Below are 72089 nucleotides of genomic sequence, written 5' to 3' on the forward strand. Positions count from 1 at the left end.
ACCTAAAGTGAGGAACAGTAAAACTGTGAACAAAATTGGCCAGGAAGAGAGACTTTTAAACTTTCTCTTCGCCAACACTATGGTGTCACTGGGAATGAAGATGCTTATTTTATATGCAGCCAATTTTATCTCTTTTCTCTTCCTTTTTTGTTCCCATATTCCTTCCTTCTTTGTCCCTCCTTCCATCCTTAAAACTGTTGATGTCTCTAAACTGAGCAATCAAAGTGAAAAGGATAATGACATTTTGTGAAATCTTCATTCCCAGCTATAGTGAGACTCACCGCCTCCTCTTCAAGTTTTCCTCCGAACTCGTCCTTTATTGTTTGAAAACTCGGCCTTCCTTTAGGAGTCTCGAGCCAACATCTTGACATGACTTCTGTGCTGTAGTAGTGCGAAAAAGGTGAGCACAGTATGTATTCGTTGGATTGAAAGAATTAATCACTGTATCATGCCACTAAAACTTGGCAGTAGATAGTATCTTTGTGATTATCATCATTACAACCATTACTGTCATCATTTTTAAAGTGAACCTGTGGTAACAATATTTTTTTAAATCATTATTACATATGAATTATCATCAGTATTTTATTTGTAAGAACAAATGGCATCAGTGAAACAAAGCATATGTCTCTTGTGCATACTATTGCACCAATTCCCAACTGATATAATATTAGTTACATAATAAGCACAAATATTAGAATATAGAATATAAGATATCAGAATTTTATATTGTAATTCCAATATGCAACACTTTCACAGCAACACTAAATCACGCAACGCCCCTTCCATGCTGAAGAAAACCAGATCGCTAACGTAAATCATTAAGAGTCCTGCAAAACGTTATGAAAGGTTATTCCTGATAAGAACAGAATAGCTCAAACCTGGACCGACATTGCTATAATAATGCTTGCACTCTGGATTTCAAATATTAGCGCATAATATTAGGAATGGGAACTTGAGGAATCGGTTAATCATTATGTTTGTTCTGTTTTTTTTTTTTTTGTTCTTTTGTGTGTGTGTGTGTGTGTGTGTGTGTGTGTGTATTTAGAGAAATATTTACTTGATTCACTTACATCTCCTGGTCACCATCCTTTGGCTTAGGTAGCCTATATCCCGACATCACATTTTTGGCTATATCGGCTGCAGCAAGCTCGTTGTAAGGTTGCTTACCTGCAGTGTAATGACAAAAGAAAGATGGTTCTCTCGAGAAAAAAAAAATATGAATGACAAAAGAAAAATTATTTTCCTCCTTCTTCTAAATCAGTGAAAGTTATCATCTCAAAAGTATGGCGAGTCTTAAACCCACGGCTGGAACTGGGGAAAACCTAGCTTGCATTTAGCTTGTGGATGATGTCAAAGTTTCGCCTCTGTATTAAATGTGTGTGATAAATTTCGCGCGCCAAATCATACATTTGACATTACGACATAAATTTGAAATTCAAACCATAATGTTTGAAAGCAACTTCCGTGTTCTTTTTAATGAAACTAGAGGTCATTGGCATGATATAGGGGCAGAGTGAAATCTGAGCATAAAATACTACATGCATCATTGGTGGATCCAGAGGGGGCGCAACGGACGCGCGCCCCCTCTTTATTTTCTGTCAAAACAAAAGAAATAAAAAGACAGAAAATGAGATGAAACCCGGAAGTAGCAACAAAAATATTTCTTGCCCTCCCCCCCCCCCCCTTTGTATAACCCTTCAGTGAAAGCAGACAGACCTCTCCTTTCCCTTTCTCCTTTTACCCATCCTATATCTCTATGCAAGTCATCCCTCCCTCCGATTCTCCTTCCGATGTGTATTATGTACAGGGGCTGCACGCAAATCAAGCCACGCTTGTGCTGTAGCCCCACTGTATTATTCATTGTTGTATGTTTGTTGTACGTTTTAAAGGCAATGAAGAAAAAATACGCTGTGAACAACATTACTTATGTTTATGTATGTACATGAATGCGCATGTACAATGATCATACAGAAACCAATAAATCATATCAAATTAAAAAAAAAACGAAATTCTTGGATACGCCACTGTACATGGATTGTGTCACTGCTCTAATGTTATGCAAGTTTCACCGACGGTTGTTAAAGATGGCTCTTTGTTTTTCACTGAAGTTTTTACGTTTCCTTTCGTTTTACGACTCGTGGGCATACGATGACAGGGAAATAACGAAAGGTCATTCAGAAAATGTGAGGAAATTGGGAATCAAAAATAGTTTATTCTACAAAATAAAGAAGTATAGTGACAATATGCAGCCTTATACCACAGTCATGTGAACAAAGCGCTAGAGGAGTAAAGGAACATTTAATGTAACCAAGAGGTACTGCATGGTTTGCAATCGGTGTCTTTTGGAAAAACATCGCATGCTTGTACAGTGGTGAAACCTTAATTCATACTATACTACGTAAATTCTGAAATCCCCATAGACTTAATACACAGGCCTTTGAGTTCCCATGAGCAGTGGGTTAACAGTCTGTTTTCATTCTATGTTTCCTACACCTGATTCTTTTAATGATGATTTCCATGTTCTGGCTGTAATACTAATATCATGCGAGACAAACAACAACAACAACTCACCATACGTCAATATCTGCCAGAGGAGAACCCCGTACGACCAAATGTCGCCCTCTATCGACAGCGTCTCGTGTCGCAAAATTTCGGGTGCCATCCAACGAAGTGACAGACCGTTAGTCATCAATTTCTTCTGCAAGGAAGACAAAAAAAAAAAAAAACAAACAACAACAATATTTAAGAGATATTTAATCATTGGAATATATGGCATTGAAGAGGACTATCTTATCTTAAAAGTGTCTCTGATACCAAAAGAGTCATGATTATACTCGATTTGGAATGACAATAAGCACTACGTCCAAAATGGCGAAACTTATCGAATTCGAGTACGGCGAGAAGGTATATAGTATAGAGAAAACAAATATTTTATCTTTAGATAGGTCGTTTTCTAAGGGTTTATAGCTTGCACGTATGAATACAAGAAAAAAAATTACAAGCAACTGAATGATGAAGGAAGATGAGAATCTGAAGGAGAAAGACAGAGAAAGACATTTGACTTTCTTTGTAATACACATTAGATCCACTTTTGATACAATAGCTGCGTTCCTCTTGACACCACACGCAGTTTGGCAAAGTTTCAAGACTGGAGCCACTTTCAAACACTGCATATCCACATAGGGCATCGTATATGACATCCGACAGGTAAACCAGGTCAGACCTGGCAAACTCTACTTCCCCCTCAAAAAGAAAAAAAAATCAAGCACCGGGTAGATTTTGAAAGTGAGGACTTTCCCCTTGAAAGGTTGAAAGTTTATCCACTATCCAGCAACGTTCCCACTCCCAAGAATTTTTGCTTTCATGCGTGATTTTTAGCCCAAAACCGGATTTTTTGTATTTGTTATTGTTCCTATTGTTGCTGTTGTTGTTGTTAATTTTGTTATTGTTGTTGTTTGTTTGTTTGTTTGTTTGTTTGTTTGTTTGTTTTTTGGTCACTTTTCCTTTCTTTGGGTGATGGAAGAGGGTTTTGGGGATGACTTACCAAAGTTGGTTGCGTTGCCAGGCCAACGTCTGCTACTTTGCATCTTTTCTCTTTGGTCATGAGAACGTTGTGAGCACACAGGTTGCCATGAATGATCTGGTATAGGAAGAGCAGAAAAGGTTCAGTTTGCATTAGGAACGACCAATCAGATGCAAGTCATGATGGTCTGATTGGCATAGAGGGCGCAATTGATTATCTGAAGCTTCAGTTTAGTTTTAGTTTCAGTTTAGTTTATTTTGCACCAAGCCTTAAAAATATACAGAGCAAACAATAAAAAACATGAATGTACAAAATGAGATACAAAAGAGAAAAAAATTCAAAAGACATACGACATACAAATAGAAATAATGTGGCGGTATGACTACATACAGAGACAATGCCATTGGTGGGGGAAGCAGCAAGAAAGGAAAAGCCCTTGTGAGTAGCTGACCCATTGTACTGTAACATACGTACCTTTTACAGATTTAAGAAGAAAAAAAAATGTCAGTTAAGTTGACAAAACAGAACAAGTCAAAACAATGCAATCATTACAAAAGAAAACTACGGAGATATGGACGATAACAACACAGAAAACAGCAACAACAAAAATACGCCTTGAATTAACTATGTTTGTAATCTTCCAGTAAAAAGTGTTTATATTTAATTTTGAAATTATTTATAGATTTTGATGCTTTAAAGGGATAGTACAGTATTGGTGGAGATGAGAATTGGGCTTTTAAATTTTTGCGAGATACCAAGAAAACACTTATTATATAGTACAGAGCATGCCATTTTAAGAGGAATTCAAAGTTTATTTGATGAAAATCGGGTTTGGAATGACTGAAACATCCAAAAACAAAGTAAAACAAAGCGATCGTGATAAAGTGTGGGTCCCACACTTTAGTAGAATCGCTCTTTTTTTGATATCTCAGACATTTCAAAACCAATTTTCATCAAATAAACGTTGAATTCCTCGTAGAATTACATGCTCTTTCATATTTTATAAGAGGTTTCTGATTATCTCACCAAGAAATGTTAGAAACCTGAAATTAGGTCTCAACCAAAACTATACGATCCCTTTAATTTCTCTAGGGATAGAATACCATATGAGGGCCCTGATATATAATTGAATTTTTGAAAAATGTGGTGCGCATGTGATATAGATGATAGTTTGCAGAATTTCTTGTTCCGTAATTATGAATAGTGCTGTTCGGCGAAAAATAATCTAAAAGGGATTCTGGAAGTAACTTTTTGTAACATAGATACATAAAAATACCCAACTGTAAAAGATAAATATCATGAAATTGCAGCATCTTATACAAATGAAAGATTGGTTTTGAATGGGCAAGATATGAAGCGTGGTGTACAATAGCTGCGTTAGGTTTGTAAGGGACTCTATAAAAATCTGAAGCAAAAACGTCTATTTCATGAAATCCCTCCTGATCAACAGGGCCTGGGCGCTTGGGGGAAAAAATGACAAGTCGACAATATCAAAGGACAGGTTCACCCATATGGTGGACTGAGTGAACGCAGAACTTAAGTATAAGAACACTTCGGTGAACACCCGGTGAAAGTTTGAGGAAAATCGGACAATCCATGCAAAAGTAACTGTTATAAATTTACTGTTTTTCTGCAACCATCGCTCGATGAAAACTCTATACACTTTGTGATGGGTGTCACATCATACGAAGAATGATTTAAGGAAAATGTAATGAAAAATTCAATCTATTTTCACTTTCCTAACACTTCTTGACTTGCTACTTTCATGCAGAAAGCAAAGGGAGTGTGATATTATCCTTGACATAATATGTCAGAAATATATAGAGAGAATGTGTACTTTTCTTTTAAAAATCAAAATTTTGTGGAATTCTCTCAATATTTTCTTTATCTAAAAAAAAAGGAGTGTCCGTCATAAATCATGTGACATCACAAAATGCAGTTAAATGTAGTCTCCTCATTCAGCGATGGCGGTAATGAAACTTCAAACATTTATATTGCTAACTAGGAAGCGAATGAAATGTTATCTAACCTCGTTTCTTGACAGGAATTCCATGCCGCTCGCGACGTCGAAAGCGAAAAGCACCTGCTCCATGAGCGTGATCTGCTGCTCCGGGGTGTTCATCGTCTGCAGGTTCGCATACGTCTTCGACATTCCGCCATTGGTTCGCAGGTAGGTGAGCAGTGTGCCGTTTGAGACGTAGTCTACGACGACGTAAGATGGTTCTACAGCGAGAAAAAAATATATATGTTAATGAAGACCGTTTCAGTACGAGCACTTCAATCCGAGTTTGACTTGGAATCATAGCTTACTTTGGCAAAAGTGAAAACTGAATAACCGTTATAGAAATAATTCCAAATGAAAAGAACTTCAATCATACATTGGGAAGAGTTTGAATACAAAAACGGACGCCAAGGAGCAGTTTCAAGATCATCATTAAATATAGAAAAAGAAGTCTTTTCTAAGATTGACTTGTTTTCGAAGATATCAGAATTGCTAAAAAAATAGTTAAATATTCTCTTTGTTTTTAAGCAGATTCACATATTCCAAATTGAAAAACGGATGTATGTGATTTTGCATTTCCATATTTGAGTGAAAATCCTCAGTTATTTTCAGTTTTTCTCGGAATGACATTCCATAACTTTAATTAAGGCTGGGCAGAACAGACGATGCTTCGATCAGTGACCTCCCTATGTCAGACTTGACAAAAGATTCTGAATTTCAAATTTTGCATTCATTTGTAAAATTGAAGAGCGTAACACACATCGTCTGGGCGTGTGCATGATCGAAACTAAATGTTTAATAAAAGAGGTCTAGTCATGCAAAATGCTTGTTATTCTACATGCGGTACACATTGTGATATTGCGATATAAAGATGTCACCCTATATCACATTTTATTTCTCTCTTTCTCTTTCTTTTTCCATCCCTTTATCTTTCATCTCTTGTTAGTCTTTAAGTCCTTCTTTTTCCTTTGGATACCTATCGTTCTATCTGTCTGTCTGTCTGTCTGTCTGTCTGTCTGTCTCTCTCTCTCTCTGTTTCTATTCTCCAAGAATGAGATAATTTTAGAAGTTTCACAGTTACTTTCGGTATAATTACTTGAATAAATAAATGATACGGGCCAGACAGGTACATACAGTAGCTGTCTTTGCATTGCGATTGATATTGATGAAAAACAGCGAAGGAGAAAGGTGAAAAAAATCGGCGGGAAAATCCGCCTCAGATCAGACGGCTGCAAAACAAAGCAATCTATTACAGAGCAAACTTACCTGTTTCTAAGCAACAGCCATAACACTGGACCACATTGTCGTGAGTTTTCAGCTTCCAGATAGGTGTGAAATTATCAATGACGTCTTGATTTGACAACGATGCTGATGGAAAACCAATCAGATAAACGTGAAAAGAACAGAGTACAAAAAAAAGAGTCTTGTCATAGGTCTATATGAGATTATGTGAAACACCACATTGTTTCCCCAGTGAGACTTTTTTTTCTATACATAGTATGACGAACTATACCTCCGACTACATCTTTCACCTCCTCAAATTTATTACCTTTTATCATAATGTTTCATTGTGCATATTATCAACATAACCATATGACAATCGACCTTTTTTAATAACTGAGAAAATTGTTACAGTCTTCATTTTTACGATCTTGTGACTATATATGAAATGGCCCATTACACATTTTATCAAGTATACGGTTCGTTAAATCATATCAATTTTCTTAAATTTCTTACCAGGAAGTTCTCTGGCTGCCACGGGAATTACGTGACCGTCATTAACCGTCAGTCCCCGTGCCTCTCCTTTCCAAACATTCCCGAACTTCCCGTCACCAATCGAGCGAAGGCTCACCGTAATCCCGATATTTTCCCGCGGGATTTCGACACGGCTCTTTTTCAGCGCAATAGCTTCCATGTAGAAAAGGGAAATCAATGAAAGTGAACTGCCGAGTAAAACAGGACTAAAGGAAGGACAATCAGGCATCTAAGAGAATTACTAGAAAACTCGAAACGACATAGGAAATCATGAAACATAAAAATCAGGGTTAACTCATTGATTTTGCCCTATTTCGCTCAAATTTTTCAAGTTTTAAGCAAATCATTAGACAGCATACCTCAAAGACATCTGCAATATATGCAAATTATGCGTTCAGGATAAGAAGAATGAGGGGAAAAGAGTCTCAGAAAATACAATCCGTTCTTGGTTTCTTTAATTTGTTTTGTTTTTGTTTTGTTTTGTTTTGTTTTGTTTTTGTGGGTTTTTTTTTTTCTGGTCAAATGCTCCTGGTTGTCTGCTCAGGATTCATACAACCAGACCCACGTAGGAATACCCACGTATTTCTGCGTCAAGAAATATTTTAGGGCGCTGCCTGTGCTTGTTATTCATCATAAGTACATAAGTATATAAGATCGTAAGACAGTACTGTAATAGACTAAGATAATGATAAAGAACTTTAACCAGCTTAGGATTCGAACCCGCAACCTTCAACTTACTCTTTTTCCTCAGCAGTGGGCCTTGCTGTGACCCGTTAGCATTGGGTTCCGAGTCTCTGCCTTGTGGTCTGTATACAAAGGAAAACAGTCATCTCTTGACAAATCACACTAATTTGTTGACGAGGAAATTACTGATGTTGATAACACTTTTTACGATGATGATGATGATGATGATGTTGTGACTGATGATGTCACTGATGGTGATATTGCTGTATTATATGATGATGATGTCATTTGCATGATGATGTACATGGTGATGATGACGATGCCGCTGATGATGATGCCAATGATGATGTCATTGATGACGTCACTATTGATTATGACGTTACCAATGGTGATGATGGTGGTAGCAATTTTCATGATAAAGATGATTACGGTGGTGGAGGTGAGGTAATTGATAATGATAACAACGATGGAGTTGATAGATAATAATGCATTATAGCAATGGTGACGATGGTAGCGAGGTTAACGTTGATGAGCTTATAGATGGTTGTGGTGTCTATGCCTATATCATGTATATGTAGTTGTAATATTACTGTTACCACAATATTGGCCTTCATAGCCAATGTGGAAATGAAATGAATTGAATTCATTTGTTCCTCATAAGAAACAACAGAGAATAACAGTGATTGACAATCACAGAGTAAAAACGGATCTATGGAATGCATAAAGCTGAAGGGAAGCAGCCAACGAGAAATTAAAAGTTTCCTTAAAATCTGGCCGACCCGGATGATCAATAAAAAATGCATTTATGGTAGTCATTTTCATATTTGTAAACAATAAGGGATGACCAAATATACAGATGTAAAAACAAAACAAATGAAATATAGCAATGATACACATAACACTGCATTACATTACGAAGACAGTACAAACACAAAATGATGAAATAATGCTGTTGCGACACGGATTGTCGCCTCCTGCTCGGGGCGACAATCCGTGACGGGCGTTGGCGGCACAGATTGTCGCCCCCTACACGGATTGTCGCCTGGCGACAATCCGTGTAGGGTGCTGGCGGCACGGATTGTCGCCCGCCCTCGAAGCACATTTTGCTGGGTAATATCGTTCTGGACATAATCATTGAAATACTAACACATAACTTACATGGCTACATCCATGCAAACATGCCATGTAAAAAGTCATGGTGAGGTTTCAAGGAAGTATGTATGTGCGCGTGCACATGATAATTCAGTGTCCGTTTGTGCGTGTGCGTGTGTGTGTGTGTGTGTGTGCGTGTGTGTGTGTGTGTGTGTGTGATGGAAGAATGTGTTTATTATGTCAGTTTTTTGCGTATGTGTTTTTAGCTGCGCGTGGGGAGGGATACCTAGTAAGCTGTTGCTGGCATAAACATTGATATTGATTTTATCAGCAGCTTTGAATTTGATGAGTTTGTTTGGCAGATTTGTATACTATGAATTCGGAGTGGAGCTTGCGTGCGGGCGGATGCTGCTTTTCTGCATACGGTCCATTATGTCTTATTTATCAACATTGATGGGAAATCGTTTCATCAGGAAGGATGTGGTATCGGTTCGGGTGTGCGTCGAAGGGGGTTACGTTTCGTTATTGCAAAAGTTTGTTATTCTGAAGGCTCATTCGTCCGAAGGCTCATTCGTCCGAAGGGTCATTATTCCGAAGGTTCGTTATTCCGAATTTCATTTTTGGATCAACGAACCACTAGGTATAGGGAATTGTGTGTTTCGGATAAATGAAGCCTCGGAAAAAACGAAACTTCGGAATAACGAACCTTCATGTGTGTGTGTGTGTGTGTGTGTGTATGTATGTATTTGGGTCGGTGAATGTGGGTGTGGGATGATTTAGGTTTTGTTTAATCAGGGTTGGTGGGTTAGGGATTGGATTTGAAGAAGGATAGTTATAAATGGTATGACAGATGTTGGTAGGATTTAATATTTAGGATAGATGTAGGCCCTAGATTTGTTTAGGTTTGGGAGGGGAGGGGGTGGTGGGGTTTTTTTATGACTGATTTCATTCTAGATTTGTGTAATATATTTGTGTGTTTTTTATGTATATGCCCTTGTAAGTAAGAAGGTGTTACATGATTCAAACCAATATATTCAAGGAATATAGGTTTGGTAGGGCCCTATACATGTCAAAACTTTCTCGTGAAGAAATTATTAGTAGGGTTGGTCTATAATCGAGTTATCTATGTTGAAGTGAGATTATTTGTGGTATAAATTGACAAATGGATTTGCTTTTGTTTCGAATTGCCATTTGTAACTTTTTTTTTGTTCATGTTGCACCCAGAATGGGTCGATTTATGAATGATTTGAATGAAATCAATAAATATCAAGGAAAAAAGTGTTGAGTTGGTTTGTTTGCATTATGAGGTTTGTTTGAGTGTTTGTTAGTGTTTGTTTGTATTACGTATGTATTAGCGGTGTGCAATGGCAGTTCGTTTGTGCTAAAATCAAGTAACGATTGACAAATTTTTTACGGCGTGTGGAAGTTATTCGCTCATGCATAAAGCATGCCAAACCTATTCTGGGACAAAGAATAGTGGTATGGACGTTCTAGTTTTTAAGACTGATGGAAGAAAATGACTGCAGGGAAAAATGAACAAAGACAAATAACATTTGGGGAGGGTACCTCCCTCGTATGTATTTTCTCTCGGTCTCTCTCTCTTGCCTAGCCCGCCTCACCGCTGATATTTGGTTGACACACCTATACTATTTTTAGATCAACGCTGGTGTGAATTCCTTAAACACGTGCTCATACACTCTGAAGGCGTTTGTATTGCAACAGTAGCGCCACTATATTCCACATACACACGTAAGCATACAGGCACACGTATACACACAGACAAACAAACCACTACCACTATGTAACCACCACACATGCACAGTTTCTACATATTGTATTATTATACTCCAAACACACACACACACACACACACACACACACACACACACAACAAATCATACACATCACATATCATGCAGCTCACAATACACACACACACACACACACACACACACGCATACTGTAACTTACCAGTCATACCCATCCCGCCAAAGCTTAACACCGGAGGAACCACCCCGAGCCCGGGGCGACAATCCGTGACGGGGCGACAATCCGTGTCGCAACAAATTTTTTGCCAACACGGATTGTCGCCTTCGAGGTCAAAAACTGGGAACTGCACAAGCGTCACGGATTGTCGCCAGGCGACAATCCGTGACGGGGGCGACAATCCGTGCCGCCAGCGCCCGTCACGGATTGTCGCCCCGAGCAGGAGGCGACAATCCGTGTAGGGGCGACAATCCGTGTCGCAACAAATGCCAGTCAAGCATGTCAAGAACTTAGGAATGATGATTTTGTATAAAATTCTCCTTAAGTTTACGTTAGAATACATTAAAAGAGGTAACTTTACGAATATCATCTGGTATTGAATTCCATATAAGAGGACCTTGATAAAACACAGATTTCTGAAATAACGATGTTCTTACTGTTGGCATGTGAAAATTCTCAGCGTTTCTGGTACTGTATGAATGAATATGGCAATATAAAGTGAAATAATGCAGCAGAGAATTTGGTAAAAGCTTTCATTGCCATAAAAACGTAAGATTACCTAAAATATACTTATATCTATCATACAACGTTAAAATCTTTGGGGTATGAAAAAGTGGTGAAGTGTGAGCTAAATAAGTTGAATGGTTGATAACACTTATTGCACGATTTAACTGGTTTAAAGTATACAGCCAGGTCACTTATGCTAAAAACAACAAGGCTTAGTCCCGTCCATATATACAGAAGTCAACATGCTTAACAACGATGATTAACACGAGGAGAAATAACGCATTGAATCCTTAGTCCCAGACATGTAACAAAATGTTGAGGTGTCATTAGTGATGGCAATCTCGTATTACTGTAAATATGGAGGATCTTCTTCAGCTATGTCTTCGATGTGAAAATCCACATACTGTGAAATCTTTCAGAGAATAGTCTCTGTAACTGATCCTTAATATTTCTGATAATTTATGCAACAAAAAATAAGAGAACTTATTCATAAACCCAATGTTGATAATATCGTTATAATTCAATGTAGATGCAATCAAGTATCCCTTTTTCTTGTCTTTGATAAGGGGATAATTTGATTATGATATTAACGAAATAATCAGACTGACAATATTGATATCAAAGTAGGATAGGAATGTTAATGATGATGACAGTCATTAAAGTTTTTTTTTTTAAATTGAAGTCAAAGAAGCAGAACAATGAATGGGGCATAACTAACATCTTAGAAATAATTATAAACAAAAAGACGGTGCAAATTAGTAGGCCTACTGTCATAATCACACTCGCCCTCAATGTAATCAGTAAACAACTTGTCACATTTATTCCATATCCAACAGGACAATAAAAAATAATCAGGGCCAACACTGTAAGTGACCCAAATTTACAAGTTCCATTCCATGCTTGTCGTTTTTGTTACATTTCTTTAAGTTGATAACTTGCAAGCTCCGCCATATTCAGGACTCAATGCTGATAAAAAAATTCAGTTTGAGTAAAAATAAGACGCGATTTTTTTAATGTTATTATTATAACTACTACTACTAATATTGCTACTACTATCATCGTTTTATTTTCATAATTATTATTGTCATTATCATTATCATCATCATTGCTATTTTTACTCTTGACAAACTTACATGTGTCCCATACCAACCGGTAAGTTCAGCCAATCATCAAAAAACATCACATTCTCTTTTAGCTCTCTTACAGCTTTCAAATTTCTCACTCCCTATATCTTTCTCTGGTTGTCTCCCTCTCCCCTCCCTCTCCCTCCCCCTTCATCCTTGAATTTCTCTCTTATCTCTGTTCGTCTGTCTGTCTATCTCTTTCCGGTATCAATGTTTTTACCCCTTTTCCAAAGATTTAAAGATCGTCAGATTGCTCTCTCCATGGACCCTACCAGTAGGGTCCATGCTCTCTCCATGTATGGTGCATTACAAAACTCAAAACATGGTTCTCCCTTATGTCAACTGAATTGTCTAGTCGGTGTTCTGTAATCAAATTGACTTTTGAGCGATCAAGTTCATTACACGTACTACAATAAAGATTGTATTTGCATAACTCTACAGCTAGGACATCGCTGACTACAAGACACGTGACTTTGTTTGACGAGTGTGTGGCGCTTGATATTACTACTTCAATTTTGGTAAATGTCTGTTGCCTGGAGCAACGAGTACCTAGCTTTGAAGGCTGAATTAATCACTCTTCTATTCGACAAACACTCGAACATGCAATGTTTAGTGATACGTCTCTACCAGACATACATAAGCGAAATGTAAACATTATCATTAATGCTGCGATCAGTCTGTTGACCTTATGTTAATTTTGCTTATCCCCAGTGCTTCTCCGTTCAGTCTGCTGCAATATTCGGATTTTAGGAATCGTTTTACGATGATTAATAGCCCTTTACCTTAAAAATGACGCAAATAAATGATCTACAATTCATTGAAGACGGAAACAAGAAAATAAAACAGAAAAAACAACAAAACCAGATACTATCCTAATTTACAAGAGGTGATCAAACATCAAAGTTGATTTGAACATGTTGAAGTTAAAAATTTTCCTAGACTTTCTTACCTTGAAAATGCGTCATGTATATCCATATTCACTGTAAAACAAGACAGAAATGGAAGACACATTTTGAAAGAAGAATACCTCATGAGCAAATTAAACAAAGTATTTCTAACTTTTGCTGAGAGTTTCGGTGCGGAGATACATTGTCATAATATATGATCACCAGTGAAAAGGGGTAATATCATTTTTCTTTAAACATTTAATATCAAAATTGACAATAGTCTTAACATGTTCGTGATGAAGATTTCTTGCGGGTCTTAAGAACTTTTCAGTGATCGTTTTCAATCATTTGCCTAAGCCTTTATAACGTACTAGTCAGTCAGCATCTGTAATACCTGTTGTTGCCTTACTGTTTCCATTACTGTTTCAAGAATTCCTAGCTGCCCATTGATACAAAGAGCTTTGTTTTCATTAGTTTTCAGCCTTTTTTTCCTTCGTCCTTCACTCTTCTCACTGCCTTCTCTCCTCCTCCTCATCTTCGTGTTTTGTTTTGTTTTTTCCTGTTATTCTTTCCTCCCTGCTTTTTCTTCATTTCTCATTCCATTCTTTTTTTTTTCACAATCGGTTTTCTTCGTCTTTTTCTTCTTAGCTTTTTTCTTTCATTCTCCTTATCTGTTATCTATCTTCTTTCTTATTTCAGGTAAATTTGGCGCCATCGAACTTTTGAAAACTTTCTTTAGAACATGCACCGTCCCAAATTTTATACGTTAATTTATGGATCTCATTCATCTCATCTCATATCCATATCCTCTCCGGCATTGTAGGCAGGGTGTTGTTGCCTTTGCTGCTGCTGTTGTTGTTGTTGTTGTTGTTGTTGTTGTTGTTGTTGTTGTTGTTGTTGTTGTTGTTGTTGCTTTTTGTTTGTTTTTTTGTTTGTTTTTTGTTTGGTTTTTCGTTTGTTGTTTGTTGGTTTGTTTGTTTGTTGTTTGGTTGGTTCCTTATTCAGAGGGTTATGCCGTTACTTTAACCGAGAAACGTATTTCTTTTCTTTTGTCAAGCAGTCAAAAGGTACGTATAATAACATTATTCCCAAGGATGTAGGCGCCGGGCAGGATTTGAACCCAGGATATTAAAATTGAATCCAGTGCCTTATAACAACTACCACTGATGCTTCCATCCGTTGCGCTATGTGGTATATACACACCTTTCTCGGCAAGCTTGGCTCGGAGTCGCCTCTTCTGAAGAAAGAAGAGCACGTTGAGACCGACCGAAATGACGAGGGCGAAGAAGAAGAGTAAGATCACAGCGAGGCCCCATGGCGGAAGCGAAGGGGGGCAATGAAGACACGGATCTGGGACTGAATGATACCACAAGAAGATTATCGTCGGCAAGCAATCGTAACCTTGGAAGTTTCAATTCAAACGCAAGGAACATTATTATTTGGACATCATTATCTCTTCACTAGCAGACCTCGAGTCATTGAAGGTATAAAGAATGATAACTAGTACTGTGTTTGTTTGATTGTTTGTTTGTTTGTTTGTTTGTGTATTCGTAATTTCACATCAAAAATACACGGAACAATACATAAATGATACACGAATCAAAGAGAAATTACAAAATGGATGGAGTGCCCTTTTGAGATTCATCATTATAATAATTCTATTCTTCCATGGGATGCATGAGCTTTATGCAAGTGGAATTAGTGAGTAAGAACAGATTGAAATGAGAAAAATATGACAAGTAAGAGGATTGACATAGATGCATGTGCGAAAAGAGAGAGGAGCTGAATATAGACCAAGATATCGAGAAATGAGATATGAAGAGATGCAGATAAACTTAAGAGCGGAAGAAATGGATATAATATACAGAGCATGCAACAGAAGGTAGAGAGAAAGGGGGGAGGCAGGGAGAATAGAACGAGAGAGAGGATCCGAATAAATATATCAGAGAAGAGGGACCCCCCCCCCCCCCATCTCCCACCTCCTAGAGAGAGATGACAGGAGGATTATGTAGAAGAAGATGGAGGGAAGACAAGAGAAGGACATTGATACAAGAAAGAGATAGACAGACAGATGAACAGAGAAAAAGAGACGAGGAGTGGAGGGAAGGGAGGTTGAGGTGGAGAGGAGGGACGAGGGAGGAGGGATGGAGGGGGAGGGAGACCAACAGAAAAAGCTATATGGGACGAGAAAATTGAAAGCTGTAAGAGAGCTAAAACAGGTTGTGATGTTTTTTGACGGTTGATTAACTTACCGGTTGGTATAATGGGACTTATTTTCGGCGTAGCGTAGGGCGGGTCTCCAGTGGTATCATTCATTGTGGTCTGATCACGTGATACCTATCTGCACGATGACAAAGAACAAAATGAATAACAAGTACCAAAGCCACACAAATTTGAATAAAGAAAGAAGAAAGGTAAATATTTTAAGACAAAATCATCCCTATTGCCAGTGTCACTGAAATTTGACTTCCCTTTCCTCATTTCTAACATTATGGGGCTGATCAGCGTCACTGTAGTATTCCAGTACGTATGGGAAAAAAAAAATGAAGACCAACTTGATGGCATAATGCCACGAAGTATAAACTCATGGACAAAGAAGTAATGGGGTGGTGGGAAATCACGTCGTGACGAGAGCCATGTAAAGAGACAAAGGTGTGTTTATAGAAACATTGCAGGATACAAATATATCTTTGTATGAAATTCCAATTAAGGTATATATTTGAAATACGACACCTAGAAAAGAAACCTATGTAATGACAGTTCATTTCGGGTCCAACACTTTTTCATTGGTGTTATAAAGTCATTGTGATAGGAGGAGTGATAGCCCGCAGGGTCATTATTGCAGTCACCATCCAAACCCTTCCTTCTGAAAGCATTTCAAATTTACTTTAATCGCGGGACTCGAAAGAAATTGGCTGTTTGAGTGGTGAGAATTGAGGATGAATAGAAAAAAAAATCTCGATATAATTTTCATGGGAGAATTGGACCATCTGCAGAGTGTACCTGATGTAGTATGTCATTTCATCTTATGGTGAATGACGGAAAGGGATGGGAACTTACACAAAATGACACCCCGAACATCATAAAGATGTAAAGACGTATTTCTTAGGCGCAAAATTATGACCTAAAGCGTTTTATGTTTTTAACTGGCCATCAAAACATTAGCATTATCAGCTTCATCATCTTTGAATAAACACTACATCTATCATGACTTGTATCTCCATTTTTGCTTCAACTATACCACTGTCGCAACTCGTCTTTGCTGAACAAATTACATATTTTATCATAATCATTCACTATCAATGTTTTATTGTTGCTGTTTACAATGTTCAGAGTATTTAATGCTCAATTTTATTACAGAAATAAGTCGCCGACTGAGATAGTTCTGTCTACAGCAGAATAGAAACCCTCAGTTGCTTTTAAAATAAGAGGTCGGTGTATATATGGCGCCAGATTTACCACTCGGTAATCTTCTGATCTTAGGAGTGGTTTCAAGGATCATGACGAACAACACTAAAATAATATATTGATAATAAAGAGCGTAGGATGATAGGGTGGGTTTGGTTCTGCTACAAGGACATAATATTCAAGTAATATAATTTCAAAAGTGTTTTTCTTTTAAGTGGTGGTAAATCAAGAAAAAAATGTCAATTTTAACTTTTGTTACCTTTTGGTTTTGATTTCTCAGACATTATGCAGAAGACGGTTTGCAGAATATAGTTATATGTAGCAGACTGTTATCATAATCACTCTGCACTTTGGACCATTATGTGTCTATTTTTTACTCAACAACAGCAACAACAAAAAAATAAAGTAAGAAGGTTCTTATCAAAGACGGAGAATGATTTTTGAAGGCGCGAAGACTTAGCAGCCTTTGGGAACAAAAATCGTAATTCGATATGAAATAACCTGCGTTGTTTACTTTATTTCATGACGAGAAATCGATCTATAGCTTGCCTACATCGACACACTATAACTAAGGACCTGCAACGAGAAAAACTCGTAAGTGGAATAGGGCGATCGAACCAACAGCAATTACCATGGCAACTTTGGTTTGGTATTACCTGTATGAACGCGGAATACTTGACAGAAATCTCTGTTTATGTCTACTGCGATTGGCGAAGACTGGGCAGTCTTTTACAGCCAGCACCACTCTTTTATTGAATTTAAAGGATATATCGTCAGTTCTTAGGTAGAACATAGATTAACGTAGAATATTAGTGTGACATACGCGCATTGGCAGTAGAATATTGGTATAACGCAAACAGAAGAGTAAATGCGATACCCTTCTTTTTATACCTACATTTAACTTAAATATTTCCTCGGCAACTTTAATGTAATTGGATGTCATGCACTGCTGAGTGTCACCTTAAAGGGGAAGTGCCTACATTATAAAGAAGTAAAGGGGGAACTTGGGGAATCTTAAGAATTATCTGCTAAGCAGGATGCATTCGAGTCAGGTTGCGGTTGTTCTTATCTGATTTGTAAATAAAACCATTATTCTCGTTAAAAAGGTTAATACATGTACTAAGATATCTCGCAGATAGTCTGTTAAAAATTTAGACAGATAAACACACAGGCACACAGAGGTATGATAGTAAAGTATATGTACCCATTAATAGTACATAATTATGAGGATGATGATAATGTAACAGCATTTACATAATAGCGCCATTTACACGTAGAAACATTCAAAGACGCCCGGCTCACACAATGTATCACATATCATTCACAAACTTGCTAAAAAATAGATCGCAAATAGGAGTTGTAAATCATATTATATATGTATGTATATATATATATATATGTATATATATATATATATATATATATAATACAATTTATATATTTATATATTCATATATTTATATATTATATACACACAAATACATAATGATTTATATGCATGTATGTCTATTGTATTACAATGACATTATCAAACACGAAATTGTGAACACTAATGGGGGATCGAACCAAACAGTTATTTAAACCACCTACAGATATAGATATACAGATATAAAGATATAGAGTGACCCCTCTCAGAAAGGAGAGGTGTGGTGATGGTGTCGAGAGATTCAACCGAGCAACATATTAATGACGGTCCTTCTTCCGCTAACCCTTCTTCGAGAAATTAGATCGTTGTTATACTTTTAGTGGTTTAAGCAAATCATTGTTCGATGATCGAAGAGTTTCACTGTTAATCGCAGTCTATGGGGTGACAGCGAAACGATACATGCAATGATAATGACATACTTTTACGATGCAAATCAAGAAACCAATGTACCAATATTATAACACAAAATATTATCTGTGTGTGATTGTAATCAGATCGGAAGATGTATATTGATATAAATTCATATAGATAATTGATATAGGCCTATAATTGATATTCATTAATTTAGTAAACAGTTAGGTGCACATTAAAGTCAAGCCAGAGTAAAGGTTAAACGGCAAACTTCATAACACGGCATAACCGAAAAAACAAAACAAAACAAAACAAAACAAAACGTAAGCGTATTAAAAATAGAATGTCTGTCACAAAAATTGTTACGTAAGCTCTGTCCTATAAATTGGCGCTTGACTCACGGCAAGGAATCCAGTATCCAGGCTCTTCCTTCATTCATCTTCTTTCCAATCGTTTGAAGACCATTCCATGTTGAAGATAACAGAAATTACCTCTCAAAAACCGTAAGTAGAACTGACGTAAATAGCACCGATGTTGGCTACGAGACCCGTATGCCCTGTCTCCAAATTCGATAGAGTATAATTATGTTCAGCACCGTCCCGCGTATTCATCAACATGCGTGCGTACGGACACTATCAACCTGTATCGTTATATTTTAAACTGTTTTCTAAAGCCGCATTCAAGACAAGGACACCAAGTGTTGTCCACAATTGTTATTACCAGGACCTGTTCCTGCTCACTGGGGACAGACAAAGACTAGAATGGGACTCCAGTCTCAAAGACTAGAATGGTACTCCAGTCTTCAAAACATTCCATATATATACCACGGGTCGGTAGTAGGTCCGGATAGGCAGGGCTCTCTTCACCGTACGCATCGTCCGCAAAGTAGGTAGACTATTATAGCTAGGAATGAAACACGCCCGCGACCCCCAGCATTCTCAGATGCGTTTATAGAGCGTCTGTCCACCCCTTGGGTCTCCGTGCTTCAAAACGAGTGTTGCCAGTAAGTCAACATCGGCGACATTCCATTGTAAATAGGCAACTGTTTACACATAGGGCTCACAAGCAATTATAACAAGAGCTGACGATCAAAACTCTGGAAACGGAAGAAACTCCGATCGAAGATAAATTGGTCTTTCCCCTCTTTTACTGTTATTATCAAGTTTAAGAAGAATTAAATCTAATTGTCTGGCCAATAAATGCTGCGAATGAGTATGTTTACAGTTTTGTTTTGGGTTTGTTTTTCTCCTTTTTCGTGGAAGCTTCGGCCGAACGAATGCATGCAATACGAAAGAAAACAATATTGTGGATAAATATAGTGAAAGTGAAATGAAATCCTATAATAGTGTATCTAATATAAAATTTCCGCAATCAACGATTTTCACTTTTTATTTTAGTGTAATTGCTCCATGTCAACAACAACAATGTTTGAGCAAACTCCAATCCAAACGCATTATTTTCATATATTCAGTACTGTAGTACTTTCTAGTATTCTTACATTGATAATTTGATGACCACTAGTTAACGTTGTATAACAAAGAAAAAAACATGATATATATATATATATATATATATATATATATATATATATATATATATATATATATCATACAGTGAGTCATTAGGATGTGCGTAAACTATGCTTCCATTATATATACATGCCTCAGGGGACATACCACAAACTTCTGACACTCAAATGCAATAGACAAAAGTTTACAAACACAGTTTTTTGTACAATTTCACACTAGTAAGTTATAAATTTGAATAGCATCGACTCAGAAAGATATCAAACTGTGGACATGGATGCATAAACATTAATACATTTATATGTGTATGTATGTATGTATGTATGTAAGTAGGACCCTTACTAATCTATATTTCTGATTATTCACTCATATGCAAGTTTTCGATAGAAATCATGTTCTGCGAAAGTTATTTAATTTGATATTGCGTAATTTCAAAGAAATAAAATAATCTTACCCAGAATATACCTTATTTTTAAAGAGATGAGACATTTGATACTGGTCTATTGAAATAAGTGCATTAATTAAATAGGTAGATGTAGTTTTGCATAGATCGTCCTTCACGAAAACGACAGCAAGAAACCAAGAAGTGATACAGAAAACTAGATATCAGAAAAAGGATTAAGAAATCGCAAGGGCGTCTGATAAGATTGTTTTCATTCACACCCTAATAGTTTATGAAGACAATCTAGTTATTCTTTAACCTTTCGTGTGCCACGTTTATTTTCTTGTCCATAGAGGTCTGTGCGTAAAATCTGTGCACATTTGATCCACTGGAACAGAAGGGGTTAACCAACGAGTCAATGACGTATAATAAAGACTGTTTGAGCTAGGTATCAAGATCACTATCACGTCTGTACGAAGGTCGTGTGATCCCGATCGAGAATGGCGCGGACTTTGGAGTCGGGGCGTCAAGAATTAATAATGAAGGAACAGGACTAGAGAAAAACAAAACAGAACAAACACATTTGTTTTTCATCTGTTTAAACTTGACACATGTACAGACACTTTGCATTGTCTTTGATGTACAGAGTAACTCCGAACAAAAGGAACTCGTTAAATGAAGACTTGAAAGTAATTGGATTATTGTATTTCACGTGTTTCCACCATTTCCATAATTGCAAATAAGAATAAACAAAAACGTCGTCAACTCACCACCCAACAGCTGGATCGTACATGAGCAATAACTCATCACGATTTTCTGTTTTCTTTGTTTAGTCTTTTTTTTTTTACTTTAACGAAATTCCATGGAAATAAAAACAAGACAGGTATATCGAGGTGAAGTCAAAATAAGCTAGCGCTCTCAAGTGATCACTAGAATGTTCGAAAACCTGTAATTTCTTATAAAGTTCTTGTCCAAATCTGTTCAAAATTGTTAGTGATATTTTTACACTTTTACATTCTTAACATGAAGGTATAAAGTAAAAATATCAGCATTGTTTTCCTTTAAGGACTTTCTCAAAAGATTAGCTTGCCTTTGTAACTCTGCGCATCTCTGCGTCTGCGGTATGGGATTCTCCTCTTCTCATACTTTAGTATTGGACCGTATGAGGGGGTAGGAATACGTTGTATACGCGATTCATTATTACCGTCATCATAATGCGTCAACCTGGCTTCAGATGGACGATTTGGCTGGTATGAGAGCAACCGATCAGATTTGTGTACCATAGTCCTTTTTTTAATGAAGAGGTCAGTTTCTTCAAACATCTGGACATTATAACCCTTTCCTTCTTATCAATAGCCCTTCTCTGCTTTCCTTTCTTTTTTATCAGTCTCTCCTCAACTCTCTTGCTCTCCCTCTCTCCCTCTCTCTCGTTCTGTTTCCGATTCTTCTGTTTTCTTTCTCTCCCAAAAGTCTCTCTCCCCTTTCTTTCTTTATTCTCTCGTTTTTCTCTCTCCCTCACTCCTTCCATCTCACTGGGATCCTTTCTCTTCCTCTTCCTTTTTTTTTGTTCTTCACGTCCATGTCTCTCCCTTACCCACAATCCCTTTCTCGTTTTGAATATCTATTAAGACAGTTTTTATGTATGTGAATTTATTTTACAATGTTTTATGTAACATATATGTTTCATTTGGTGAACGTTCTAACCTTATTCTGACTGATGTAATTATGATATTAATGTGTATGCATTATGATATAGAGGTGTTTTTTTTTATATATTCATCCACTTTTTTTAATATCCCGCTTGTATACCCTGCAATATTTCTGTTGTTTAGATGATTATCCCTCTTTTGCAATATCACTTACTAAGTAAACATATTTATATTGATTATCCATTTTTTTGTGCAATATTGCTGTTCCAAAGGCCAGAGCTTAATTTCATTTTCATTTTACTGTATTATATTTATACTTAAGTGTATTAATATTTTGTATTTCAATGTTCCGATTATAATTTTTAATTTGTTTAAATTGGTGTGTAATGTACTTCAGGGGTGCAGACAAGCACGGGTATTCGTACCTTTTTGGCACCCCTAGCTATGTTGTTTTAATTTGTCTGAATACAATACAATACAATACAATCCCCCTCTCTCCCTCTCTCCCTCTCTCTCTCTCTCCCTATCTCTCTCTCTCTCTCCCTCTCTATCATTCTTTCTTTCCTCTGTCGCTGTTTATAGAATTACATTTAGCTCTCCCTGCCTCTATCCACCGCTTCTCGACCACACCAGACTAGAGAACAATATTTAACACTACTGCATGTTTCAAATCTCCGAGACAAAGTCCACGCACTGTTCATTTATGAATGAAGAGCACAGGTGCAATAACATGTACATGTATTGCTGTTTCCATGACAACAGCTCGGCAGTAAGCAATTAGCTCCGACCCCCTTTTCACGCAATATTAAAACAAGGTGACTAAAACTGCTGTATTGCCTTCACGAAACATCCTGTTTATTTAGTCAGTCGCCACAACAACACGAGTAGTTCTTCTCAGAGGTATAATGACTCACACATGGACTTCAAATGAAAAATTTCTACATATATGCTGTAAGACGACACATATCTTCCAAAAAAAAAAAAATGAAACTGTTCTCTCCAACACAAAGTATATAATGTATATATACATATCAGTTGTAATCTACAATTACTTTCAACTACATTGTACACCTGAGCAATGATCAGTGCATTGTAGTATATAGCGAAGAGAAAGTCAAAGCCACAGTGTAGAGAGTACTGAAGTGATGACGTCATAATCTTTTGTTTGAGCACGGTTGAACAGCCGCTGTGCTGACAGACATATGGGCGATTATACTTGAGGTTGTTTCGAACCAGTTCAATCGCAATGAATGCCTGTGACGTCACACTTTGGTGCTCTATTAAGCAATAACTATCCATCAAGCTCAACGGAGGAGAAAGGCCAGTCACCACACCTTTCACAATCACTGAATGCAATATCACTGCTAACATGGCGATGTGTAGTTGCCTACTAACATCAGACATCGATGAACATGTATGTATACTGGATAGCACAGCAAATATAAATACTTAGAGCACTGGTAGTCAATAAAACATTTCTTTGAGGGAACTGAACCACATGATCTACGAGACTGAGATGCAATTAAAAAGAAAAAGAAAAGAATGAAAAGAATGATGAAATAATGAATTTGAAATAATAATGATAATAAAGACATCACATTAAACAGGCTTACCCTTGAGTAAAGTAACACACTATCACGTGCTGTAACATAGTCTGTACACATTTGTAGGTAGTTTTGGTGTAGGTGTAGGTCTGTAAGTCCAACACGTTGTATGGAAACAGGAGTTGCAAATGGCGTATGATAAGCATGATAAGCATTCAGTGGGACTCGAGTTGTTTTGGTATGTTGTTGTAGTTGTTGTTGTTGTTGTTGTTGGGGTTGGGGTTTTTTGTCGCTAGTAGATGATATTTCTCTTTGCGTAACGTGGTCCTTCTCACAGTTCGACTGCAGATGTACATTGTATTACCATATTACCATTAATCCCCTTATCAAGACTGTCATATCACGGTATATTTTGCACACAATCCACTAAGTGTATACATTCATCCAAAGTGTGTGTATAGTGCAAACTCGTACATCTTTTGCATAAAACACACACAGAGCTGTTAGCAGCAGTGGCAAATTGAACTTGTGCTTGTATGATAATTATCTATGACAATTTTTACAACATAGACCCTGCTTTGTCCAGCATCTGTTCAGTCTGGGAAGACAGCATTAAAGACGAGTGCTAATGTACATTAAATCAGAGCCTTGTCTATAGCGCCCTCATATGTGATTAGTAAGTACAGGATAGTGAAGTACACACAATGTTCATATTATGCAAAGATTGACATCATAACATGAATGTTTTGAATATAACCTTTCATAATCTTCTATGAGGCTGGCAGTGGTGATGAGGTAAAGATTCATTTTTTCTTGAAAAATTTGGAAAATATGATAAGAACAACTGAGATATGAAAATTGAATTCTCTACAACTGACTACATCCTGCAAAATCTGCAAAAAAACTGCAAGGCACCACTGAGAAAATTACTGTACTATCAACTTACAATCACTGCCACTGCCGAAGCAGAATGTATGTAACAGCCTGTCAGCTGTGTCCATTTCGGCTGTCGCCATGGTAACTGAAATGGTTGTAAAATTAAGATATGACACATACTTGATGTAGCACAGCCCTTTGAGGATATCTGACATTTCACTTACATCAGAGGTAAGTCGCTAGCACCAAAAACAAATTTTACTGGACAAAGACTTCTTCAATACAGTGTACTCCTGTTTTAACAAACACGGTTATAATGAAATTCCAGTTACAACAAAGTAAAAATTCAGACAACATTATCAGATCTATGTTTTTTATTGTTTATTTGTTCGGTTATAATGAAATTTCGATATAACGAAAGAAAACTGCCGGTCCTGAGGACTTTGTTATAACAGCAGTCCACTGTATCAAATGATTCTATGATACACATGAGTGTAGGAGAGTAGTTACATGTGACAGAAATGACTATCTAAGCACACAGAAGTGTGTACTGAATAATTATATATGACTTACAGGCCGATAATTCGGTTCATAAGAGGTCCAAGAATCACACAACATCACACATTTTGGAAGAGACTTGAAGTTATTACTATGGTGACATGAACATCAAATGCAATGAGTTAACTTCTTGCAAACATACACAAATCACTTCTTCTGAATTTGACATATCTTATTTACATGATATTTGTGCGACAAACTTCCTGATTTCAATCTCTAAGTAACTTCAATGAATTTGTACTTCACTCTAGCACACACTGGAAATATCACACGATCAATATTTCACTGACGTACCGGGGTTACACAAGGCTAAATCTCAAAAATTTACTATCAAATATTTCAGAAATTCATCATTATTTCACCACAAGTGCTAGAGCAATCAATGCAATGTAAATATTGAGAAATGACGACAACATGCCATGATGGCTTTAAACAAAAGAGAATTACAAAACATTCCACTAATGTCAGAGTTGATCGCAAAAGTGCATCAGGCTGATCTTTTTCTTCTTCTTTTTTTTTTGGCAGCATGCCTTTTTTCAGACTTTACCAGGACAATTTATCCCCAAATCATATTTGATTTCAATTTTCTTTCAATATGCAAGAAATATCAAACCATGGATAATTTTCTTTACAATTTCTTTGCATCATTCCACTACTGTGAGATCATTAACAGTGCTAGTCTTCTTAACCAGCAAAGATATAGTTATGAACAACTTATGGCAGTGAAAACACTTGGAGAAAGTAGAAACATGAATCTGGAAAACAGCTTGGTCTGCTGTAATGTGACATGGCATGACGGGCATGATATGATTTGATGAGACAGACATGATTTTATTAAAGAGATATTATTCCAATGTGATATGAGGATTGAGGTAGAGCTACTAATCTGATTTAACCCTAACTTACCTGGGGGGGGGGCCATAATGGCCCCCCCCTCGACAAATTCCGCGACCATTCCGCCGCGCAAAATTTTTTGACCGCGCCGCTCACTGACTTTTTACTTTCAAGTCTCGCGCAACTTTTGAGACCAAATTTGTCGCGACCGGGTATACCGTTCCGAAGCCACGCCCCTTCAAAAAATGTTCGTCCACCCCAAAATTGCTCAAAAACGTGATTTTGTGTACAAAGTCAATACAAATTGTGTTTTTTCAATTAATTCATATAAAGATTCATATTTTTAATTTTAATGGCTGAAATAAATGTATTTTAGTATAGCTATGCTTCTAAAGATGTGTATGACAAATTCTGCTGAAAAAAACAACAAAAACAAAAGTTCGAAAAAACAAAGAAATACATTAAAAAATGATAAAACAATAGAAAACATAGGAAATTAATTTTGATACTGATTTTCTTTTTACGTACAAATGTTCGGAATGTCACTAGGAAAATTTAAAACAAAAATCAGCATTCCATAAGCTTTTATAAGCCAATTATAGACGAAAATGAGTTTTTTTGCATATATTTGCATAATTAATTAATTTAAAATAAAAACTGCAAATTTTTTGAAAATTGAACTTAACAGTCTTGTAGATTACATCCGGCTTTATGTTCATGCAAAATTTTGCGGCGATCGCGCGATCAACGGCCGAGATCTGAAGGGGGGGCCATAATGGCCCCCCCCCCCAGGAATTCAAGCTTGCTAAATAGCCCAGGTAAGTTAGGGTTAAGGAATTTGGAAAGATGCATTCACATCTACAACAACCCTTATATCTGATATTTAGCTTTTATCGAACTTTGATTTGATCATCTCTGCATCTCTGTAATAAAACCGTTTAACTGAATTCTCACATGTGTTCACTATTCAACTCCAATTATACCCACAAAATAATAGCTCTCCTATCTAGACTGACAGGAACAGTGTGCTAAAAAAAGTACACAACTCAATGCTTGGTGCATTTCTAGCTCCTCTGTTGTTGCTATGACAACATGAGTTGAATTCAGGGTTAAGACCAATGCAGAGATCTCCAGTGTTTAAAGAGTATAAGAAAAAAAAAGAATTTCAACTGAAGATGAGCTAATTCTGTTATCAAAGGCATTTCTCACAGATGCCTGCTCGAGTATACTCAGCAAGTATACTCAGGACTAACTAGTCTTCAACAGGTTCAGGAGTGGTTTTGTGCACTGACATGTTTTCATCCTGGACATGATGCCTTGTCATTGGCAAGGACAATCCGGCTATGATTGCACTTAATTTATCGATGTGAATGGGGCCCATTTTAAAGAGATAGAGTCGGTGGGTTAGATGATCCTTCTCATAACATAGGCAAGCATGGCAGCGAGAGCAGTGGCAGTAGAAATGGCAGCTAATGACCTTGGGTTCATGAGAGCTGCGATGGCATCTGTTAGGCTGCATGTGACTGGTTGACGTGGAGGCAGAAAGGAGAGAAATGACCAATAGGAGAGGAGGTTAGAAGTTGTGCATGGCAGTAGTCAATCAGTGAGAACAATATGAATGAGCTGAAAGCAGATGCTGGTATTAATAAAGTATAATGCAAGCTATGGATGTTTACGAAAATATGCCCTTAACAGGGGCGGATCACATAGAGGGGAGGTGCCTTTGCAAAATTAAAGGGGGGTGCACGCAACCCCTCTCCATTTTTTCTTTTCATTTCTTTTGTTTTAACAAAAAAAAAAAAAAGAGGGGGCACGCACCAGGTGTACAACCCTCTGTATCCGTCACTACTTAAGTACAAACATAACGTAATAAAACTGGCAGTTTGCTGAGGCCTACTGGCTGTATTACCAGTCCTGCATTTAATAGAATGAAATATAACAAGATGAATAACAATCGAAATTTCACTTCATTTTAACAACTATGGAACACTTCAAGCTTCAGAAAGGGTATTCACATGGTTGGAGCAATTTTTTTTTTTTAAGTAGAATTTATAATTTTTCATAATAAAACAATGGCAGGTAGGTGTGTAATGAAGGTGAGGCGTGTCATGAAATCATCAAACACAAAAAGCTTTGGTCATAATTGTACAAATGAATGTACCAGACATCAAAACTAATCGGGAGTTTGGCTGAAGAGTCTTGTGTCCAGTTCAATTTTGCAAATCAAATTTCCACTTCCTCCTGCCACGAAGGTCACGATAATGAAACCAAAAAGTCTTATTTCAAACACGATTATGATTTATGAGAAATGGTGTATCTTTCAAATGTCCTTAACCAGCCTCATCAAACTGTTGATGGAAATTCTCAGAAGTCGCAGACATAAATCAACACAAATATATAAATCAACTCCATGAAAGTGCAAGATATAAATCAACTCCATGGCACTTTGTTTGCTATTGGCAAGAAATTCTTAAATATAGATTACATTTCACTTTTGCACAACTTCCCACTTTCACAAAGTGTTCAGGTGACACTTGGTATTGGATATCAGAATGATGCTAAATCAAAATACAATCTACCAGCAACTTTGGCATAAAAATCTATAAATTGGGGGGATTCCATTCAATTCCCTCAACAGTCATATCACTTCTTTGTTTTATTTTCAGAACAATCACTCTTAAGAATAATGCCAGGGAAAAGTAGAGTCTTCAACCTTGGAAAGATGATGGTTACAATTGAATATAATAATGTAAACTTTAGCATGCATCAAAAGGAAGACAAGAAACAAAAATATGCATTCAGTTCAGACTATGTACATCAAAGATATTTTGGTTAATGTTACATGCTGCATTGATGTCCATACACACAAGAATGAGGTATTTTGTCTTCTTATAATATCTACACAAACTGTCTCTTTTTAAGCACAATGCACAACCGATGGCATTTAAAGTTCCATTGCAAGTGATCATTCACATTTTACCTATTCTCTTATTAAAGTAACTCTGCAAGTATTGGAAACATGTTTTACTCAAGAAGAAAACTTCAGATCATTTCAGTTATTCTTTTTGAAATCTGTTTGATAACATTTTCCTTGAAAGTGACCACTCAAGAGAATTGTTTGGCACCCCATTATCTCACACTAGAGAAAAATACTGAAGGCAAAGATTAAAACCTTGCACTCATATTGGTACAGTGTGAAAGACATACACAGAGGTTACAAAATAAATACTTGAATATAGGTAGGGAGTAAATATTTTCATGCACACATTGAATGCCATCATAGAACTCTTCGTGGACTAGATGAATGCATTCCCACAATGAGTGAATGAATTCGCATAACACAGAAAGAATGCATTCACAAATGTGACAAATGCAATCATTAATGGGACAAATGTACTCACTAAAGGACAGAATGCACTTATGTAAGGGACGAATGCACTCACTGCTGCGGCAATTGCATTCACAAATGGGACGAATGCACTCACTCATGGAATGAATGCATTCACAATTGGGACTAATGCACTCACTCATGGAAAGAATGCATTCACAAATGGGACAAAAGCATTCACATTATGTTGTAGAAGGCTACACACACATTCACACACTGGTGTGTATGTGACGGTTCATGCATTCATGTTGGGGGCCAGTCCAATCATGGTTCACCTTGAGTTGCTGAGCCAACACTGTGGCCCTCCCAGTGCATGGATTTCTGAACAGCAAGCTTCCACTTGGCATAGTGTGCCTCGCGATCTGTCAGAAAACAGAGAAGACAGGTATAAATGTACTGTAAAACATGATACATACCTGCCAACATTTCAAGATGAAATATCTTACTAGTGGATTGCAAAAATCTTATTTTATATGCAAACTGAAGTTAAAAATCTTACTTTTGGTCAAATCTTCAGAAAATACACATGAAAGGTACATCTAAATATTTTTTAAAAATCTGATTTCTCTGACAGAAAATCTGATTTTGCTATTTTTAACGTAAAAAATCTTACTGAATCTGATAAAATCTTACTAGTTGGCAAGTATGCATGATATTTTCACGGCATGAAATTTTTTGCAAATTGGAGCCGACAGCCTTTTTTGCGGCATGAAATTTTCGCAAGTTGCCTCTAACATTCAATGCATATAGTGTAGACAAGAACTTTCGCGTGCATTTTAATTTCACAAATTTTGGCTTTCGGGAAATTCGCAAAATTAAAATGCATGCAAACATTCCTCGTTTTACAGTAGTTTTAAATTCTCTTTAAACTCTTGAAATGTTAATAGGCTTGAACCATCCTACAGCTGAGCTTGTAACATCTTAAAGCAAATTAAAGCACATGTGTATAAAATGTTAGTTTGGTAGAGTTAGTAGCATTCCTTCTGAGTTCACAAATATCATCAATTCAATAATTATGAAGTTCAGACCACTGATGTGACTGCCATCTGAAACATAGCAAATCATAGGTCTTCATTTACCTTTTGCAGTTTACAAAGTCTCCTAAGAAATCTGTTTACATCATATATTATGTGAGTACTTGATTTGCGTTCAAAACAGCTGATAGAATGAGAATGATTAGAAAAAAAAATGCAATTTATAAACATGAATACAATATTTCACACATTTCTCTTCCAGGAGGCTATACTTTTGCTAGCCTCCTTCACAAATATAGATCTGTCAAATTGCGAAATTCATGAAACACACTACAAATTACACTGCATAACACTAAGTTATTTGGAATTGACTGTGGAACTTTCCTAACTATTTGTGATCCTCATTATGCAATTGTTCCATCCCAACACTACTGACAGCACAGACTAATGATGAACAGTCTTAGATTCTCTCTAATGAGACACAGACCTTCTGCAGCCAGAGCTGGTGTAAAGGAATCCACATTCCCCGCAGTTGCCTCCTCAATCTTCCACACACCTGCTGCATGGCCAGCAGCCATGGCGGCTCCTAGGGCCGTGGTCTCGGGCATGGAGGGACGCACTGGGCAGGAGAGAATTGACAGGTCAAAATGCAATCATTAAAATCGTGCTAGTTAAGTTTCGCTAGGCAAAAGATGACATGGGGGAAACAAATTTCAGTCTGAGCAAGAAAAAAAAAATGCCCAATGCTTGCGCCTTGAGACATGGGTGTTTCCAGTAAGACAAAGATGTTGATATAAGACAGCTGAATACCATGGTGCTAACGAGATTCTAAAACTGGAGACATTTGGACAGGATAGGACAGATAAACTACCTTATTTTCAATTGTTTCATTTATAAAATGTCATTTTATTCTTGTAGATTTTTTCTTTCTTTCTTCTCTCTCAGCTGATTAGGCACTTCACTAGTTTTCAAGTGACAGAAGGCATAAGTTTGCCCGACGTAACATTTTATGGAATTCATCAATCATGTTCAAACAAAGGATGAATCTGCGTAGACCAGGTGACCAGAATGATCCATCAATTAGCACTTTGGAAAGCATCCATTTCATTATTTTGCATTTAATGTATTAACAATCTTTTTCTATTGATATTGTCAAATACCACTTTTGCTGTCAGGTGGATGTGCTGGCAAGCACCACTTATAAGGCTCACTTGAATAATCATTACATCACAGATGCTTATCTCAGTGAATTTAAAAACCAACATGCTCTGCTGGTACAGATGACCTTTTCTGCTCATGCTCAAAGTGGAATCCCAAACTGGTTTATAGCAAGCCCACTAAGTATGGGCAAGGAGGTTTGAGAAATGGAGTAACAACAGTCTCATTCCCTTTGATCCCATGTTTGATGCCACCACTAAGAAATATTTGAAGTATGTGCTAAACTGGAGCTGCCTCACAGATAGGAAGACAATCGATTCATGTGGCATTGCATCATGACTCGTCACTCTCAAAGGAAGATATGTCTTTATGATAGTAATTGCTTTTCGCCGTCCCTTCTTAGAAAACAAGCGGCATATTAATAGTACAGGCACGTGGATGTGCGAATAAAAATTGCACACAAATTGATGAAATGAAAATCAAAATTACTCGGTTTTACATGACTTTACACTAATCTAACATATAAATGAATTAAAAAACTATATTCGAAAATTAAACCATATCAGTTTCATTTGTCGGACGCGATCGGAAAGATGATAAAATCGGCTTTGTAGTGAGAGTACAGTTTCAAATATTTTCACTACATACAGCTCAGGTTTACATTTTTGCACACAATCTTGGACCGGATTTACTTTTGTTTCATATGCTTTATCATTAAGAGAACATTCATGCTATTTGACAAATAAACAAGCAGAATATAGACGATATAATGTTAGAGTTTAAAATGAATCTTCAGATTGCTCAAAAAGACGGCGGCATGGAACCCTGATCATCAAAGGCACAAGTGTACCTGTGGAATTCTTTTGTGCATCAATAGAAAAATGGCAGCTGTTTGAATAATAACTGTACAGCCAGTTGGAACTCCATCTCTTAAACCTCCTTGGTATGGGTAGCAATGTGCCTCAGACCATCTGGACACCATTGTGACACAATAGGGATTAGAGGGATTACCAGCAGCTTATCTCTAATCACTGACAGTCATCAGTTTCCAGGGCCCTGTTTCATAAAGCTGTTTGTTGCGCATTTACTTTTCTAGCATAATGAAAGAGCACTTGACTAAATAAACCACTTTCAGAAAGCATGGGGAATAGCTGCTACCCTTCACATATGTCAGTATCAATTTGATAATATGTAATTTTTATGAAATTTTTTTTTTTGTGGAATTCCTTTTATATTTTGACTAAATAAACCACTTTCAGAAAGCATGGGGAATAGTTGCTACCCTTCACATATGTCAGTATCAATTTGATGGAATATGTAATTTTTATGAAAAACATTTTTTTTTTTGTGGAATTCCTTTTATATTTTCTTTATATTATTGTCCTCACATATGTTATAATCTCATCCAGCGGTTCCAACACCAAAACTTTAAAAATTCATAACTTCTGCATTGACTGTCTGATTTTCCTCAAACTTTCACTGATATGTTTACTACTAATGTTGCTGCTTTCACTCAATCCACATTTCTCTTTGGGTTTGGGTTTCCTTTAAGATAAAAACCTACACACAGGGATGTCCAGGACATTGGCTTGGAGGGGTCAAGATAAAAACCTACCGACGGGGATGTCCAGTATATCGGCCTGGAGCTGCATGAGGAGGTTATTCATGGTCATCCCACCGTCCACGCGCAGCCTCTCCAACGGAATGCCTGAGTCCTGGTTCATGGCATCTAGAAGCTGGATAAGCAGCAGAAGTAGAAGTACAAGCAGTAATAGTAATGATGATTTAACCAACTCTGCACAGGCACCTGGTGGCCAGCTCATTAAGTCTATGGACATTTCAGAATTCAGTATGGAATGGGTTAATATCATTGTTATCATACTGATTCTCTCTCTTCATATCATTATTACTACCAGTACTATCATCATTATTATAATTATCACTATCACTTTCATCATATCATCATTAGTATTATAGTAGTAACAATAAACTATGAAGGTAGTGGTGATGATTGTAACGGCAGTAATAAATGCAGCAAAAATAATAATACTAGTAGGGATGATAATTACATATAGTGATAATAATAACAATAATATCATAATCATTCAGTAATAACAGTATTATTACTACTACTATAACAACTACATGGTACTTCTACTACTACTATTATCAGCATCACTTTTATCATTATCATTATTATCATCATTATCATTTTCATTATCATTATCATGTTATCAATGAGAGTTGCCCATGGTAGTAGAAGCATCCAACAAAGTGGAATGACAGGCTGGGTTCCAAAGTTGTTTGACTTTGGTATTTCTCCTCTTGAGAGAAGGTGTCTAACAGAAACTTCAATCTGAATCATTTTCTTCTATAAATATGAGACAGATCCAGGCAGGTGTTAGTGTCAAGTTTATCTCTCTTGTCAGAGTTTACCTCCAATTTGATCTCAAGATCATGTTAGTGTCAAGTGTTAACAGTTTATTCTATGTAAGATATCTAGAATAATGTTAGTGTCAAGTATACACCTTTGTCAGTGTTTACTACCAATGTGATCTCGCATCCTGGATCATATTAATGTCAAGTGTTAACAGTTCATTGTATGTGTTATATCCAGAATACTGTTAGTGTCATGTGTACACCTATCTTGTCAGTTCTTACTACAAATGTGATCCTGAGATCAGAATAGTGTCAAGTGTTTACAGTTCATGCTACATGTGACATTTAGAATTGTGTTAGTGTCAGGTGTACCACTCTTGTCAGAGTTTACTACCAATGTGATCCTGAGATCATATCAGTGTCAAGTGTCGACAGTTCATTCTACATGTGATGTCTAGAATGCTGTTAGTGTCAAATGTACATCTCTCTTGTTGGTGTTTACTACCAATGAGATCCTGAAATCATATTAGTGTCAAGTGTTAAAAGTTCACTCTATGTGTTATATCTAGAATACTGTTAGTGTCAAATATGTACACCTCTCTTGTTAGTGTTTACTACCAATGAGATCCTGAGATCATATTTAGTGTCGAGTGTTTACAATTCATGGTACATGTGAGATATTAGAATGGTGTTAGTGTCAAGTGTACCTCTCTTGTCTGGTAGCACACAGCCTCTAGAACTGCCCTGGCAATGTGGGCTTTGGTGCTGAACTGGGTTAGTCCACAGATGGTCCTGTCCATGGTTCAATACAAGAGGCAATCCAGATTGAAAAGGTCTTCACTGAAAAGCGGAATAGCGCCCTCACTTGCCCAATTACATCAGAATTTACATACATGCATACAAAATTTTTCACCTAAGTGCAAAGTGTAATATAATCAGAAAGAGTGAATACATAAAAATTTCAAATTATTTTATCAAGAGGTACATGGCGACAATGACACACTAGAGTACTGTTGAATGATTTTGGCATTGCTTTGGGGGCTGTTGTGGAAGAATCAATTTCCACCCAATATATCCCCTTTCATGTATGTATGTCTGGAAAGTACGACAACTGAACAAGGCATTGACAATTTCTCACTGAGAGAATGAATCAAATCTGTCAATATCAAAATAGTTACAACAACATGGACTAAAATAAACAAATTTTGAAGCATAACAAAGCAAAATAATTGATAATCAATTACAGGTATTACAGAATATTATGTCCCCATGGTGAAATCTAACCAACATTACAACTCGCAAAACTGTTTCATAAAACACAATCCAAACCATTTGGGGGAAACGTTCATCAAAGTGCCACGTTCTTTCAAGGGTTAAAGAGCTCACTGAATAGTGTTACTGTAAAATGAGGAATGTTTGCTTGCATTTTAATTTCATGAATTTCGCGAGAGCCAAGATTTGCACAATTAAAAGGGCTGCAAAAGTTCTTGTCTACACTATATGCATTGAATGTTACAGGCAACCGTGAAAATTTCATGCCGCGAAAAAGGCCATCGGCTCCCATTCACGAAAATTTCATGCCGCGAAAATATCCTGTTTTACAGTACATCATGGATGTCAAAGAATTTTGTGTTTACAGTATTGAGCTGTAGACCTGTACGGCTTACCCTCTCGCGTCGGCCTCCCAGTACGGGGCATAAAGACCAGAGAAGGCGGGTACAAAGTAGACTCCTCCGTTGTTGGACACCTCCCTGGCAAGCGATTCTGAGTAGAATGGAGAACATTTCATTTCATTTCATTTCATTTATTTTTTCCATCTCCAACAGAACTTGTAAATACATTTTTCTTTCCACATGAGATATAAGTACATATGTAAATATTACAAAATATGATAAATGAAATTTATGGATTTACAAATGATAGGGTGAAAAAGAAAAAGCACAAAGAACATTCTGAAGTTAAAGGGAAGGTAAACCCAAAGAGCAATGTGGATTGAGTGAAAGCAGCAACATTAGTAGAACACATCAGTGAAAGTTTGAGAAAAATCGGACAATCGATGCAAAAGTTATGAATTTTTAAAGTTTTGGTGTTGGAACCGCTGGATGAGGAGACTACTAGAGGATATGACGTATGAGTGGACAACAATACAAAGAAAATATAAAGGATATTCAACAAAAATTCACTTTTCTAGAATTATGAAAGAGCAGTGGACCAACTGCTTTCAGAAAGCAGGGGGAATAATTACTACCCTTAACATATGTCAATATCAAGTTGATGGAATTTGTAATTTTCATGAAAAATAGATTTTTGTAGTATTTTCTTTATATTTTCTTGATATTGTAGTCCACTCATACGTCATAACCTCTAGTAGTCTCCTCATCCAGTGGTTCCAACACCAAAACTTTAAAAATTCATAACTTTTGCATCGATTGTCCGATTTTCTTCAAACTTTCACTGATGTGTTCTACTAATGTTGCTGCTTTCACTCAATCCACATTGTTCTTGGGGTTTATCTTCCCTTTAAGAAAATGCAGGAGATGGGGTGGAATGCTGAAGAAGCAAAGCTAGTAGGGTGCATTCCCCCAAAAAAATATAGTAAAACAATTGAACATCTTATATCATTGATCTTCTACTTAGCACATCATCCTTATAGTAAATCAGAGCAATAAATGAAGGCAGTACCACAGGTGATAGCACTAGATATTGAACAAAAGATGATTTATTACAATGATATGGAGGAGAATGATGATCATTTAACATTATATCAATGATCTCCAAGAGCAAATGACCACCTGACTCAAAGCTCAAATAAAATCTACACCAACAAGAAATCAAATATGGTGCATGGTGACACAACATTTGCTCCTGTGACAATTGCTCCGGTCTTCTTTTCTCCAAATACTTAGGGTTAGGGTTGTAATACAGTTCTAGGTTTCAGCATAGTTTGATGTGAAGATTAGTATGAGGGTTAGGGTTATGTTTGTGGGTAGAATCTATGTTTGGCTTAGCATGCAGATATTCCATAGGAGCAACTGTTGTAGGAGCAAATGTCATGAAACAGTGATGCATACACATGTACTACTATCATACCATTTAAAAAAAAAAAAAAAAACAGACATTACTGAATTCAACTCAAGATTATAATCACTGCAATAGCTGAACAAAAATACACATACATATTCTTGGTTATCATTACGAAGAATGTTGCCTATGCAACAGGGTAAAATGACAAGTCAATCTTTACATGAGGGAGAGAACGCTTGAGAATTGCTCAGACTTACCGACTTCTGGTGCAGTTTTGATGATTCCTAGATTGTCCCTCAGCCATCTCACAGCTGCTCCCGTTACTGCCACCGAGCCCTTGATATATGAATGGATGAGGTTAAAAATAATATGTGAGGTGGAAAAGAAGTAAATTGTACTGGTGTGAATTATACTCTTGACTGGTAAACTTTGGCTAACTGTTTATGTGCCACGTTCGTACACACGACTCAGTCGACAGCATGCCAAGTTTGCATATTCTGCTCAAACGCACAAAACCGCCCCAACGGATAGATAAATTGCCAAATGCCACAGTACAATGATAACATTTCTCGCGATTCCACTCCTGTCATATGTAGCTCGCATATTATATGGCAATTGACTATCAAGCCGTGTTCCCTATTGGATTTGCGAGTAAACCCAAGTTTTTGTCATTGTTTTGTGTGCAAAAGTCATGCCTCTACAATAATGTAACTTCTGGTCATTTGAAAGAAAAACAATCATAGATTTGCCATACAATTTACATAAAAGTAATGCTTCGCATTTTCTCTTCAACTTTACCCATTACATGTTCGGGGTAAGAAAAATCAATAACAACCAATCAATCAATCAATTAATGTCATTAAAGAGTTCTCAAAGATCATGCTGTATTGGGGCTAGTGCACACTGGAAACAGAATTTAACTACACATCCCTATAATCAACCCTTTTACCATGGAAATACCAAAGTACATTGAAGCAGAAATTAATCAATTTGAAATAACCAACATATGGCGTTTTCTTTTATAAAACATCACTTCACTGCTACAATAACTTACTTCCAATGCATAGATTGTAGGGGCATCCTTGCCAAGCTTGTACCCTAGAGTTGTCAGAAGTCCATGTTTGGAAAACACTCTCTCCTCCCCTGTGTTGTAGATCAGGAAACAGCCAGTACCATACCTACAAATATTTCAAATAAAAAAAAAAGATCTTCTATTATTATTACTATCATTATTATTATCATGGTTATTATTATTATTATTATTATTATTATTATTACTATTATTATTATTATTATTATTATTATTATTATTATTACTATTACTATTATTATTACTATTACTATTACTATTATTACTATTACTATCACCATTATCATTATCATTACTATTATATTAACAATAATAATAATAAATATCATTATCATTATTATTATCAATGACCTTGTTGGAATGGGAAGCAGAATTGAAATGACTCGATCAAGAACCCATTAACAAGGCATATAAAAAATACTTTTTTATTTGCTTATTACCAGCAAGTGTCTTAGTACTTTAGTATACAGCATAATCAACTACTCTGTTTTATTGTCATTGTCATTATCATCGTCGTCTTCATATTGATCAGTTCAAATATCAGTCAGTGATTGGCAAAATATGATTATGTGATTGTGGCCTGTCTTTACTACTGTAAAACGAGGAATGTCTGCGTGCACTTTCATTTTGCAAATTTCGCAAGAGCCAAGATTCGCGAAATCAAAATGCATACTTAAGTTCTTGTCTACGCTATATGCATTGAATGTTAGAGGCATCTCGCAAAAATGTCATGCCGCTCAAAAGGTCCAATTGGCAAAAATTTCATACCGTGAAAATATTTGGTTTTACAGTATTCTCTTGTGGGAAGGAAAATGTTGAGTAAATAAATGTAAAATCATACAAATATAGAATGGAGATATAGTAAGCCACTTGAACATAATCAGGTTCTGAATTCTATTTGACACTAGTAAATAAGCAGCTGCAATCTTCAGGGATGTGACACATAATAAGATTGAATACCCACTATGTACACATGCTGTAAAATAAATGATAATGCAATGAATATAGCTACCATAAAAAAAAAGAAAAAAAATGCGCTTAAAGGTATATATCTATCACTCATTATGTACTCTGACTAGCATGTACAATACAACAAAAAAAAATGATGACTTTTGTGTTTTTAAGAATAATATACAAAAATGTGCAGTCTTGGGACTTGGGGTTTGAAATGCTATTAACAGGAGGGTGTAAGTCCCTCCACTCACTGCACAACTTTCAGATGAAATAACACTCTCTATGTTCTCTTTATTTCAAGTCTTAAGGTATATGACAGTCACTCACAATTGTAAGCAAACACAATGTTAATGGAACATACAGGCAGTAGGCCAAGTATGTGTACTCATGAGACCCAAGGGAGAACGGCAGGCAGATACTGTAATAGACACTGAGGAAAGCTGTTAAGATGATACAGCAAACATAACTCACAGCGTTATCTCTGAAGGTCAAACACTGACATGTTTGCACAAAATACTGCCAGCCAGTTTATGAAACCTGACACACACACACACACACACACATACACACACACACACACACACACACACATACTCATTTTCACACAGCTTCATTGGGGCATTATATAACACTATATATGTACACAGTCTACTTGTACTCTGCAATAACTTGAACGTGTTTGATATGTTTGATGACAAGGGCAAACGAAAACTTGTCTTGTAAAGATTAACTCCCATTGCTACTAGTTGCCCAACTAATATAATGAAAATAAAAGGAAGAAGGAGTAGTGGTAGTGAAGTAGTTGTAGTAGTAGTAGTAGCACAGTAGTTACTGTAGCAATAGTAGTAATTAAAACAGTAGTAGTAGTAGTAGTAGTAGTAGTAGTAGTAGTAGTAGTAGTAGTAGTAGTAGCAGCACAGTAGTTACTGTAGCAATAGTAGTAATTAAAACAGTAGTAGTAGTAGTAGTAGTAGTAGTAGTAGTAGTAGTAGTAGTAGTAGTAGTAGTAGTAGTAGTAGCACAGTAGTTACTGTAGCAATAGTAGTAATTAAAACAGTAGTAGTAGTAGTAGTAGTAGTAGCACAGTAGTTACTGTAGCAATAGTAGTAATTAAAACAGTAGTAGTAGTAGTAGTAGTAGTAGCACAGTAGTTACTGTAGCAATAGTAGTAATTAAAACAGTAGTAGTAGTAGTAGTAGTAGTAGTAGTAGTAGCACAGTAGTTACTGTAGCAATAGTAGTAATTAAAACAGTAGTAGTAGTAGTAGTAGTAGTAGTAGTAGTAGTAGTAGTAGTAGTAGTAGTAGCAGCACAGTAGTTACTGTAGCAATAGTAGTAATTAAAACAGTAGTAGTAGTAGTAGTAGTAGTAGTAGTAGTAGTAGTAGTAGTAGTAGTAGTAGCACAGTAGTTACTGTAGCAATAGTAGTAATTAAAACAGTAGTAGTAGTAGTAGTAGTAGTAGCACAGTAGTTACTGTAGCAATAGTAGTAATTAAAACAGTAGTAGTAGTAGTAGTATTAGTAGTAGTAGCACAGTAGTTACTGTAGCAATAGTAGTAATTAAAACAGTAGTAGTAGTAGTAGTAGTAGTAGTAGTAGCAGCACAGTAGTTACTGTAGCAATAGTAGTAATTAAAACAGTAGAAGTAGTAGTAGTAGTAGTAGTAGTAGTAGTAGTAGTAGTAGTAGTAGAAGTAGTAGTAGCACAGTAGTTACTGTAGCAATAGTAGTAATTAAAACAGTAGTAGTAGAAGTAATAGTAGTAGTAGTAGTAGTAGCACAGTAGTTACTGTAGCAATAGTAGTAATTAAAACAGTAGTAGTAGTAGTAGTAGTAGTAGTAGTAGTAGTAGTAGTAGCACAGTAGTTACTGTAGCAATAGTAGTAATTAAAGCAGTAGAAGTAGTAGTAGTAGTATTAGTAGAAGTAGTAGTAGTAGTAGTAGTAGTAGTAGTAGTAGTAGTAGTAGTAGTAGTGGGAGGAGGAGGAAGAGAAGTAGTAGCAGTAGTAGGATTAGTAATAATACAGTATAAAAAAAAAAAAAAAAAATTATCACTCTATTTGCTCACGTATTCTTTGCCATGCCTTTCTTGAAGCACAATTGACCAACCAATGCTGCATGCTGGTCTCCAAGTATCTATGGAAAGGAGAGTAAAAAATGAATTATAGTGGGGCGGCTTAGCTCGAAAATTCAAAGGAATTGTGCATTTTGTGATACAAGCACCAAATTTGGCACACATGTACATTAACATGTTGCAAACATTTTTAGATATTGGGCCACTCAGAATTTTGTCTTTATGTCCGCCATATTGGATTTCAAAATGGCCGCCATTTGAAATCTACATTTGCGATTATTAATCTCTAGGTGTGATGCTGCTATTGACTCGATTCTGGTGTCTAAATGTATGTTTTAGGGGGCAAGGAATCCAATGGTAACAATCTGCATTGCGTATTTTTACCAATGGGCCGCCATGTTGGATTTCAAAATGGCCGCCATTTGAAATCTACATTTGTCGTTATCGCTGGGTCTAATGTTGCTATTGACTCGATTCTGGTGTCTAAATGTACGGGTTTTTTTGGGGGGGGGGCGGGGGGGGGTACGGAATCCAATGGTTACAATCTACATTGCGTGTTTTCACCAATGGGCCGCCATTTTGGATTTCAAAATGGCCGCCATTTGAAATCTACATTTGTGATTATCTCTGGGTCTAATGCTGCTTATTTACTCGATTCTGGAGTCTAAATGTATGTTTTAGGGGGCAAGGAATCCAATGGTAACAATGTGCATTGCGTATTTTCACCAATGGGCCGCCATATTGGATTTCAAAATGGCCGCCATTTGAAATCTACATTTGCGATTATTTCTGGGTCTAATGTTGCTATTGACTCGATTCTGGTGTCTAAATGTATCTTTTGTGGGGCAAAGAATCCAATGGTAACAATTTACTTTACGTATTTTCACCAAATGGGCCGCCATATTGGATTTCAAAATGTCTGCTTTTATACATGGCCGCTTCTCGATCTACATTTGTTGTTATCTTTGGATCCAATGACATGATTCTGGTGGTGGTGGTGGTGGTGGTAGTAGTAGTTGTAGGTGTAGTGGTAGCTGTAGTGGCAGTGATGATGCCAGAAATGTTACATTATGTCATTCCAGGTTCATCGTGATGCATGCATGCCTGTAGACTGACGGTGCTGGTTTTTGTTCAAGACAGTTCCACCATGTCCAAGAGGTTCACACTAGCTCATGCTGAGCGAACTTCACCATCAACATCACCGCATCTCACCACAACTGACTGCAGGTTGTGCCTCATATGTCAAGAATACAAGATGGAGACACTGACCAAACCTGACCAATCAAAGAGAAAAGACATTGGTAGTGGGTACAGTTCACTCGCAGAGAACTTTGAGAGCTTCGCAGGATCATTTCACTTGGAAAGACTCGATGATGGTCATGGCATTGAAGCTGCGATGGTTGAACACGGTGCACAATATCACCAGACGTGCAGGCTCCAGTACAACAACACCAAACTACAGAGGGCACAAAAGAGAGCAATCAAGAAAGAAGGGCAGAGCGATGAGGAACAATCTTCATGGAAATGCGCCAGGGCACATTCACGTTCATTGAGTACAGAGATGGTCCTAGAAACTTGTTTGTCTTGTGTGTCTGCTGTTTTTGGTCTACACTATTGGTTCCCATCCTGGAATTCTTCGATCACCCGAGCAACCTCCGGTCCCGCAACCATCCAGCGACGAAGGGCACTAGGGTTGTCAGTGAGCCCAACCGCGCCACCGTCTCCTTTGATGCAGGCATTATTCTGCTCATGTGCCTGGTCAATTGGGATTGAAGAGAACACCCTCTGTGTTTTCTGAAATGTGAAGTTGCCTTCACTGAATTTCCTGGCTACATCTGGGTGTTTGGTAGTGAGTTTTGCCATGTCCTTTAGGTGCACTGGTATCCACCTAGCATAGGCTGGACCAGCTCTGTCAGAGCATCGAGGTACATCATCAACGATCCCTGCCTGAGAGAACGCACATACACTAGAACCAACAGTTCTAGTTCTAGCACAGTTGCCCAGTAGCGAAACTGGGTGATGTTGTCTCGTCTCTGGCAACACCAGTCTTCAAACGCATGAAGGTCCTCTTCGTCCCTGGTTTCTCCCAGACAGTAGTGGTTGTAGGCATGGTGTTGCAGGATGTACAGTGCTGTTGCAGTCACTTGATGTGCTCTTCTTGTGCGCAAGACATTCAATGCTCGCAGGAATGAGTCTGCTGTCCCTGCTGTCACGATCGTAATCTCAGTTTGCACAAGTGCTTGCACCCAATCACTCCCTTGCAGTCAGTCCCCCAGTGTTTTCAGTGCCGCCATCTCTATGTGGAGACCACCAAACATCACTACTATGTACGTGGTCCTCACCATAACTCTCTGGCCACTTCCACTGTATCTGCATGGCCAAAGCAAGCAGTAGCTGATCAAAGGTGACCACTGGTGTCTGTTCAGGATTCAGGTGTTCTACAGCATTTTTCAAAACATCCATTGATTGCAGGATCATGGCCACAATGTGGACTCTTTCCAGGAAGAGTGGAAGCAGCGACATGGGGCAGATGACTTGAGCATCTGGTGGCTGTTGGCTGGCATGAAATGCAGCCCAAGATGACGAGAGAGAGATGCTCAGGCCAACGTGTGACAGTCTGTCGTCCAATCCCTTCTTGCGTGTATGAGCATGAAACATCATCCCTATGTATGTTGGAAGTGGGGTCTCCTGTGCAACACTGTGCTTGACACAGGTGGATGATGTTTCTGGGACCTTCTCTGTACTCGATGAACATGAATGTGCCCTGGTGCGTTTGCATAAAGATTGTTCCTCATCGCTCTGTTCTTCTTTCTTGAGTGCTCTCTTTTGTGCTCTCTGTATTTTGGTGTTGTTGTACTGAAGCCTGCACGTCTGGTGATATTGTACACCGTGTTCAACCATCGCAGCTTCAATGCCATGACCATCATTGAGTCTTTCCAAGTGAAATGATCCTGGAAGCTCTCAAAGTTCACTGAATTTGATCAAGTTCTATGCGAGTGAACTTTACCCGCTACCAATGTCTTTCCTCTTTGATTGGTCAGGTTTGGTCAGGGTCGCCATCTTGTCTTCTTGATATATGAGGCATAATTTCAAGTCAGTTGTGGTGAGTTGCGGTGATGTTGATGGTGAAGTTCGCTCAGCATGAGCTAATCTGAACCTCTTAGACAAAAACAAAAAACCAGCACTGCCAGTCTATAGGCATGCATACATCACAATGAACCTGAAATGACACAATGTAACATTTCTGTTATCATCACCGCCACTACAGCTACCACTACAACTACTGCCACCACCACCACCAAAATCAAGTCATTAGATCCTAAGATATCGACAAATGTAGATCGAGTAGCAGCCATTTTGAAATCTAATATGGCGGCCCATTGGTGAAAATACGCAATGCAGATTGTTACCATTGGATTCTTTCCCCCCCCCCCCAAAAAAAAAAAACAACAACAACAACAACATACATTTAGACACCAGAATCAAGTCAATAGCAACATTAGACCCAGAGATAATTGCAAATGTAGATTTCAAATGGCGGCCATAAAATCCAATATGGCGGTCCACTGGTGAAAATACGCAATGCAAATTGTTACCATTGGATTCCTTGCCCCCCAAAACATAGATTTAGACATCAGAATCGAGTCAATAGCAGCATTAGACCCAGAGATATTTGCAAATATAGATTTTAAATGGCGGCCATTTTGAAATCCAATATGGCGGTCCATTGGCGAAAATATGCAATGCAGATTGTTACCATTGGATTCCTTGCCCCCCAAAACATACATTTAGACACCAGAATCGGGTCAATAGCAGCATAGACCCAGAGATAATCGCAAATGTAGATTTCAAATGGCGGCCATTTTGAAATCCAATATGGCGGCCCATTGGTGAAAATACGCAATGCAGATTGTTACCATTAGATTCCTTGCCCCCCAAAACATACATTTAGACACCAGAATCGAGTTAATAGCACCATTTGACCCAGAGATAGTCCCAAATGTAGATTTCAAATGGCGGCCATTTTGAAATCCAATATGGCGGACATAAAGAGAGAATTCCAAGTGGCCCAATATCTGAAAATGTTTGCAATATGTTAATGTACATTTGTGCCAAATTTGGTGCTTGTATCACAAAATGCACAAAAGGTTTGCTAAGCTGCCCCACTATTAAAGCAACATTTTAAAGAGAGACAAGAGAGGTTCTCATAGTATCAATTTGACAACTGCATTTAAAACAATCCTTTTCTACACATGAGATGATACAGGTGATTTGAGGCTGAGTAGGATCACGGTACAGATTTGTGGTCATGAGATTAACAACTTGTTAATCTCATGACCACAAATTTGTACCGTGATCCTACTCAGCCTCAAACATCCTTCCATTCCAGTCAATCATAAAGTTACCATCACCTGTCTTTGTGTTTGGAAGTCTGGTTTTTTTGACTAACACAAAGCCACCTTGTTGAATCTAAGGCTGCATTTATCTAACTCAGGAGAGAGAATCACGTTTCAAAACAAGTTTCAAAAGGCGTATACGAAGGTGGTTTGAAATCCAATTCTCGGGGTGCTGCATTTATCTAAACATCATAATCGCGATTAGAGTGTTGTCACTACAGAGCTGCTTTGCGCCGTTCAACCCCGGAAGGAGAAGTCAACTGAGGCATGCTTTTTCGTATCCGACAGCATGTACATTAGAAGTTGACCTTGGCGGCTTGAAGATATAAACACGTTTCAAAACGACATTGCGTTTATCTACTCACAGATAGGCAGGAAGGGTCTCAAATGTGTTTCACATCACCCTACGGCATTTCAAATCGGCATTTCTAAACACGTTTGAAAACACGGTTGCATTTATCTATCACCCGAAAATGCCTCAAACCCATTAAGGCTCATGATTCTGCCTCTGAAAATGTTTAGATAAACGCACCCAAAGAAAGTGGAACTATGGATTTGTCACTGCAAGAATATCAGTTGTCACACTCTCTATCTTGACTTCATTGCCAAATTTTTTCCTTGTTTTCCTTTTAGAATCACTAGACTGAGTTGAGAGGCTGTTTTGAAGAGGACTGAGAGTGATTTTTTTTTTGTCTGTTGCCCTTCAACAGGGCTGGCAACATTCATCCACAAAAATAAGAAAGATTCTAGAGAGCAGCAATCAGGGAGATACCTGTGTGTTACATGCATCTCAGTGGGTGAAAATAATTCCTAAATTAGAGAGATTTTTGCTTTCTGTGATGTGGATATGGGGAGATATAACTGAGTTTTCAGGAAGTCTCCTGCAGAATCAAGGAGACTTGGAAGCTCTGCTTCAATCATGTCACATATCAGGAGAGATTCAAGAATGAATGATGAAAGGATGAGAAGGCAAAAGGACAAAAGATAAGCAGAAGGGACAAGGCCTCCAGGAGCATTAATTTAAAACACCATTAATCCCCAAATCCTGTAACTTTGGTAGAGCAAAGAATTCATCGTAACTGTCACTCTTGCCATGAACCTCACAGATTCTGATAACTCAATGGGCCATTATACACTATTTTTCCCACTTTTAACCCGTTGAGGACGGACTGATTTTGCTACAACACACATTTTCCATAGACCCCTGCCCTAGTATACTCGGGACTTGTCCTCAACAGGTTAGGGAATGGCACGGAGGTACAGGACAAGGTCAAAGTCCAGTGGTTCTGACCGTTCACTCACCCCTCCTATGGGCACTCCCTTGAGAGCGGTGTCCACCAAGCTTCCGTAAATCTCAGCCGAGCTCCTGATTACAGGAAGTATGGTTTTGGGCACCCCAAAGAAGCTGTTAAACAGATAGTATTCACATTGTAAGATAGTCACATGTACTCGAGCTAGGCTGAAAGGTCTGATAGATTGATTAATATCACATGATCGTCAGGGGTCACCTGAGAAGGGCTTTGTGTAACTAAGATTTTATTTTGAGGGACTTGAACACTTTTTCACAATTATCACTCCCTTCCGATCATTCAGAAACCATTTCCATTGCATCACTGAACACTGTCAAACCAGCAGATCTTTTTTTTTTTTCATCTCATTCTTTCTCAAAATGTGTGTCAGGAAACAGTTTGTGATTATTATTAGTTTTATACTTTGAAAACATTCTGTTTTTCTCTCTGTCTCATACTAATATGGAGGAATATTTGTACACAGAGTATATAGGCCTATATGATGAGAATATCATTTGAAGAGTGCAATATTCTCATATTTTGAATAAGACATTTCCTCTTGAGAAACTTGGAATGAAAATGTTCTGTTCACCAGAAACAGAACGCAGCCTCCCATACTGACCTACAAAGCTTTGTGTCCCACTGAAGAGAAGTAATATTCATCAGCATGGTACGGCTGGCGTTGGTGACGTCCGTTATGTGAAGACCTCCGTTCACTCCTCCCGTCAGATTCTAGAAGATTATACAGAAATTTAAATGTCCCATTTAACATCAAACAGTATTTTCTGTCGTTGATAATAATCAAATTTACTAGAACAGCACTTAAAATGATTGATGTCTCACTACCATGGAAATATACAAGTTGTTTAATGAAGTGAAATGCAAAATGATACTAGACCCTCATCTATCAAAATGTTTGAAATCACACACATGAACTTTCTTCCTCTATGGGTTGGTTTAAAAAGCAATAGTCTCCTCTCCAGCAGTTAGGATGTTTCCCCACATGAAGTGTGTTATCTGACATTCAGGGATGACAAACTCTACAGTTCTGGCATTCAGTCTGATTTTGCACAAATGACATAAAAAAAAAAAGTGGTAGAAATTGAAAAAGTTTGAATATTGCCTACTAAAATAATATGAAATTAAAAACATTAACATCTTTCTTTCAGCAATCAATTTATGAATAGTATTGTCACACACAATCTGATTACATGCATACATTGTACATGTGTCTGTTAACAAATTGATACTGTATACGCCAAATGTTTCGGGAGGTTTTTATTTTCGCGAATTTCGCGAGTCGGGTGCTACTCGCGAAATTAAAGACACGCAAAAATATTGACTCTGATCCCGATGTGAATGTGACGTACGCGTGTATACTTCTTCGTTCAGTAGAGGACTCCACGATCGCGAATTTAACCACTCGCAAAATCGTCGGGAATTCCTGATTCGCGAAAATTTAGACTTGCGAAATATATGGCGTATACCGTATTCGTTTCATATTTGTATATGTGTTCATACGTTTGTACATCATACGATTTCACTCATTAATCACACTTATTCATATTCACATAGATATTGAGTGCATATTCACACCTGATTATTCATTCAAATATTTCTATAGCATGTCTTACCCACATCAACCAGGAGTCCACAGTGCCAAACATACATCTCCCATCAGTCACTGCAGTGGCCACTTCCTGTACATTGTCCAGCAGCCATCGTAGCTTGACCGCACTGAAGTAGGTGGAGAGTGGCAGACCACACAGTGGCTGGACGAGAGAGTGAGAGAGAATTATTCAAAAAGGAGAACTAGAAATATCGCTTTGGCGACTGGTATGCCTCCGCCATAATGCATGATTTTCCCAATAGGTCTAGATAGTACATGTGGACACTGTGTGATTACATTTTCACAAAATTGGTAAAACATTGGAATGACAAGTTTGTCACAAATGTGTTGAATGTTCACCTTCCTTGACGTAGGTTTAATTGGATGAATAGGAGAGCATGTATCTAGGGATTTAAGGACTTTAACTTGACTTTGACCCATTCATACATTTAGGCATTGAGTAATTTTCAAGGTACAGGTGTGGAGAAAAAGTGCAATTTCTGAATTGAATAGTAAATTGTTACCATTTTCATCTGGCCCTTGACCCTAAAATTCATAAGATAATTACTTTCAGGTAGAACATGCATAATATGTACTAAGTTTCAAGGTAACTTGAGCCACTTCCGAGATATGGAGGAAAAAGTTAGTTCAGCACTTTCACTTGATCTTTGACCTTTTGACCTTTGAGGCAAAAAGAGAGAAAAAAAAACTTTCCAGAGAATTTCTATTAGGTTACACACGCATACACCAAGTGTAAAAAAATAACCCTGCTGGCATTGCATAAATATGAGGGTAATAGTAAAATTTTGAAGTCTTGCACTTGACCTTTGACCCCTGACCTTTGACCCCATGAACCCTACATTCTCTAGATAATCACTTCCAGTCAGTACATGTATATACTATGTTCCATGAAGATACCTTGAACAATTTTCCAAGGTACGGAGAAAAAAAAGAAGTTTTAATATTTTTACTTTACCTTTTGACCTTTGACCTTTGACCTCATGACTCAAACTTTCACCAGAGAATCTTAATTGGGTAATACATGTATACACTAAGTTTCAAGAAAATCTCTTCAGGCATTCAATAGATATGGTGGAAACAGTGAAATTTTATGTATTTGACCCTGACCTTTTGACCTTTGACCTTTGACCTCATGACCCAGACTTTCACCAGAGAATCTTAATTGGGTAATACATGTATACACTAAGTTTCAAGAAAATCTCTTCAGGCATTCAATAGATATGGTGGAAATAGTGAAATTTTATGTATTTGACCCTGACCTTTTGACCTTTGACCTTTGACCTCATGACCCAAACTTTCACCAGAGAATCTCAATTGGGTAATACATGTATACACTAAGTTTCAAGAAAATATTTTCAGGCATTCACTAGATATGGTGGAAATAGTGAAATTTTATATATTTGACCCTGACCTTTTGACCTTTGACCTTTGACCTCATGATCCAAACTTTCACCAAAGAATCTTAATTGGGTAATACATGTATACACTAAGTTTCAAGAAAATCTCTTCAGGCATTCAATAGATATGGTGGAAATAGTGAAATTTTATGTATTTGACCCTGACCTTATGACCTTTGACCTTTGACCTCATGACCCAAACTTTCACCAGAGAATCTCAATTGGGTAATACATGTATACACTAAGTTTCAAGAAAATATTTTCAGGCATTCACTAGATATGGTGGAAATAGTGAAATTTTATATATTTGACCCTGACCTTTTGACCTTTGACCTTTGACCTCATGACCCAAACTTTCACCAGAGAATCTTAATTGGGTAATACATGTATACACTAAGTTTCAAGAAAATCTCTTCAGGCATTCAATAGATATGGTGGAAATAGTGAAATTTTATGTATTTGACCCTGACCTTTTGACCTTTGACCTTTGACCTCATGACCCAAACTTTCACCAGAGAATCTCAATTGGGTAATACATGTATACACTAAGTTTCAAGAAAATATTTTCAGGCATTCACTAGATATGGTGGAAATAGTGAAATTTTATATATTTGACCTTGACCTTTTGACCTTTGACCTTTGACCTCATGACCCAAACTTTCACCAGAGAATCTCAATTGGGTAATACATGTATACACTAAGTTTCAAGAAAATCTCTTCAGGCATTCAATAGATATGGTGGAAATAGTGAAATTTTATGTATTTGACCCTGACCTTTTGACCTTTGACCTCATGACCCAAACTTTCACCAGAGAATCTCAATTGGGTAATACATGTATACACTAAGTTTCAAGAAAATATTTTCAGGCATTCACTAGATATGGTGGAAATAGTGAAATTTTATATATTTGACCTTGACCTTTTGACCTTTGACCTTGAGCATGTGCACCCAAAAGTTGATAGGCACAACTTCACCCCCTAATACACATACATGCCAAGTTTCATTAGGATACCTCAACAGGTTTCGATAGTTACCTTGTCCACAAAATTCATTACGGACGGACGGAAGGACGGACGGACGGACAACCCGAAAACATAATGCCTCCGGCACCACTTCGTGGCGGAGGCATAAAAAGTGAGAGTTATGAATGACGATGGTAATGTCTCCTTCAGTCTAAGGTATGTGTTCCGCTTGAAAATCCGCCACTACACTGTGATGGCAGATGTATACAGGCATATTGTAGTATTTGGCAGGTACATTTGATGTTTAGTATATAAAAAATAATTTGCATTACGTTTTTACTTGTACATATCGTCGCTGGTGTGACAAGACCTCGTATCTACAAAATGACAAATGTTCAGGAATGCAAAAAAAACATGGCAGCCAAAGCACTGTATCAAATGGGAGAGCCTTTCCTTTGACATGCCATGATGATTTCATTTTTGGGGTAATACAGCTAAGATATGGACAGGAAATTACTTTCTGATTACATGTATTTCACCAAAATTTCAGATACAAGGTTTGTCACCCTAGAGACGACACGCATGTATGCGTTTTTTGTCTATACGTATCTATACTTTCTATGTGTGTGTATTACACATATTGATGTACCTTGTTACACATGTATGTGTATATATTAAGAACATGTACATCGTATTATGATAATGTATGTGTGCACATTTGTACAGAGACATACATATCTCATATTTGCATGCTTTATACATAAATCTCCTTGAACAAACAATTTGCCATGCATGATTGGTAAATCAATTGGATAAAGGAAATCTAAAGCAACTGGCCTACAGCTGTAGTTACCAGGCTTGACTGGGGTCACAAAGACAGACAACAAAGGAATTTTCATTCAGTTATATTTTACAGGCATGGAGCTAAGTCTGCACAGGCAATCAAATTTTGAAGACAGATGTTCTTCTTCACCAAGAGAAAGATCTTTATCCAAGGTTGTGGCATGCTAGCCCTTTGAATGCTACAGGAAGTAAAAGGTTAACTCTCTTGGCTTCACATCACAAAACAGCACCAAAGGCAGTCTCTAAATGTTAAACACAAGTTTTAATCCCAGCTTCAATCTAGTGACAAGATGTTGCTTGCACAGGTGCTATTAGCTTTTAGTGTAGTACGTAGCAAAACACAGAACGTTTTCAGATTTACAGCACCCTTCATTATTGCACATACAGTACAGCAAACACAGGTGCATGCACAGTAACAATGGCCTATAATCTTTCCAAGCCGTATGATCCACACAGTGCAATAGGCAATAAAACGAACATGAACGTAATGTTTTATACACTCCAAGCTATAAATTTTTGCTTTGTTTTATTTGTTTCTTTGTTTCTTTTTTTTGGGGGGAGGGGTGTCACGCAGCAACCAGAATTGTTTCTTACATATGATACAATGACGGCTATAAATTCTCACGTATTACACGCAAACAAGGCAAACTGTATCTGAGCGGGAAATAGATGTATGACATTTACTTTTTTTCTTCAGTGAATATCATTCACAGAAGTTCATCAGAATCTCTATTGTTTGTGCTGGGAAACACTATTTTTCTGTCACCATTGAGGACAGTTTCATTTTGCTACAACACACATTTCCCATAGACGCTTGCCGGAGTATACTTGGCACTCATCCTCAACGGGTTAAATAGGAAAGTTTCACATTTTAGAGAGAATCATAGTTTACTGTCGACATTTGTTATGCAGACCATTAATGGCATTAAAAGACTTGCATGTCATCAGACACATGAGTAAACTTGACGAAAGAGGTAAAGTTTCTGCAAACACACTGAGCACAATACCTGTAAATGTTCCTTTGTCTTGCTTGGCGTCTTAGCAACCAGCTGGTCAACAGTGGTAGCTGTCCTTGCATCTAGCCACACTAAAAAGATAAAACAAATATAAAATCATTATAACAACAAATAAATGAATAAATGAACCTATAATTCTCACTAAGGAATTATTATGAAATTCATTTTATTCTTCGCCAGTACAAATTATATAGGAATCAAATGGAGTATTACTTACTTACTTACTGCTCGTTATGCCATGGGCACGTAGGGCAGCAAATGGAGTATTGGTTGGATCTAAAGATTATTTAAAACGCCATATTAAAGCATCAAATTGTGGTAGTCTGTCCTTACTGGTACATGGTTCATTGTACAAGGTATCACTCCATCAATTGAGAATGATAAGACTGTTAAGGTGCCATGAACACTGTGGCTTGGCAATCTAATGAATGCCCTTATAATTCTCAACTGATGACTTTTTGTTGGAACTGCAGGTCCTTGATGACTCATATTTTAGTGTTCACAGATCATCACAAGCATTGGTATGCTTTGTCTAGTTATCCTAACTCTAAGTTTCATTGACAAGAGCTAACTTTCTTGTACCACCATGGCTGTCTTGTGGGACTTCAAACTATACACCTGATGAATGTCTCAAGAGCACTGTCAAGTTCTAAGAAGACTTTTTGTGCAAACAGAAACACATGGCCAGTTATGGCAACGTGCTTCCAAAGGCAACAAAAAGATCAATTGTTACGGAGCATTTACAGCCCCCATACTCATAAAAATAATACTCACAGAACCAACAAAAAGATCAATTGTTATAGAGCATTTAAGCCACCACACTCATAAAAATGACAATCACAGAGAATCAACAGGGCAACAAAAAGATCAATTGTTATAGAGCATTTAAAGCCACCATACTAATGAAAATGACAGGGTCACAGAGTAAGTACTAACAGCCACCATACTCACAGATGGCAGGATGAAGGGGCTCTCCATTGGTCCGGTCCCACACCACGGTGGTCTCCCGCTGGTTGGTGATACCAATGGACTTGATACCGGCGGGGTCGACGCCCTGGTCTCTCAGCTTCCCGACGGTTTTTTCGATGCACTCCTTGACGGTGGAGAGGATCTCCTTGGGATCTTCCTCAACCCAGCTGGAAGACGAACAGGAGAAAAGATTCATTCATTCAAGCATTTGTGTCTGGTTGTTACCGTTTGTTGACTATTGCTAGTCACCTGGGGCGAACCACAAAATGTCGGTCCAAGTCAATTTCATGTTTTAGAGAAGGCCGAAAGTGCCTTCAAAGTCCATTGAAACCAGTCTTCTAGGCAACTGATGACGGCGAAGATTATGATTATCCTAATTCAAATTATCATGTTCTGATCATATTTATTCTTCGCCATAATGAACATGAATGAAAATAATATACAATCTGTCGTAGAAGTAGTTTCAGTATTACAGTATCATTTGAATAAATAGCACTATGATGATTATTACTATCTTCATCATCACTATTTAAGTCTTCATACAATTATCATTTTTTTCATAATAACAATAATATATTATTATCATTACAGGATCAAAATTTGTGGACCCGTTATTCAGAATCTAAACAACTAGTGTTCACAAAACATGGTAATCTGGTGTGAGCACCCATATTCGTATTTTCTCCCCTCCCCCCCCCCCCCCTTCAGTATTGCTGTGATTGTAAGATACGCTGCAGAGATGTTCCATGATAAAATGCTGATAAAACTACGCTTGTGAAATTATGATGCCATTTTGGACAAATAGCACGCTGCCTATTAAATACACAGCAAAACAAATACACCCTGGGCCAAGTTCAACGTACAGAACGAACCATAGCAGACAGTTATAGTGACAATAAATGGCTTTGTGCAGACATTTATAACTCAAATCTTTAGATAGAGTAGTCCAGCTGTCTCTATATTGCATCACCTCCAGCAATTGATGTGTTGAGACAGGAGGTGATGTTAGTACTATCAAAACACTCTGAAGTAATTAATATTCACATACTATTTCATAAGTGTCTAAATCCACATGCTGTTTGAAATGTTAACTGCTAGTGTTTTATCCAGGTCTATACTGGACTTGCATTTTTATCTTTAAAAGACTAAATTTGCTGCTAAATTCTTCAAACCATGTTTCCTCTCTGCAGAAAGTACAGGTCTAAAACGAAGGGTAACTTTAACAAATACCTTTCAATATCCATTCAGCTAGAATCACTGAATTTTTTACTGAAGCACAAAGAGAATCCAATGCCTCAGACTATCCATATATGAGGACTTATCATAGCTGATCAATGTGGAAGAATATTTAGAGAACAAAAGAAAAAGTAATCACAGTTGAGGCCCTACTAACAGCAAGCTGCACTTTACTGAACTTCCCTTGTATTTAAAGCTGTTTTGATCATCTGTAAAACTCAAACGGCGGGAAATGGTTTGGACAGGGACTGGCAAAGTTACATTGTTTGATGGGTCACGGTATCAGGTCAGTTTAAGAGGATACCTTGCATTTACACAAAAAATAACACTTAAATTTGTCCAATGTACTATGATATCTGTATTCTGTAGAAGAAAAATGAGATGACTAAGTTCACAAAGAAAAAGGAAAATAAGAAGTTGAGAAGAAATGAGATAGTATTAGGAAGAAGAGAAAACAAGGATAGAGAGAAAGCACAAAAGACAGAAGAGATGAATGAATGAATCAACGAATGAATGAATGAATAAATAAATAAATGAATGACTGAACAAATGGATAATACACAAACAGACAAATAGAAAGAGAAAGTAAGAAGAGAGCTGTCAGCTTGGCACAGGAAGTGAAGCCTGTGTCATGGATGAGGTCAGTTTATTGAGTTTCCTAATCAAATTAACCCTGTCCTGGGAGAAAGTGTGGAAAAACACAATTGACAATGGCTTTTGGGGAAGCTTGGTACTGATACAGGTGTTGTGCTTTTTGGAGACATCAGCTGTTAACCTACTGAGAATGAGTCCCGAGTATACTCGGGCAAGCGTCTATGGGAAATGCGTGTTGAAGCAAAATCAGTCCGTCCTCAATGGGTTAATCATGGTTCTTTGGGATTAGTGCAGTACACACATGGAGAGGTGACATTCAAGTCATTTATGGCTTAAGTCACTTCAGGGGCAGATCCATTAATTCCGTAAAAAGGGGGGGGGGGGCCTTTACAAAATTAAAGGGGGGCGCACGCATCCCCCCCCCCCATTTTTTTCAATTTCTTTTGTTTTAACCAAAATTAAAGGGAGAGCACATACCCGGAGCGCCCCCTCCCCCCGGATCCACCACTGCACTTGGCTCCCAGCCCTATGAATGATACTATAAACGCCATATTTCCAGAGTCTAAATTTTCACGAATCGAGACTTCCCGATGATTTCGCGAGTGGTTAAATCCGCATTCATGAAGTCCTGTACTGAACGGAGAAATGTTACCTAGGTACATCACATTCATATGGGGATGAGAGTCAAAATTTTTGTGTGACTTTAATTTCACGAATCACAGCTGACTTGCGAAATTCGCAAAAATAAAAACCTTGCGAAATATTCGGCCTACATGTACACAGTACCTGAAATCCTGCAAAATCATCAGGGTGCACTGTACTTCACAGCATACAGTGTACTATTACACACAATGAACCAGTTTCCTGATCCAGCATCACACAAACTCATGCCTGCTGTGACAAAATTTTACCATGGTAAAACACGATGCCTGCTGTGCATTGCCTGACACAGCAAAAGCAGACGTAGATGGGAAGTCTTTAATTAGTTCACAATTTTGAGAAGCTGAAGCACAAAACAGCTCATTACCAGGCATTCATCCATACATTCAACATTTTACTTAGTAGCTGTGTCACTAATAAAGAATTGTTTACATAATTTGTCAACTTGTACGCATCAATAAAAAGTATCAAATATGTATAGGCCTAATGTGAGAACATGTGATGAAAATTCTGTTTCTTACGACAGTGTATATTACTTACCTGTAGTATAGTATAATAGTATAATAGCTGTTTGTAAATCTATTCACTTACCGTATTGATTCTATTTGTTTCTTTCTTCACTTTTCTTTACAATATAAACACAATCTCAGTTCTTACTTACACCTGAGACTTAACTCGTTGAGGACGGTCTGATTTTGCTATGAACTGTAACACACATTTCCCATAGACACTTGCCCGAGTATACTTGGGACTCGTCCCCATTTTGTAATTTCATTCTGCCCATGACTCACCCTTCATTGGGAAAAGACTGCTTCAGTTCAATTTGATGGTGGGCCACCAGCTCCGATGTCTTACTTGAAAACACCTAGTGAAAACAACGACAAAAGTTCTGAAATCTTGTACTCACAAAGCAAGAAGGCTGCATAAGTATATGTACAGTGACAACAACATTTTAATAACGATAACTCAATTTAACTTTAAATGTTCAAGATAATCTATCAATGTAAAACTCTTTCCTAAGTACTGTGCGTGTTCCCTGATATAAAACTGTATTGCCAAATGATGTGGCTGAATGAAGACCATTCACCCATTTGATATTAAAGTGTTTTTTAAAGATAATTGTACCTAATCAATTACAGACTGTAACTGTAGCATTACACATGTGAGGTATTGTGGCTGGGTGGATAAGACCATCTCTCGACTCTAAATTCTAAGGTCTCTGGTTCAAGTCTATTTGGAGCAGCAGGTCAGGTACCTTCACACAAACCATATACCCTCCTTGTCCTACATCTACGCTGCACACTGGAACTGGTCCGACAGTCCCTGACCAGTAAAAATCACTATCGGACCAGTAACTTTTTCAGAAATGGACCAGTAAAAGATGGAAAAACTGGGCACCTACTGGTCTGACAGACAGGTTGGGCCAGTAAAAAAAAATGGGTTAGTGTGCAGCCCTGCTTAAATGTAGGAAATTTCAAGCCATTTGTTCCATGGTAGCTGATTCATTTCAGCATTTAAAGGTGCATGGTCCCGGTGTTTTAGTCAAATGCGTACGTGGGCGCACAGCGCAAGTTTCCTATAGAGACCTATGCTATCGACTCCTCTTTGGCGCTTACGCTGTCGCCCACTTCCCCGAGTCCGAAGAAGTCCAATCCACTGTAGCCAGTGGTCTGATCACAGTTCGGCTCATGATTCGGCTGAGGGGGATGACAGCTTAGCAAACTTCTTTTGTGATGTCATAATAAGAAACACATATGCACGCACCCTGGCATTACCACAGACTGCGCGATGCGCAGAGAAGACAACGAAAGCAACGTTACTCAGCAACACCTACGTGCTTTACTCTTGATGACAGCTCAACTTCGGCAATCTTCGTATCAATGCTAACGGTGATCAGCAGTATCATCAACAGCACCGTCTACACTACCAGGACTATGCACCTTTAAATGCTTCCTCTTTTCAGGAAATGTGAAATAGTTCCATATAAATACAGTGAAGACAACGAAAGCAACGTTACTTAGCAACACCTACGTGCTTTACTCTTGATGACAGCTCAACTTCGGCAATCTTTGTATCAATGCTAACGGTGATCAGCAGTATCATCAACAGCACCGTCTACACTACCAGGACTATGCACCTTTAAATGCTTCCTCTTTTCAGGAAATGTGAAATAGTTCCATATAAATACAGTGTACTTGATTTTAAAAGTCAAACTAATCAAGCACTTTTTTCCTTACTAAAGAAGGACCTCAGATAAAGACCTTTTGAGATATTCAAAATCTGATACATTTTACCATTGTACTGTTCCCCTCACTTAAATGAAATACACTACAGTAGACTTCTATGACTGTACCTTAGACAATTGGCCACTGCAGCAGAGTAACCAATGGCAGTATATACTGCAACACTGCTACATGTATTTATAACACAGATCTTACTACAATTGCAAAATTGTTTGTTTTTGTTTACATCACAACATTTCTCTGCCACCATATTCAAGGTCACTTTGTAATGGTAGCCAACGATCCACAACTGCAATAAAATGTAGATATCTATTGCAATTATTATATTTCCAGTGTCACCATAGCAGCATGTATGTAACAATGCATGTCAAAACACATTTAAATTTATTAGTATAGGGCCCTTGGGGAGAAAACTGGGATGGTCGAGCTTTTCTGGCAGGAGACATTTTTTTTTTTTGGGGGGGGGGGCAGGAAGAATTGCAGTTTATTAGCTTGATTGGCAATAACTCATGCCCAAATGAGATCAGATTAATTTACTCTACATGTCACAGGATCGCATCACATCACACATGATTACCGCGCATCATGTTATGTAGGTTTTGTCTTTTTTATAGGCCTGTGTTCAAAATTTAAGCAGGGTCCGCAGGGCCCTCCTCATCCCTGTTTAAAGGTCCAACACATTGCAACAAGATCAAGGGTGAAATTAACCCCAGCGCAGGGCGCTGCAACTGGGACTTGTTGGGGTCGCTGGTGCGGTTAGGGTGAAATGTGACGGTACACCACAAAATGAACAAAAAGTCGCACACAGTGATTTTGTGTGAGGAGTGAAAATAGGTGAAATGGGTCAACCTATTAACCAATCTTGAATTTTTCATATTTTCTGAAAGAGTAAGTCTTTTTCTATATCATATTAGAGTTTGGGATCATAAAACAAATGGGAACTTGTGTTTTCAGCAGTTTTTCTTAAACCCTTTTCAACTCCAGTAACTTTGGAGAGAATGATACTACTGTACTGCATTGAAAGTTGGTACTAATCATGTACAGAATGTGCTAATGTAATGTAATGAAGCATGTTCAATTCCAGCTTAATTTGATAATCCCTTCATTGTTATTGCTCCGGTGGTCAACATCCTGTTTTTTGTTCAATGTATCCCACAGCTAGCATAGCTTGGTAAAGATTAAGCACTGGAATACACCCTGTTTTCTCAGTTCACACTTTCCAGAGTGTGTCTTTTCTTTCTAATATTTAGAGAGGTTGGGAGAGTTCATTTAAATTGAGTTAAATACATCATTTTAAAGCTTAGAGTCTGCTCTTTCAGAATCTACTCTTAACTAAAAATCCATGTCTGGCAACTTTTTGTTTGTTTTGTGATGCAGGGTCAAAAATGAAACACTGGCAACTCCATTGGCGCTGGACACTAAAATCTATTTGGTCACATCACTTTTTTTATCTGGTCTTTGTCTTTGAACATAAATACAAGTCAGAAACAAGGAAAGACTAACGCTTGTTTACCAGCGCGATTCATTTTTTCACATTCTTCCCCTTCAATGCCAATCATCGGTTGATCAATGGACACAAAGTGCAGTTGGCTAAGAGTAAGAACAGTACTACGACACTAGTCTGCAGCTGTTTCTTGGCCAGGCATCTCGGGGTGGGTGCGGGTGTGGCATGGCTCGCTCGGAGGCCTCAAATATTGCCGAATTCTCGCAGCCTCGCTGAGTGCCACAGGCGCAGCACGCAGACAGACGAAAGCTGGCGGCGGTCGGTCCGAGCAGAGAAGCCGACAATGCGACATGTACGTGTGGGCAAAGATCTGCTCAGAGCATAAGCACGATCGTTGAATTTCTTGTTGAAACTCAGTAGAAGTCTATGCATAAACTCACCAGAAACCTTGTACTGCTTGTTCCCTGGTCTACAGCACCAACTAGAGGTCCTAGATCTTTCCCAGTCTCAGCCATGATTTTTTTCAGAAGGTAATGATCGTTCGTTTGCTGGTTTAGCCACAAGGTCACGAATAGGAGCACAACAAAGTCTAGCAGTTGAGTAGCACGTAGCAGGTAAATCTGTGGTGTGACGTATGACTTGAAGTTGATGGTGAAGCAGATTTCTAGACGATGTTCCAGTCGAGTGAACTGTTTCCAGAACGTCAGGTGTAACTTGTTAGGCCTACTCACTGGCTGTGGCACGAATGCGTCCAATTTGCCTACAAATGCAAGTGAGATTCATTAATTTTATTTTCTGCAGTGCATGCTCCGCGTGTCATCGTACCAGTACACGGTATAAGGTATAGTGGTATACGGTACGCCGTAGGTGGTGGTGATTTACTAGTGACTGGATGTTCATACGACCAGATGCAGTCGCACAGATATAAACGCAGACACGCATTATCCAGGGCAGTCAATAAAACGGGCACTTGTCGTACAAAGCCAACGACCCGCGCGAAATTGCGCTGCATTACCCCACAACACTGGGAGCTATCGATGGCACGTCGGTCATGGACACACCCCCTTTACACCTGTCATTCATAACTTTTTTTCACATACTAGCACACTCGAGTATGTACAATGTACTGGTATTTCGAGAGAAAGGCATACAGTACACACTTGGGTATACCTCCATTTATCTCCCACGCGGGTACAAAGTGGTTTACAAGAAGAAATGGTACTAAGAAAGCGTATCCCATGAACACACAGAGCAAGTTACTGGAATGTTGAAGAGCGAATTGACAGGATAAATATCCGTTTGAATACATTTGTATTTGTTTCGGTCCAATATCTGACTACCTGTAGTAAAAGTTCTGTTGAATGAGTAGCTCAGTTGACACCTCATGGGGAAGGGGTCTAACTGTTATTTTGGTATTATCTACTTCTTGATTTGGAGGATCTCGACTTTTTGGCCGCTGTTTTCTCCAAAACATCACTGGCTCCTGTGACTTTCAAAGTTTTGTCACAACTTATCATCAAACGCACACACACACACACACATACACACACACACACTCACACACACATACACACACACACACACACACACACACACACACTAAATGGCTGGTTCTCCTATGAGTGTTTAACCAGGGAGGTGGCACCTCCCTGGTTTAACTATTTGATTTGAGATTGCTATGATAGAGAAAGTGATCTTCAAGAATATTTTCTTGATTGCAAAGATGGTCCAATGCACCAATCAAAGTACAGTGATTGAATTTATTCGTCACTGTTAGTTGCATCAGTTCATTCCAATGATTATTACATCGTTTCTAATTGCTTTCTTCTCTTTTTAAAGTTACATTTATTCTTTAAGAATGGAGAATAAAATGATTTCTTATCGTTATAGACTATCCATCATGTTTATGATCGTTCAAGACGTATCATTACGTTTCATCCTTGTTTGAAGCTGATCCGCGAACGCGAGAATGACAATAAACATCTTAGGGTTAACCGAACTAATATAAAAGCACGTGACACAGCATGATTATGTACAGAAAGACACTGCAAATATCACAAATTCTCTATGGTAGTGACTTTTCAGAATTACTTTGACCTTGGCGAACTACTAGACGTTGCCAAATATTTGCAAATATGCGAGTAAATTTGCACAAGATACCGAATTCACACCTCAATAGTGTCAGCCTGTACATAACAAAATTATATACTATTGCTAAGTCTGACGAATTAACTTACATTTGAGATGTCGACATGCACGAAATGAGAGAGGACTGTTTGGTCGTTACCTGATTTTCCATGGATCTGAAGCTCAATAAAAAGCAAAATCGTTCGGAAAAAAAGACATTGCATTGATGTTGAAAGTTACTAAAGCAGTCTGCTCAAACTCTGTAACTCGTCTTAAGATTTTTTTTTATATGATTTTATAATTATACCTTTTATTGTGACTGTCTTAATTGGCTGTTTTATGCAACACGTAATCATTAAGAACTGCATATTCATCCTTCTTTCCACAGTTGTATTTCCATACGATCCTCCGCAATATTGTACGTGATATCTGACTATACAAAAGAATACCTGAATATAAGAACCACCAAAATCGATTACAGGAAATTAAGGAAAAATAGAAATAAATAACTTCCTAATATTTGTAGTTTTTAAGTTATTGGAAGATTATCTATACAAATTCAAATGTACAACAGTCATTTGACTGATTATCTATCTTTGCATGACTTCGTAAAGGACCTTCAAAGAGTCGCCAAATTTAAGACTTGGGTCATTCTTTTGTTGTTATTTTATTGATGTTAATTGAATATAAAGTAGAGCTCATCTCATCAGATTGCTAGAAAAGGGTTCGTAAGTAGATCTAAAGTAATTGATTTTGTGATTTCTTTTGCTGTTTTTTCATAATGCACCCTTACTATTTTGGTCCTAATTTTGCCATCACTCAAGTATCACTATTGTTGTATCGTTTGCCCATCTACTGCCATGATATGAAATAACTTCCCGAAGACATATTATTTTGCGATATTAATAAAGGTACAAAACTGATAATGAAAGAATCAATGATCATGGGTGCTATTTTTTTTACGGGATATTTTTTTTCTGGCAAATCGGGCTTTAAATTTGAAAATTTTGGAATCATCAGAGCCTTAAAGGGCAAGTCCACCTTCATAGACATGTGGACTGAGTGAATGCAGCAATACGTGTAGAACACATCAGTGAATGTTTGGGGGAATGATATTCTGTTCAAGAATTATAAAATTTAAAAGTTCATGCTCAGTCACTGCTGGATGAGAAGACTACAGTGCAGAGTGTATGATGACGATTGTCACATGCGTAGAATGATAAAAGGAAAATATTTGAAAAAAAGTGCACATTTTTGTCGACTTGCCACTGATGTATGTTAAAGGTAACATCATTTCCCCCTGCCTTCTGAAAGAGACAAGTCAAGAATTCTTTTATCATTCGAAAAAAGTGAAAATATGTTGAATTTTCTTTCTACTTTCTTTACTTCGTCGTACACATAAAATATGACATCACAAGCTGTAGTAGTCTTCTCATTTAGCAGAGACTGAGCAGAAACTTTAAAAAATTCATAACTTTTAAACAGATAGTCCGATTTTCCTCAAATTCACACTTTAGTGTTTTATCAATATTGTTGCATTCACTCAATCCACGTGTCTGTGATTAATATGATTCTTGACGTTCTAGTCATGTTAACAATCACACACGGACACACACTGTATTTAATATTTATATACAGTTCACACTGAGACATTCCACACATTTTGGGAGCTTTTCAAATTTCATTAGCCACCATTACAAAGGTGGTTTGCCAGTCCATGAAGACAACTGTCTGCATCGCCCTCTACGTTACTGAATGATAGATATTGGATATTTGACAATGATTTACTTTTCATCCACTGTCGATCCGTCATTGTTCAATACAACGCGATAGTGGTTTTCATTGAAGAAAAAGGGCAGAGGTTTCTCTTCGTGTGCGTGAGAAGCCGGTTGAAATTGTAAACAGAAATACAATAGGTTCGTATTGAGCGGCATTGTGCAAAGAATGTCGCTGCGAGACAAACAAGATCGAATCAGTGTATAGCATCTTCATAGCTCAGAGGAAAGCTATAGCTGTCAACAACAAACCACTGCTACTGAATGGCCTGTGTGTGGCTACCCACATTGTCCCGCGACGAGAAAAATCGGATTACCGGTGGGTTCGCATTTTTCTCGGAACGGTGCAGAGTACCGGTATACATCCTTGCTCTTTCACTTCCATCGAATCCTATTTCCTTCTCTAATAATAATGATAAAATAGTATCCATATTTGTTCACCATTCTGTTCGTTTCGCTTTCATTGATAAAAGGTTAAAGAAAAGCACAAGACATCACCTGAAATTATTAATTGTGTGCGTCTTCATCACCATCGGTGTTAAATCTAACACCGATCAACCTTCAATAGAGGACCACACCCACAGGTGTAGAAAATGTATTGTGACGGTGTTAAAAAGTGTTCACTTGGCACTTCGTGGTGTTAATTTGACACTGTGGCTGGTGATATTTTTGACACTGCGCTAGACTTAATTCAATAATGACACCGCATGGTGTTGATTTGATAGTGGTGGTGTTAATTTCAATGGTATAACACCCGTCCAGCTTCAATAGGAGACCACACCAACTGTGTTACTGTGGTGTAAATGTCTCTACACATTTTTTTTTTCAAAAATCAAGTACTTTATCGGAAAATTCTTTATCGTCTTGTTAAAGTTCAAAATTAACAAGAAGTGCAGTAACTAACGAACTATTCAAAAAACAATTTTATATTTTGAAATGACACCCGGAGGTGTTAATCTAACACCATAAATGAGCACTGGAAATTTAACACCAGCTCGGTGTTTCATATTTAACAACGGACTCTTTGCAGTGTATCCTCACGTATCAAACATGATCTGTGCAGTCTAAAACCGATATGTTTGAATGTACTATTCCTTGACATGTTCATGTTGAAAAATGAAATAGAAAATGGGTAAGATAATAGTAAGTAGAATGATTGTAATTTTCTCAGAATCCGATTTCGGTATTAAAGCCATTCAATGCTTTTTTTAACCACGTGACTATTGTTGATCTCATGCCCAACAAAACTCATGAAGGTTAAAGTGTGAGTTTTTCTACAAATTTGTTTTCCTCTGGAAATGAAAATGTGTAAGATCGCAACTGCTCATCTATGATTAAAGAATAACTCACAACTCAACCTTCACCCCCTTTGATTAATAATTTCCTTCTTTCAAAATTCATGAAGATTTGTGTGTTTGTCGGAAGGGCTTATCTACTGTTTGGTCAGAATAATTGGAAGTTTTAAGTCTAATAATTAACTTTGTGTCAAATTTTCCAAGAGACGGTCTTGATTTATATATCATTCCGCCCCATTTTATGACAGGCAGCTGGAATATCCTACATGAAGTGGAAATGCATTTTAGATATCAGGACTTTCTCAGCATGAGTCGGCCCCCAGATTGACTAATCGATATATTCTTTCTTGATCTCCCATCTCTTTTTTTTTTTTTATCGCACGAGGATGGTTTCTTCTTATGCAAGGGATAAGAGGGACGTGATAGTTATAGGGTTAAGATATTGTTTGACTCTTGTCTAATTGCCGTTTGGCTTCAATTCACACGGTCTTATCAAACCAGTTCGTCTAATAACTTACCACTTAGTCTCATTATCAGTTCGTCTGCTTTCGAATGAGCCATGCCCATATCATCGTCTAATATCCACGGTAGGCTATAGGCCCTATTAGACCAAATGGGGAAAAGTCGAAGTAGACCAAATTGAAATTAGACCATCTCGTCATTAGACGAAAAGACAATCAGCCAAACTAGGCATTAGACCAAGTGGGGATTAGACCAAACAAAACACATAACGGGTATTAGACAAACTCGATAATAGACCAAATGAGTTTAGCCGTAGTGGTGTTAGACGAAGTGGGAAGGAGACCATCTGATATTAGACCAAGTGGCAGTAAACACATCAGATACAATCTGATGTCAATATTTCGTTAAACTCCGACGTGTTGTTCACTTTTCAACAAAGGGAAACAAGCTTAGGGGGAAACGAGCAAAATAAAATGGAACGCATAGTGTAATGAATTGGTATGAACATGGATGAATAATCATGATGAAAGGTCATTAAATGAATCAATAAATAGATATACCAAAATGAATGACGGAATATGACAAAGTATACCGAAATTACACGATAAGTTAGATTCTTTGCCCTCCACTAAATGGAGGATATTTTCTTTTTTCTCAGGAGCCAAACATAATTGCGAGGAATTATTCTATATTACATCTTGTACATTGCTATATGAAATTATACACATTTCCATCCCAATGTACAGTTGGATCTAAACTTCGTGACGTTTTATTCTGTAGCTGATCACCAGAGGAGAAAGATCAAGGAAATTTGAGGCGTCTGAATAAGGAGGAATATTCCCTTTAAACGCAATTTGATTTCTATTTAGAAAAAGCACTTTGTCGGTCTGAGTATATTCCCCAGCAACAGCACGAACACCAACTCATCTTCATTCATTCCCCCAGCCTCTCTCGCTCTCCCTGTCAATCTCTCCTCTGAGACTGTGATAAAAACACCCCGGCGCCATTGATCCGTTGAGTACAGGGCAGAGTTCAGAGTGTCGCTATGCAAAGGGCTTCCCATAGCAACACACAGACCACGGACCTTCGCGTATACTTCGATCGCTCGACGTGTCCCGGGGCAAGGGCTTACCCCCTTCACCACACGCACGCCTCTCTTACATGCTGCGATATACAACGCTGTGGACTAAAGCAAAAGTAAAATTTCCTTTAGAACCATACATGCAAAGCGATTGTTTTCATGATTTGGCTGAGGTTTGCTCGCGAAAACAGCAGCAACGACACGATCAAAATGTTCAACTCATTCGAACGGAACTAATATTTTGAAGAGCATTCATCAATTCTACAAACGGACTTCCGAGTCCATTGGCATTATGGTAAGTTTTTATACTTTGTAATCGCCTGCATTGTTGGCTGTATAATCACTCATTCGTTAGTTCTAATAAGATTGACGCACGACAGACCAACATGAGTTCATATTCCAAAATGTCTGAAGTTGTTGTATTGTACCAGTTACTTGGCATTAGGAGTGGTTTTCTAAACAGAAACATAATTATGTATAAGTATGAAACTCTCTTACAATATAGTTAATGTCATGTGACAAGCTGGTGTATTACATGTACTCTGCAATTGGGAGCCATTATTGCTTGCAAAGACAGGAAGTCAATGTGCATGTTTGCCTATCTATAGTCTTTTTCAGAGTGCCAATTAAATTTCGCTCGTAAAATATCCCCGCTTTGAAAGGTAAACAAATTTCTAGGACTGAAATCTGAGTTCAAATCTATACTTGCGAAGGTTACACGAAGCAATATATTGTGTTCATTTTTTTTTATATTTCTTCGTCCTTTAACATTCTGAACATAAAATAAAAAGTCACGACATTATGTCGTTGATACCAAAATAATAATCGTGGGTCACTCATCAGAATTTGTGGTTATAAACAAGCAACATTGTAAAAAGAATATAATGCTGAGCTGTCTTGATCATTGATATTCTATAAGATAATTTTTAGATCAGTGTTTTAGTATGCGCATCGTCACAGTCATGTCATGCAAGAGAAATTTAACATAAAATGCATTGCCTTACTTACATAATATCTTGTAGGCCCTATATTCTATAATGTTCAAGTGAACAAAGAAGGACTGCAAGTATTTAAACTGAGAGTCCACAGATATATTGCAACACTAATAATCCTACAGCTGTGGAAAAAAATGCATACATTATTGTAAACTATGTATAGGAATCAACGTTAGATTATAGAGGTGATCATGGCAATCAAATTAGACAAAGTGTTAGCGTTGTCATTTGATACTCTGCGATAATTATGTATTAGACACTAACGGGATATTAAAAGCGATTAAAACATGTGTTCCAGTGGCATTTAAGTTTTGCTCGTTTCATTATCCATTCGAATCGGAAGAGTTGAAATCGACTAGATATTGCTATGTTTGTTCATTATCGCAGATTTATCGCGCTGGAACATGCAAACTTTTAGCTACAATTTATATTTTAAACGTCATTGAATTTTAAACGTCATTGAATAATATGTAAAAATTATGTGAGTTTTGTATCCTGTATTGCTATTGCTGAACCAGTTTCTACGCTATTGGTTAGTCGAAACATAAAGCGGTCATAACCATATACCTGAATATACCTTTTCAAATTTGCCTGATTCGACGAATGTAAGAAACACAATTATCATAAAGCATAACAGTCATGACAGTATCTATTCACTTTGTGTAGGCCTAATATTTGTGCGAGGAGGGAAGTTCAAACCCTCACCAGGCTCCTCCTAACTGTTCCACAGCCCATGCGATAAATTATGGATGATTCTTGTCTGATACTGAAATCTATAACAGCCGTCGCTGTAAAACAAAACAAACAGAAAAATATGATTTGTTCTATTTCACATAATTATAATTATGATTATTATGTACTAAGTATATGATTTCACAAGAAAAGGACATAGTATGTTCCAAATCCATTTATGTATATATTCCGTATAGTATAAACAAAAATCGAGATCAAATGAATGTACTTTGCATTAAAATTGTCAAAAACATTATTATCACAGCAGTCTATAGGGTTAATGTTCTTTGAAAGTGGATAACTTATGAAATATAATTAAATCATATCTATTCACTTCCTCCTCTTTCAGATCGACTGATATTCGTAAGTGCTGTTGTTAGAGAGGGTATTACTTCGCCAAAAGATTTGCTGGGTTGTGACGAAATCGCTTCTCTCGGTTCCTGATCTCTGTATGATTATAATCATGCTGTTGGTGTATATTATATTTAGGTATATCCACAAAAAATTGGTCTGTTTGATGACACTCGTTTTTCTATATAGAAAGAGTACAAATGAAAATAGATGTAAAGGGTAACTTACATTAATTTTTGCTTTTGAAACTTTTCTTGTATTTTCTTGTTGTGTTGGTGCGTTCCCACGTTCTGCCTTTATCACGCGTAGTAAATGTTACGATACATTATAATTGCTAATATTTCTATTTTTGTGTAATTTATTGCAGATTTCCAGAGTGCTACCATGACCAAAAATGAAATGGAAGTAAACGTCTACGTGGAAGTCTAATTGGCATTTCCTTTACACTGTCTATGCTCTTCAGCAGATGATCACACCAGTACTTCAAGAAAGTAACAATAAGGCGCATGATACGGACGTTCTCTAATCCCTCAGCATGACCAAGGATGATATGACTAGTGTTTAGCAGTAGAGGACTTCAGACATCTCTTACTTTTTATTTGCCATTCAGAAAACAAACCCATCCCGTTGTCGGCAAGATGGCCCGAATGGAAAGAGCAATGGGGATCCCGGTGGAGACGAAGAAGCCGTCTTCACTCAGGAACCCCCGCGACCCTCCTCCTCCCCGGTACATCAACAAGCAGGCCGCTATCGACATCGCTAGGAAGCTGAAGCTGACCACCATCGGCAAGGTCGGGCTCAGAATCACCAACAAGACCAGCATCGACGCCGAGATGCGTTCCAAGTATACGAACACGGAACCGAACCGAGAGATGTCTCGAAAGTCCATCATGGATCGACAGAAGGGGTTGGAGATGGCGAAGAACATCGCCGAGAGCCGGGTGGGCAAGTGCATCATGGAGACCAATGACTACGAGGTGCGGAGATTCAATCGCAACTTCAAGAAGCTCTTGGAAGACGAGGACCAGAAAAAGCGACAGATGACGCAGAAGAAACGGGAATTCGTCAACGAGAAGCAACAAGTTCAGCAACGACAGACTCTTACCCGCGCCGACGGCCGGCGTTCGCCGCTCGTGCCGACGACGAGTGAAAGTGAGCGGAAACACTTGCCAAACATTCACCCTGCTGGCGCCACTCAGCAACACCTCCGAGACATGATGTCCTCGCAGGATCGTCCGCGGACCGAGTCGAGGGGGAAGTCTCCGGGATACATGCGTCCTCTGAGCTGTAATCGAGACAAATCACACGACTCCGCCGTCGGGGAAACGGAGAGATTCTTGAACACTCCTTACATGAGGGCGTGCTTGAGCAATATAAATGACGAGGAGAACACGAATCGAGTTCTGGAAGGAATCCGTGAGGCCAACGAGGCTGCTTCTCAAGGCGGAAGCAACAAATCGAGGTCGGCTTCGGCAAGGGAAAGATCTGCAACAGCAGATGGTGACGGGAACCAGCGGCATGGTGAATCAGTGCAGTTGGGGGCGCCAAGCGAGCACATGGAAGTGAAGAGACCTGTCAGTCAGGAACGATCTCTCAATAAACAAGCTCTCCAGAAACGGCTGCAGAACATCAAGGAGACCTCAGAGAGTTCGTCCACACCAAGGCAGCTGACATCCCCAGTTCCGCCTGCGACAACAGAACTCAGCATCCACCAAAAGCCCATCGGTGAGAATGTATCTGCAACTGTAGAGAAAGTGACAGAGTCAGGAGACTCCAAGGAACAGTCAAAGCCTCCTAGCAGAGGGAAGTTATTTGTTGAGTTATTAAAGCCTGAGTCTTCACCAAGACCGAGTGGTTCAGCAACTGCGGTAGACCACGTTCGGGTCGAGGATAGAGGAAGTGCGACTCCCGACAGAATGAAACGAATGGCATACGCGCATACAACGGGTAAACGACTTAGTTATGTGGATGAAAGCAGGGATTCGCCAGGTGACGTGAGCAAAAAAGCTAAAAAACCTCAGACGGTGGCGGCGCAAATTGCGCTCTTACGAACGAACACAAACTCTAGGAAGAAGCGGCGGCCCCGAAGAATCGGACACCATTCCCGCGGCTTGCACCTTTCGGAAAGAACCGAACTGATGAAAGATCCGCGGTTTACACTACTCGCCGATTCGCTGATCCCGGATTCGAGCGGATCAAGGGATCTATACAAGTCGATGGGGAAATTTAGCTTGCCCGATCACGTGAACACGGCCTTCACGACAAACGCCTCGCGGAAAGCAGACAGCAAGTTCAGACAGTCGAAAAGTCTTCAGAACTTGACAAGATTTGAAGAACTGTTAAATTCGTTATGATATACTTCTTCAGTCAGTGAACTATGCTGTCCAATAGAAATGATCTCTGTCATTGTGTTGCAGTCGAATAATGACGATCAACAAATTCCTTACATGTTATTGACTTCCAGAGCAGTAGTTGTAAAAGTTTGCTAAATATTATACCAATGTTATGGTTATAATGTTGTCTATTACTAAGGTTGGACGGTGGGAATTTTTTGGAGAGTTATGTTCTTCTCTTGACCGTATAACTGATATCGGGTCATTTTGGTTGTGTGCGACTCATCAATAGTTACGTTCAGACGGCAGGCCCTAACCTCGAGGTTTGGCTCTTGCCCCCTAACTACGACGTGTGTCCACACGATGAATCTTAACTTAACCACGAGGTTACGAAACCTCGAGGTTAAGCTTCTGCCCCCCGTAACTACCCGTGGGTCCCACTCAATGTTAAAATCACAAAACCGGAAGTTTCAGCCCACACTGCTAACAAGGCGTCTATTTATTCTTTAGTCCAACCCTGTCGGACTCGCTTACATGTACCCCTTTTTTCTGTCATGGTATGCAGAGATAGCACTGCACTGATGACTAACTATGCCTTTATGAAGATATTCGTCGAAAACATTTTTTTTTTTTTTTAAGCGTCGGAGGAGAATATATAATACAGTAGCGAGTTCGACGTGTTCAGAGATCAAGCGCATCCATGGGAAGAAAAGATGATGTTGTTGTGTCGTGCGTCATAGGTTTTTCACGTGTAGTGTATTTGTGGTGTACGTTTGGGAGGTTGACCCGGAAGCAGAGGGAAATTGTGGGGGCTGGAGTTTACGGCGAGGTCACTCTTAACTTCGAGTTCGTTGTTTTGTTTTGTTTGTTTTTTTTTGTGTGTGTGCCCACACGGTGCTTAACTACGAGTGGGGACCCCCGCGGCTCATGGTTAGATCGCTAACCATAAGATTTCTCGTGGCTCGAAACATCGAGCAAACCTCGAGGTTTGCTAACTACGAGTGCGTCTTCACGGTCCCTAACTACAAGCTCTAACCTCGAAGTTTCCTAACTTCGAGGTTCATGGCTCCCGTCTGAACGTAACTATGCGCAATGATGCA

General features: G+C 38.0%; 3 protein-coding genes across 3 annotated transcripts in view; 1 reads left to right on the top strand and 2 right to left on the bottom strand.

Moving 5' to 3' along the window:
* LOC140229791 (tyrosine kinase receptor Cad96Ca-like) overlaps positions 1-15879 on the bottom strand; it is a 16576-nt gene extending 697 nt beyond the window's left edge. The window contains exons 1-11 of the mRNA XM_072310025.1: positions 15816-15879; positions 14767-14919; positions 13626-13656; positions 8022-8089; positions 7266-7436; positions 6795-6896; positions 5556-5749; positions 3548-3643; positions 2575-2701; positions 1074-1170; positions 282-381 (exon numbers count right to left, since the gene is read on the bottom strand). Coding sequence (XP_072166126.1) covers positions 282-381; positions 1074-1170; positions 2575-2701; positions 3548-3643; positions 5556-5749; positions 6795-6896; positions 7266-7436; positions 8022-8089; positions 13626-13656; positions 14767-14919; positions 15816-15879 — 1203 coding nt within the window. The remainder of the gene's footprint in view (positions 1-281; positions 382-1073; positions 1171-2574; positions 2702-3547; positions 3644-5555; positions 5750-6794; positions 6897-7265; positions 7437-8021; positions 8090-13625; positions 13657-14766; positions 14920-15815) is intronic.
* An 11517-nt stretch (positions 15880-27396) lies between these two features.
* On the bottom strand, positions 27397-60353 carry LOC140230226 (glycerol kinase-like). The gene is made up of 16 exons (XM_072310407.1): positions 60279-60353; positions 56943-57016; positions 53644-53828; positions 52684-52763; positions 48478-48615; positions 47466-47575; positions 46857-46959; positions 41152-41219; positions 38095-38218; positions 37298-37376; positions 35684-35780; positions 34724-34808; positions 33253-33373; positions 30967-31098; positions 29781-29867; positions 27397-27640 (listed from the first exon to the last, which is right to left on the bottom strand). Exons 1-16 carry the CDS (start codon positions 60351-60353, stop codon positions 27522-27524), a joined length of 1677 nt encoding a protein of 558 aa, XP_072166508.1. The 3' UTR covers positions 27397-27521.
* Positions 60354-69294: 8941 nt separating this feature from the next.
* On the top strand, positions 69295-71010 carry LOC140230280 (uncharacterized). The gene has a single exon (XM_072310451.1). The coding sequence runs from the start codon at positions 69295-69297 to the stop codon at positions 71008-71010; it is 1716 nt and encodes a 571-aa protein (XP_072166552.1).
* Positions 71011-72089: the final 1079 nt, after the last annotated feature.

The sequence above is a fragment of the Diadema setosum genome, chromosome 6, assembly GCF_964275005.1.
Source record: "Diadema setosum chromosome 6, eeDiaSeto1, whole genome shotgun sequence".
Classification (NCBI taxonomy): domain Eukaryota; kingdom Metazoa; phylum Echinodermata; class Echinoidea; order Diadematoida; family Diadematidae; genus Diadema; species Diadema setosum.

What these genes read in the sequence shown, in the direction of transcription:
- LOC140230226 (XM_072310407.1), bottom strand. Translation starts at nt 60,353, where the DNA reads ATGGCTGAGACTGGGAAAGATCTAGGACCTCTAGTTGGTGCTGTAGAC. An exon ending in CTACAATCTATGCATTGGAA is followed by an intron (nt 37,377 to 38,094) that starts GTAAGTTATTGT and finishes TCATATATCAAG; the next exon opens with GGCTCGGTGGCAGTAACGGG. An exon ending in TATACTGGACATCCCCGTCG is followed by an intron (nt 31,099 to 33,252) that starts GTAGGTTTTTAT and finishes TCTCCTGCCCAG; the next exon opens with TGCGTCCCTCCATGCCCGAG.
- LOC140230280 (XM_072310451.1), top strand. Translation starts at nt 69,295, where the DNA reads ATGGCCCGAATGGAAAGAGCAATGGGGATCCCGGTGGAGACGAAGAAG.